At 46.0% G+C, this 65,248-nt stretch overlaps 2 protein-coding genes and 4 long non-coding RNA genes across 7 annotated transcripts; 3 read left to right on the forward strand and 3 right to left on the reverse strand.

Annotated features, from left to right (window-relative positions):
• Positions 1–18,158: 18,158 nt before the first annotated feature.
• LOC136362145 (uncharacterized) lies at positions 18,159–21,010 on the reverse strand. The gene is made up of 2 exons (XR_010743739.1): positions 20,653–21,010; positions 18,159–20,080 (listed from the first exon to the last, which is right to left on the reverse strand). It is a non-coding gene; the product is annotated as an uncharacterized lncRNA (long non-coding RNA).
• A 112-nt stretch (positions 21,011–21,122) lies between these two features.
• On the forward strand, positions 21,123–28,205 carry LMO2 (LIM domain only 2). The gene is made up of 4 exons (XM_066320438.1): positions 21,123–21,283; positions 21,389–21,566; positions 24,267–24,482; positions 27,253–28,205. Exons 1-4 carry the CDS (start codon positions 21,277–21,279, stop codon positions 27,470–27,472), a joined length of 621 nt encoding a protein of 206 aa, XP_066176535.1. The 5' UTR covers positions 21,123–21,276; the 3' UTR covers positions 27,473–28,205.
• Positions 21,990–24,973, reverse strand: LOC136362146 (uncharacterized). Its single transcript, XR_010743740.1, has 2 exons — positions 24,826–24,973; positions 21,990–22,314 (listed from the first exon to the last, which is right to left on the reverse strand). It is a non-coding gene; the product is annotated as an uncharacterized lncRNA (long non-coding RNA).
• A 1,761-nt stretch (positions 28,206–29,966) lies between the features above and the next one.
• On the forward strand, positions 29,967–34,159 carry LOC136362144 (uncharacterized). Its single transcript, XR_010743738.1, has 3 exons — positions 29,967–30,038; positions 30,531–31,183; positions 32,823–34,159. It is a non-coding gene; the product is annotated as an uncharacterized lncRNA (long non-coding RNA).
• On the reverse strand, positions 30,157–32,829 carry LOC136362147 (uncharacterized). Its single transcript, XR_010743741.1, has 2 exons — positions 31,504–32,829; positions 30,157–30,600 (listed from the first exon to the last, which is right to left on the reverse strand). It is a non-coding gene; the product is annotated as an uncharacterized lncRNA (long non-coding RNA).
• Positions 34,160–38,124: 3,965 nt separating the features above from the next.
• On the forward strand, positions 38,125–56,414 carry FBXO3 (F-box protein 3). 2 transcript variants are annotated; one of them, XM_066320440.1, is made up of 11 exons: positions 38,125–38,294; positions 40,177–40,266; positions 40,714–40,877; positions 42,416–42,530; positions 44,115–44,319; positions 45,080–45,125; positions 46,223–46,307; positions 46,962–47,084; positions 47,479–47,594; positions 47,937–48,127; positions 56,342–56,414. In XM_066320440.1, exons 1-10 carry the CDS (start codon positions 38,185–38,187, stop codon positions 48,122–48,124), a joined length of 1,242 nt encoding a protein of 413 aa, XP_066176537.1. In that variant the 5' UTR covers positions 38,125–38,184; the 3' UTR covers positions 48,125–48,127; positions 56,342–56,414. The 2 variants fall into 2 exon arrangements, with proteins under 2 accessions (XP_066176537.1, XP_066176536.1); XM_066320439.1 differs by lacking the exon at positions 56,342–56,414 and adding an exon at positions 49,242–50,324.
• The last annotated feature ends 8,834 nt before the right edge of the window (positions 56,415–65,248 follow it).

Here is a 65,248-nt window from a genome sequence, read left to right on the forward strand (position 1 = left end):
TCAAGGAAAGTCTCCATGGACTTGGTCTAACAAAGGCATGATGGATCTGACCCTTTGTAATCTTTGCCAATAAAGCTGGAAAATGTTATTTTTTTTTTTTTTTTCCTCTGTTGCTATCCTGCCAAACATCATTTTGCTCCCAGGAAAGACTGGCTTTGTCTCATGCTCAGTGCAATACTTACCCACCTGGGCTTGTATCTTTTACACAAGCTCGCCAACTATTTTTTTTTCCCCCTTTGTATTGCCAAGGTTTTTCGGGTTTTTTTTTTGTTTTTTGATTTATTGTGCCTCGTCTCTTTCTGAGGTAATGTTGTAATCTTGAAAGGAGATTTTTCTGATCGGCTGCCATAATAAACAAAGCAAATCTGCCTTGGGTGATTGCAGACATTAAGCACACTTGGATCCCTGTGGCTCAGGATTTATTATGGACCCTAAGGTATCTATGGGATGCATGGATAGGAAATTCAGAGGGGGAAAAAGGGCTCCTATCCCAATTAGGCTGGTGAAACTAAGAAGAGGAGAACGGTGAGAGATGCGGAAATAAGGATGCTATTTCTGATACTCTAATGAAGAAGGAGAATCCTGTTCAAGCTGCTCTCCCAAAATTTCACTGTTCACTTCAAATGTGCTTGCTGCTTGTTAGGAACAGCCTCCCAGGCCTGCTGGCACTGCTGTTGTTAATTACTGACTCAGAAGCTGCGTGAAGGAGGTGGAGGATTTAGATGCTTTGGACAATATAGAAATTCTGCCTTGAAATGAGGGACGTGTTGCACAGGTTTATGGCTAACAGACTGCTTTGGGTTGGAAGGGACCTTAAAGCCTATCCAGTGTCATCCTCTGCCACGGGCAGGGACACCTTCCACTGTGCCAGGCTGCTCCAAACCCCATCCAACCTGGCCTGGGACACTTCCAGGGATGGGACAGCCACGGCTTCTCTGGGCACCCTGTGCCAGGGCATCACCACCTCACAGGCAACAACTCCTTCCTAACTTCTGACCAAAATCTCTCCTCTTTCGTTTCATTCGTCTCTTATTTTTTATCTCCAGCACAGCAAGTGAGCCCAAAATGACTCGAGGATTTAAAAGCAAGTCTTAGTGCCGTACAAAAAATTCTAATGTTTTTGTCTGGTTGAACTGGCTCGTTTTATAAATAATGTTTCCTAACTGATGTTCTTCCCACCGAATCGTTCATCCCAGTGTCCTTCTCTGTGACCCCACCTCAGCTGGGAGCAGAGTGTGATGGATGCTGTGCAAACACGGGTCTGGGATGGATCCTACACAAACACTTCCCAAGGACGAGGCAGGCAGGAGGTGCTGGGGAGGAAGCAGCATCATTTGACTGTGCAAGTGGAAAACTTCCAGAGGCACGCAAGGCAGTCTTCCCAAGAATACCCTGGGAACCTCTGGCACAGCCAAGAGCTGAATTAACATCTCCTGAGTCCTTCAAAGACAATCCTTTCTCCCCAAATCTGTTTTATTTTCTAACAGAAAGCCAATGGAAAGAACTCTTTGATTTCAGTGATTTAGGCAGAGTCCCAAATGCTCCCAAAAATCCATTGCTGCGTTCCCAAGCCACCTCATCCAACGCAGAGAAGAATTTTAACCTCTGCTTCTGTCAAGTTCTGACTCAAAGTCAGGTAAAGGGTGGTGGCTCAGCAGGAGCTCTGGCCCCTTGCTGGCAGTTCTATGAAAATGACTTATTTTTGTCACTTCTCGTGATTAGTCATGTGTCACATGGGGTATGTTGGTACCGTCTCTCTCTCTCTTTTTGCTCTGCAGTTTGAATTCGGACATGGAGCGGGGTATTTTATTGCTCAGCACACATCTTGTGTACAGAATACTTCGAGTAAAGTCTTTTTCTGACCAGTCCTTGCAATGAGAAGACCCAGTATTCAATCTTTATCATTCCCTATAACCAGAAACCAGTGGAGGCAGATGCTAAAAGTTTGCATTTCCAAGAAAAGCAAAGAGCCACATTCTCTTCCCCTGCTTCTGTCCTTCTTCTGATCCTTGTGCATTTGCAAAGGCTTTAAAGCAAAGCATGTGGAAATGCCCATGCAGAGTCTGTTTGGTTATCAGCTAATTCATTCTCAGGAGTAAAGCCCACACTGGTGAAGTCAGCCTGGGTAACTGGGCGTCCTGAATGATTCTTTTTTCGTCAAATCACTCGCTGAGTGATATATTAATTTTTTTTTTTTTTTTTTTTTTTTTTTTGCATTGTCAGAAAGAAACCAACTGGCAGCTTTCAAGTTTCCCTCAGTAGGTTTTTCACATGCCAGCCATGATTCCTTTACATATTCAAAAACTTGCACATCCAAATTAACTCATGCAAAGATGCTTTTCGTTCATGTTTTTCAGCGGGGGACTTGGTGCAAGGGTGTGGAGCGATGCAAGAAGGGAGAATGGTTTTAAAATGAGACAGGGCGAGTTTAAATTGGATATTGGGAAGAATCCTTCCCTGTCAGGGTGGGGGGGCCCTGGCACAGGGTGCCCAGAGGAGCTGATGCCTCATCCCTGGAAGTGTCCAAGGAAAGGTTGGATGGGGTTTGGAGCAACAAGTTGCCCTGGAAGTGGGTGATCTTTCAGGTCCCTTCTGGGATTGTTGCAGTTGCCCTCAAGGTGCTCAGGTGCCCAGGTGACCGGAGCTGGCGAGGACAGAGCAGGTCACCAGTGGCCTTTCCTTGTCACATCCAAGGAGAACAAAAGGGGCCGTTTGTCGCCGAGCTGCTGCCCAGCTGGGGCTGTGTCTAATCAGAGTTAATTACAGGAGCAGGGGCTCGGCAAGGCTCCCGGTCCCCGAGGAGCTCCCGAGGACCCACCGCTTCATCCCGGCGCCTCCGCTGCCGATTTTGGGAGCTGCCTATTATCAAGCACCAAAAGGTAGAGATTGCACAGGATCCCTGGCCAGCAGCACAAAGTATCCCAGCTTAATACTAAAGCAATGACTAATCAGGCCATCCCAGGAGGAAGCTTTGCAGTAGCTCTTGCAAGGGTAATGAGGACGATTTCCATAGCTATGACACTTCCAGCCAAGCAAAATGCCACAAATCTTGTTTATTCTTATTTATTCTCTCCTGGAGCGGCAGGTAACACGGAGCCAAAAGAAAAGGACTTTTCCTGGGGGAGGGATTGCACCAAATGTTTTGCAGGATGAACGGCCAGGGTTGTTGTTTTATCACGGCAGCCCTAATAGCTAAATTCTATTAATTGCTGAATGTTGTTTTGTTTGGCAAATACAGGAAGCAGTTTACATGGCTACGCCAGTGCTCTGGTTCCCAGTCCTTCTGAAATGGTATTATTGTAAGGGGATAATTCTGATTAAGGACAGTTCCCTGAGGAAGGAGGGCCTTTTGATGACTGAGTCATTTCCTCTCCCTGCTCGACTCCAGGGCGATAGCGCTGCTCTGCCACAGGCACACACCCTTTGTAGCCAGGGACTTCTCCACAGAGGAGGTCCAAAGCACAGCCTCAGCCTTGGGTGGAAATGCCTGAGGCCATGAGTCCTAACAAAAGCACTGGAGCACCAGAAATATGCCAGCAGTCCAAGGAGAAACTACTTTTCCCCAAAAAATATTTCACTTGCCAGTCCCTTGTCAAAACCACTGTCTTTGGCTACGCCACTCTGCTGGAATAACCTGTCAATGCCTTAAAACTTTGATTTTTGTTCCCGTAGAAATTTGGCAAATTCTTTTGCTCAAAAGCAATAGCACCTCTTCAAACCGTGGCCTTCTTCTGGATGTGGTCACCTGCCACCAGTGAGCACCAGGCCAAGGCCACCAGGGCAATTAACACAGGTCAGAAATCAGAAATGGCAAAACAGTTCACTCCTAAACTGCAGAAAATTCAGAGTCAGGGCCTAGAGGGAGAAGATTCAATGTCCTCTCACAGCTGATGGGCATCAACCACAAGCAAGCACAGGGGATGTGATCCTAGTGGAACCTGGTAGGCAAGAACAGCCCTCAGCCTCTCCTTTCTCTTTGATTTTTGTCCCATATTGCCATGGGAGATGCTCAGATGAGCTGGAGTCTAACCATGGCTTAGCAAGAAAATATTCCTGTTATCACTTGTGAGCTCAGCCCGGGCCCTCCTCAACGTTTTCCCTTTTGAGGTACAGTAATTGCTCTCCGATTAGGCAGGAAACTGTACCAGGGTTATTGCTCTAAAGGAGCCAGTGTTATCAAAAAACAACACATCAGGGCCTGTCCTCACAGGAAGGGAATCATAAGTAATCAGCAGGGCTATAACGCAATTGGCTGCTGCTCCCTTCGTGCTGAGCACAGAAAAAAAAAGCACTGTAGGACTTTTTTTTTTTTTTTTTTTTTTTTTTTTTTGGTAGCCAAAGTGTTTTAAAAGAGCCCTGGTTCCTCTTTGCCTCCCTGCTTGGCTTCTCCAAACATTGCTGTTTCCTCAATAAGACATAAAAAACCCTTTGGTGTGTGCAAGGACAGGGCAGGGCGGCCTTCCTCCCAGATTTTGCAGACTGGTGCCATCCCTTCCCTGGTTTGGGAGCAGTGTTAGCCAAGCCATAGTTTTCTACTCCAAGCCCTGGAGTAGAAAAACGATGAAGATCCTTCAGTGACGCCCTTCCTGCTCTTTATTCCTGTTCAGGTTACCTCCCCTGGAAATTCTTTCTAAAAATAGGTATTTCCCAACACGTGTGAATAAATACACACAGGAGCAGTGGTGGGTGTGACATTGGTTCTCTTACACTGCTACTCGCCATTAGGGCCTTTTAACCCTGTCCAAAGTGGAAAGATGAATTAATTTCATCCATCAGGAGTTGCATCAATGTAATTTCATTGAGCAGGAACTCCATCCATCCATCCATCCCTCCATGAACACACCCACAGTGTGCACAGTACTTACATCTGCGTTAAAACAGAAATATTGAATTTGGTAATAATACAGAATCCAACTGGAAGAGATGGCAAGGTAGCAAAGGGAAGACAGGTCAGAACGGATTTCTCTTATTGCTGGACCACAGGTGAGCATTCCAGGGTCTCCCCCTGGTCAGGTGGTCAGGGGGCGTGAGGTGGTGGTGAAGGAGAAGCTGTGAAATCTCTGAGGACAAATTCCCCTGGGGGAGCATTTTAACAGCTCTTCCTGCTCAGCTGAGTCTGCCCTCAGCTTCTGACAATCCCCGATGGATGAGGAAAGGGGGGAATACAGCAGAAAACAAAAAAAATCTGTCAACAGACCGTTTTGGGATGTTTCAGTATTTTGCTGTTCGGTGAGTTTGACCGTGGGTAACAAAAAGGACAATACATGAACCTTGAGCTGTCAGAGAAGAGGCTGGAAAATCAGTTGGTATCAGCAAGAAAGGTCCCAACGTTTTATGCTTATCATGTGTCCCCAGAATATAGAAATATTTGTCCTTTGGTTGCTGCTTTTCCTGTCTGTTTTCCCCCCTCTATTAAACATGGAAGTCCTCACTGCTTAATTTCAGAGCCCCTGGATGAGCTGGAGTCTGGACACACAGGGATGTGATCACATCCCCCCCACAACTTCCCTGGCAGGAGCCTGGGCTGCTCAGAACTCACAGATGAAAGTCTGAAGAGCCCAAGCAGGAACATCTGCTTTGCCAGGAGTCACGATTTCCCCGTTTGGTCTGATCCAGGGGTCGTGGTCCTTCAGACCTCAGCAGAGAGTTTTTACCTCAAGGGGTACTTGGAGTGCTGAGCTGCTTTTACATCTCAGCTGCTCTCCCCGAAACGACTTTTGTCAGTTTGGTTGTTTGTTTTAGTGGTGATGTTTTTAAACTAAAGCCTGTGTGCCCAGGAGGCACATAAAATAAGAGGCTTTTAAAAGCCAGAGGATAAATAAAACACAACCTTGAATAAACAACAGGCTTTTGTCCTAATTTCCTCCCATTCCTTAATGGATGCTGATAAACTATCTGAATTTCTCAGTGTATTAATGCCACAATGACAGCAACACCAAACCCACAACTTCACAATAGCAATGATTTGACCAAACCATTGCCTTTGAGGCAAGCAATTGTTTGATTCCAAGTGGGTTGTAGGATATCATGGCCTCACCAGGCTGCTCCTTTCTCTACCCCATCATAAGATGGTTTCAGTGAGAGGCATTTGTCAAAGAAAACCCACTCAGGGCTAAAACATTCCATAGGAAAAAAAGACCTTGTTTGCTCACCTCAGACCATGCACATCATGTTTCGTTAGTGATTTTATGCTCAGCACTCTTACCAAGTGACACTGTTAAATTTCCCCCGTGCTGGTGTGCCTGCAGAAGTGCCAGGGTGACTCCAGTACTGCCTGGTGTGTCCTCCACTGTGGCTCTGGCCAGGAAGGCCTTGCCTTGGTTGTTTCACGTGGCTAATTCCTCCCCTCACCCAGGTTTGTGTATTTATGGACTTCTCCCCGTGAGGGTGGTGAGGCACGGGCACAGGTTGCCCAGGGAAGGGGTGGAAACACCCAAGGCAAGGTCGGATGGGATTCTGAACAGCCTGTTCTGGTTGAAGATGCCCCAGATCATTGCAGGGGGTTGGACAAGAGGAGCTTTAAGGCTCTTTCCAACCCAAACCATTGCAGGGTTACAGATCCACCATCTGTGTTTAAGCGCCAGAACTTCTGCACTGTAAATGACGAGGAGCCTTTCCATCCCTCGGGCCCAGTGGGGATCCTCAGCCCAGGATTTCTGCTCCCAGCAGCTCCCACCCACGAGTCCACTCACAAAGAGCCCTCGACTTTGCACCAAGGGCGAGCCAAAGCAGCCTGAACACCCAGCCAGATTGTTCCCAGGGCACAATCGCCCAATCCATTTTTCCTTCTGAAAGTCTCGGAACAAAGCGAGTGACATAAACACACACACACACACACACTGCAAGCACAGCCAGAAATAGGCAGCAAGCAAAAACAAAAGTTACAGGCAAAACAAATTTACAGAAAAACACAACTCCGGGCACGTCTAGACACAGCACTTAATTTGGTGAGTGTAGGCACTTTATCGCTTGGTGAGAGAAATTGTTCCTCCTCTGTATCAACCCTTTTGTTTTTTATCTCAGCACATGTATAATTTTTACTGAAAGGAGGGGGTGATAATTTTCACAATCAGATTTAATTTTGCTTCAGAAGCAAGCAAAACATTGAAACGGGCCAATTCGTAAAAACGCACTAAAAAATATTCCACGTAAAATGACCTCACACCTCCAGGAATGAAAGCTGAGAATTCACATGCAAAGCACAATGATTTGTTACAAGGAGAGCAGATGGGCATCATCCTAAAGAGCAGGAATATTTGTCCCTCCACTGTTTCTTTCCTAAAGGATTATTTTCTCATGTAACATGAAGAGAAGCCAGACCTTACATCATCAGAAACAATCTCTGGGCATCAACGTGAGAATCAAGCAGGGCACGGATTCAAGAATTAAAAAGAATAGTGGGGGGTTCTTCAACTCTGACTTTAGAGAGGAAAAAAAGGACTGAAAAAAAGAGATTTTTTTAATTTATAATTAATAGGCATTCCAATCTCCAAGGCAAATTAAAGTTCTCCTATGTGCAGGATTATCCCAAACCCAAAAGAAACGGAAGCTGAGCATTCCCCTTCCAGTCACAAGCCTTTTCTCTTTGATCCCTAAAAGCATCCTGGACATCACAGCGTGCCCTCAGTCCATCCTTGGGAGCTGACAGCCTGGCACAGGAGCAGGGCTGGGAGCACCAGGCCTGGCTGTGTTATGATGAATTCTCTGTTTTAATGATTTGGAGGAAAATATTGTTCGTGAGCTACATAAACAATTTTAATTGGCTTGGGCGCCCAAAATGTGCTTTTTTTGTTTGGCTGCCAAGGTTGCTTTCTCGCTTGCTAATTATGTTTCGCTTTAGCTTTCAGCAAAAACAGGAAATAAAGCATCCATTACTCGAATGACAACTTTTCAACAAGCCAAGATTTCAACATCCATTGTGTAATTTCCGACCCGGAGCCAGCTAGGAGCTAAGTGCCTTTTGAGCCATATATCCCCTCTCACAAGGGCCTTTTGGGCCCCTCGTGCTCCAAAATGATGTTTGTGTGTCTGAAACAGGCCAGACACATTTGCTGCTGCTACCCACTGCCCAAAGAATTCCCTTTCCTACCGCAAGATTTCAAGGATCCTGAAGAAGAGCGTCTTTTTTTTTTTTTTTTTTTTTTCCCCAAGGTCATGGAGCGATGGGAGAAGGGGGAATGGTTTTAGAATGAGACAGTGAGTTTAGATATGAGGAAGAAATCTTTCTCTGTGAGGGTGGGGAGGCCCTGGCACAGGGTACCCAGAGAAGCTGTGGTTTCCCCATCCTGGAAGGTGTCCAGGGCCAAGTTGCACAGGGCTTGGAGCAACCTGGGATAATGGAAGGCGTCCCACGGCAGGGAGGTTGGAATGAGATGGTTTTAAAGGTACCTTCAAGGCTAAACCATTCTGTTATTCTGTGATTCCAGGTGTCAGGCCAAAAGGCTGCCCACGTGCCTGGAAATCAAACTGCAGAGTTTTTAGGCAGAGATTAAATGATGGTTTCTCCTCCCGCAGGTGAAAACATGGTGGTCCCAAGCCCCAGCACCACAGAGGAGGGTTGGACTGATGAGTGTGTGTGTTTTCCTTTTCCATCTCTGTTTCTTTAGTGCTGATATTGATTCTAAGCTCTGATTTGTCAGGGTTTTTTAACAAGCCTTTCGAGTCAGGCTTTTTTTTTCCCCCCTCCTGAGATGCCCTGTCTTTTGTGGTTTCCAAACACACTTTCAAAAGCATCCAGAATGGACGCTCTGTGCCATTTCCCAGCTCAGCTGTGGAGGAGAAGCTCTTCCTCCTCGTGTTCAGCCAACTGAGCTGTTCTTGGCAAAGCAAGCAATAGGTACCTACCACATGGTGGGGGTGAGTGAGGATGCCCTTTAAATTACCTATAAAACCCTTTGATTCAAACTGCTGATGTTGCCATAGGCAATTTGCTAAGCTTATTGATCATCTTCTGTTTAAATTAAAGTTTGATGTCCTGGAACAGGCTATTCAGCACCGAGAGCTAATGGGATGGGATGAGATACAGGGAGCCAGAGAAACACACACATGGGGGAATGGATTATGGTCAAAAAAAAAAAAAAGGAAAAAAAAAAAGAGGGTTTTATGCTGAATAGATTCCATGGGTCAGTTAGCAATAAATACTGTGGTTGTAAAAGAGTCCAGTGTGGATGTTGGAGGTGGAGATTTGTCTGTGTAGTTAAAGGAAAACGGGCAGCCTGTTAGAAAACTAAAAATTTCAGGGAAAGGAAGTGAAAAAACGAGTGTTATGATTTATTATAAGTGTGTGCTTAGTGATATCTGCCGGAAATTCCAGCTGCCCCCAGTTTTTGCTAAGTTGGGCGAGATTTGAGCCAGTACAGGCAAGAGGTGATTAAGGTAAACATTGACCAAGGAAGTCAGGAGAGGTTGTCCCTGGTAGATGTGTGTCTGTCTCCATCTCTCAATCATACAATCATACATACTCACACAAAATAAAGCTTTGGAATGAAGAAAAATCAGGCTTCCATGAAGAATTAAAGATTCCTTGCTAGAGCCCTATCCAGCAAGACGGAGGCGCTTTTTTTTTCCCCCCATGAAAATCAAGGTTGATTTCCTGGTTTTAGATTAGTTTTCAAGCTTTTCAGTATTTTCATTGCATACCACCACGTCTGCCCTAAAGTTAATGGAACGTGCACTTGCTGAAGGAATATCAAGATAAATTCTATGGCTGTTACCAGAGGTACAACTGAGAGAACAATGCAACTTTTCCAGGCTAGGCACGGAATTTTGCCCACAGTGACCTAGGAAGTAATTTCATACCCCCTCCCAGACTTATTAAAGCTGCAATAATATTGGTAAATAGTGGTCCTGTCAGATGTTCACCAGCAACTGGAGCAGCCTGGGCTGTGGAAGGTGTCCATGCTTACAGCTTACAGGGATGAGATGGACTTGAAGGTCCTTTCCAACCCAAAGCATTCCAGGATTCTATGAACATCTCGACATGGGCTGACTGCTGCTGCTGATTTTGGCAGGAAACCTTCAAACGTTCTCCATCATCCCCAATATCTCTGTAAATCTGTAAGTCCATTAACCCTTTAAAAAGGAAAGCCTTGCAAGACTTATCATAAGCCATCAAAGCATCCAGAATTTTTTGTTTCTGAGCCCACCCACTTGGCACCCACAGCTTCCCTGGGCAACCTGTGCCAGGCCTTCAGGGAAGGATCAGGGCAGGATTTTTGCCCGATTCCCCACCTAACCCTGTCCTCTATCAATGGGAAGCCGTGTCCTGTCCCCCCAGGCCCTTATCCAAAGTCCAGCACTCTTGGAGCCCCTTTAGGCACTGGAAGGGGCTCCAAGGTCTCCTCAGAGCCTTCTCCTCTCCGGGCTGAGGCGCGAAGCCTCGGGAGCTGCCGTGGTGGCCTATCTCAGGAAGCCATCTGTGCACAGGCAGCTCTGCAGGAAACCCCGCCAGCACAGCACCCATCTTTCATTATTATTTCCCTCCCTGGCAGTTTTTCTCCTTGACACTTTCCCCAAACGACAGCGGGGAGGAAGTGAGCTGTCAATTGAGCACCATGGCTGGTTCCCGGCTGTGGAATGCAAAGTGCTTTAGTTAGGAGCCAGTGCCTATTTATTTGGCGCTCGTTTCCTGTAGGCACAGCCAACAGGAAATCTACTGGAAATAGAAATGGTTAGAAAACTACAGTAGGTGCTTTTAGGATCATAAAGATCACAGAATCAGCTAGGTTGGAAAAGACCTTTAGGATCCTAGAGTCCAACCACACAAGTTTTCCTGAGACAGGCGATTTTTGTCTGGCCAGAGATTCGTGCTCATTGTTTTAGTCAGTTCTCAAAAACACAGAAAGTTGTGAAACAGGGGAAAAAAAAAAACCAATTAGTGGACAAAACATGATAAAAACTTTCAACAGCTCAGAGAAAAGCAGTAGTGTAGAACGTACCTGTAGGATCTCAATGGACACTCCTCTCCAGAAGCAAAGCCAATCCCACCTTTTAAAATGAAGTTATATTTTTTCCACGGATACATAATGACTTAAATAGACATTAATTCCACAAGACTGGCCATTCATTGTGGAAGAGCCACAGGGTGGTGGGAAGAGAACACAGAAAATGCTGCTGAGATTGCAAACCATCCTATTGTTTGTATTGTCAGTGCAATATTAGGGCACTAATCCCACCTGGAAAATATTTTTCCTCTGCCCAGGCCACTGGTTATGCAATTATTAATTACATCTCAGATTACATAAAACAACAAAAATATCTCTAGAATATTCTCTGAACTATTGATAAAATCTTTTCAATTGAAACTGCTTATCTATAAAACAAATCTACAATCTAAAAAAGCCCCTAAGCAGGGTTTATCAATTCCGTGTAGATAATGTTATTCTAGGAGTCTGGTAATTCTACTTGTGCTATCTTTAAAAAGAAAAAGATGATAATTCAGCCCTTCCCCAAACATAAGCTTAGAGTAAGCCTAAAGCCTGTCATTTCTGCTGGACTCTGCTGTGTCTGGTGTGTTCCCACACCACTGGATTTTGTTTCACCCGAGGAAAACAGCAAGAAACTCCTCAAGAAGATGCTCCAGAACACACTGCCCAGGGCAGGGCTGGAGTTCCCATCCCTGGAGGGATTTAAAAGCTGTGTGGATGTGGCACTTGGGGGCACGGTTTAGTGGTGGCCTTGGCAGTGCTGGGGGGACAGTCTCAAAGAGTTTTTCCAGCCTAAATTATTCCAAGATATAAGCTGTGACTGCACATTCAGGATTTTGCTGGGGTGGTGCAACAGCACGGGCAAATACTCCCCTTTTAGGTCTATCCCAAGTTTCCTACTCAGCAGGTAGTAAAGGAAATCAGACCTCAGGAAGGCCGAGAAGACATCTCTGAGCCTGAAGGAGAAGTTCCCAAAGCAGAAATCCCTCCAGTCAACAGGGCTGTTGGGGACTGTCCTGCCCTGCAGCTGCAGCAGAACCCAGCTGCAGGGGCAGGAGGGGCAGGAATTGTGCAAGAAACTCAATCGGCGCTGAAATGAGGAAGGAAATAATGTGTTAAATGATTTAATTCTCTGAGCTCGCTTTGTTCCTTACAGATAGACCCAGAATTGGGGCTGATTACAGTGCCCTGTTTTGATTAACGGAGGGAGATCTGAGACGGAGACATTTCTATCGGTTTCAAAGAGTTCCCACATCTTGTATTTCATTTTCACAGCGGGGTCAGGAATTCAAAGAGCATTTATCTTTCATTCTTTATAGCTAAAAAATTATTTTCAACGATGCCAGTTTAATGCTAGTCAACTCCAACTGACCTCATTATACTTCAGTGGAATTACTCCAGATTTACACCGGTGGAACTAGGTGGACTTTATCTGGTGCTAAATGAATTTATAGGCTGTGAGTACTCTGTATGTGCTGGTTCCACTTCTTGGGGAGTTTGCTGGGATTTAAGGGTGATCGATTATTTTAGTTGTGTTTCAGCTCTACATATTCCATCAGTCAGGTAATGCAGCCAGAATTTGGAAGTTAATGGGCCAAGTGCAGCCTCAGATGCAGCCTGGGATGCTGTTGAGGCCAGGTTCCCCACCAAACCATCACTCCTGCTGCCAGCACCTGACAAATCCGAGCTCCTCTGTGCTGCTGCAGGAGATTAAAGCAACATTTCTTTTGTACTACCCAGTAATCTTTATGTTGGGTGGTAAAGTTAATGTACGGGATTGTCACTCAACCCATTTCACACCAAGGAGCCCAGAGCAGCTCTGAGCCAGCAGTCTGGAGGTGAGAGCATCACCCACCCATTCCTCAGCCTCAGAGGATGTGTGGAGCCGCTAAATGAATCATTAAAAGCAATTGAGAATTCCCGAGCTGTTCTAACTACTGAAAACACCTCCCACCCCCACGAGTCTCCAGCTCTCAGGAATGCCAAGTCCCTCTCTGCTCGGTGGGAGAAATGGGTTTTAAACAGCCCAGTTCTTTACTGCGTGTGTTCCTGCTCACAGGGAAGGGAGACAGGCTTGCAGAGCCCATTAGCTGTTCCACATGCACATCCATCGGCAAGGGGAATTAGTTTCTGGCCGGCACACAGCCGCTGGGGAACACAAAGGACAGGCTCCTTTAATCTTCGGCAGCAGCATAGCGGTGTCCAGGCTTGTCAGAAGCTGCAGGAGGAGTGATGGCCGTGCTGCTGACAGCCTTCTAATTGGGTAGTAGAAAGCAGCTCTAAAGGATGTGTTTGTGCCAACAAGTGTGGCTTGACATCAAGAGGGATGCGCCGAGGAGGCGAGGGGGGAGCGCTGGATGCGCTCCGAGCCCGGCGGGGCTGGGGTCTGTCTGAGCTTGGCTGGAAAGCTCCAGCAGGGAACAAACACACCGCTCCAGCGCAATCAGGAGTGCTCGGCCTGGCTGCTCTGCCAAAACTGTCCTTGAGCTCCGGAGAACCATGGAATGCTTTGGGTTGGGAGGGACGCTAAAGACCATCCCGTTCCACCCCTTGACGCACCACAGAAGATGGGAGGGGTGAGAGCCACAGGCACGGGAAATCATCTCCCCACTGCTCCTGATTCACCCCACAGCCACCAGAGCTCCCCGTGCTGCGCTGCTGGCATCCAGCAGCCGGGATCCCTGCTCCTCCAAACCCTCTGCGAGGCAGCGCCACAGCTGACAGAAAGTTCACGCTGAAAAACACGGGCGGCTGTGAGACAGGGCCTTCACTTCAATATTAATAGGGGATGCTGGATAATTCCAGCTTCAGACGTCGCTGGAAGGCTGCCTGATAGGGAGTGTGTGATAGGAGCTGCTGCACCTACCTGTCACTGTGCTTAGGGGACTCCACCAGCTCAGCCAAAGGGGAATTGAACCGCAAATTAATCCGAGAGCGCTCAGCCCCTGTGGTTTTGGAATTAAATGCCTGCTCTAAATCTAAATAAAGGCTGATGGACTTGCTGCCTAAAATATCTGGGAGAGAGCTATAGCACAGGCCGGGTGAGAGGCACCTGGCTGCAGGTGCAGCCTCTGGCTGGGCCAGAAGATGCAGGGAAGCATGTCCAGGCTTCCCAAGGCTTTGTTTTTGTTCCTGATGACCAGGAAGAGAAGCTGAAACTTCTGAGTGGTGACATCAGCGAAAAGGTCCCCAAAGGTGCTTAGAAACCAGAAAGGAGAGCTCCGGGGAAGGGTGCACTCCAAAGTGGTTCTTTTTCTTCCTCCTCTTCTTCTTCTGGGCTTATTTCCACCTGCGAGCGGCCCAGTAGCACCTGGTCCACGCGTGAGAGAAGAAAACTTGGCAGTGAGCGGATGGTGGGACCAGATGGGGCAGGACAGGACAGGCTGCTCTGCCAGCAGACCGCTCAGCATGCCAGCTCTCCTGCTTTGGCACACACCTGCCCTCCCCACGGCCTGCCAGAGCGGGGACACGGCACTGCTGCCAGCTGTGGAGGTGCTCCAGAGGTGTGCCAGGGGCTCCAGAGGTGCCTGGTGCAGAGAGAAGAGGCAGGGGGATTGTAGCGAGAGGACTTCACAGAGACTGGCTGTTTTAAAAATGTGTCAGGACTGATGAATACCCCAGCAAACATGATTTCGATGGGGTCACCGTGAAGGGATGCAGGAACAGCGTGGAGAGACCCCAGTTGTGCTGGAACCAATGCTCCTTTCTCCCTGAAATGACACTTCTCCACAGACTTGCGTGTGTGAGGAGCCAGACAACTCATACCCGTGGCATCCAGAGGCAGCTAATAATTCCCTCAGTGGTGGAGTGCAGCATGTTCCACTAACATCTGCAGTAACTGGAAATTTACCCATCCAATTTTCTCCTCTCCCCCGGCCACAAAGGGAGACCACTCCAATTATTTTTCAGACAGAATTAAGGCTGATGTTTACCATTATCTCCCTGGTAACCCTCTCCTCATGACTACATTATGCAACATAATTGTAAAGCTGCCTCAGCTCACTTGGGTTGTTATTAAATGCACTCAGCTGCTTGTTTTTTTTTTCCCCCCAAGGTCAAGGTTAGTAATTAGGTGGCTGGTATGCTTGGGACAGAGCCTTGTTAGGTAGGAAAAAAATTAGAAGGAATTTAAAGGATGCATCAGGCATTCCCAAGTGATGAAATTTCATCAGCAGAGGGTAGGCCAGTGAAGGAAGGAGAATTAGGGGACGTGAAGTGGTCCAGCACACAGGTCTGCAGATGAAACTTGGGCAGGCTCAGGGCGTGAAACGCGACGGATGAATTTCCACGGGGAATGTGGGAAAGCAAGTGCTGATATTGCCAGCAGAGGTGAGCGTGGCTCCTCTGTGCTGCAGCTTTAATTGGAGCTGGTGGAACAATAGTGAATCGAGCTGTTTGTTTTCCTTCTGGCTGGTTTGTCTCCAAAGGTCCATGCTGCTTGCACATGAAGTGTCAGCACCTTATTGTGCACGGCAGGGGGGTTGGAACGAGATGGTCCTGCAAGGTCCCTTCCAAGCCGAGCCACTCCACGATTCTTTGATTACACAGTCCCCAGGCCATGTTTTCTTGGGGATTTGCCTGTGCAATGGGGTGGGGCAGCCACTCAGCAGGAGTTCTCAATGTTTCCCTGGTCCATGTGAACTAGGTGACATCAGACTTCCTCATTAAATCCACCTCCTAATACACTTAATTAGGGAATATTGCTTCATTGCACGTTGAACCCTAGAAGGAATTAAGAGCAGAAATAACAACGTTCCATGGGGGAATGAGACGACTGACCAACGCATCATGCCGTCATAATTCCATCTGGAATTATGTCAGATTTCCTGGTAATATTGCTGGTTAGTGCCAAGGTTATTGAATCTACCTGGTGGCTCTCCCAGGTGCTAACATGAAGGAGTGTGTTGACTAGAGCCTGTAATCTGGAAAAGCTGCTTTTGTTGGGAAGCAGCTTGGAAAGGAGCACAAGACGAAGACCTGCAAGTCTGCAAGTGTCTCTGTTTCCACAAATGCATAATTACATGCATACTACATAGAAATGCGGGGAAAAAAATCCAACAACATAAATATATTAATATATATACATATCTGTGTCTGTAGATATACACAGGAGAGCCTCAGCTACAGTCTCTGGCTGTCTATGACTCCCTCTGAAATTTTCCCTGAGGGAATTCCATTCCCAAGTCCCCATTTATTTTCTGGACTGGAAGTGTCTGTGGGTCCAGCTCAAAGTCTGTTTTGGTCAGATGTGTCTCCCCCTTGACATGAATATGTTGGGATCAGATGTTTAATGCCAAAGTCAAAACTCTCCCCAGTGCCCTACTGGGGTCATTCCCATGCATCAGCATAGGAGAGAGTATTTACCATGGAAAAAGAGGGAATTACTCGACAGGACTGTAGTGTAGAGCAGTAGCCTTATGAAAACCATGACAGAGTAATTGGATCTGGCTTGTGTGCAAGGCAGCAAGAGAAATCAATAAAAGAAGAGGGAAGAAATGGGGAGGGGGAACCTTTGACGTTTTTGCCGTGAAATATCCCTTCATCTGACTGCCTGTAACTAACTTTTCATCATCCCTGATGTGATCTGTAGTTGAAGATTTCTCTGGGCTATAACCACAGTTGCTGGTGCTGGGCTGGGTGGGGGGGTTTTTTCTTTTTTTTTTTTTTTTTTTTTTTTTCTCTTTGCTGCTTGTGAGGGAAAATAAGGCAAAACAAAACAAAACTTTGTAACTGCCCAGACCTCTTTAGGCACCAGGATCCTTATCTAACGTCTGGACCTCCCAGTCCCAGGGCAAACCTCACCCTGAGTGTGGTTTTTATTGTTTTGGTTTGTTTTCTTCCAGTTCAAAGGAAGGGTTAAGCCCCAAAAAGAGAAGTGTGTCCTTGGTCATAAGACTGTAAGTTCCCTGAGTCACACTTCGCCAAAAGCCTCCAAAGTGTGTTCAAGTCAGTGCATGTGGCCATCACTCAGTGACAACTCCTCATCCTCTCTATCCACCTCTGACCTCCAGGTTAGAAAATCTGCTAATTAGGAGAATGGTGAGGAGGGGTTTATATTAAATAAACCCCCCCAACCAAACAATAAAAAAAAACCTCCAACAAAATCAAAACAGCACTTGTGGAGAGCACACGGACCAGACCAGAACTTACTGGCTGAAACAAAATTTCCAGGTCCGTGAAAATGAAGTAACTTTTTTATTTTTGTATTTGAATTATGCGGTGCCCTTCATGCCATCAATATGACACTGTGCTGATATGAGTAACTATTGATACAGCGTTGGTTCTCCAGTGGCACAGTCCCATCTCCTTGGCAGCAGCTGGGTATCTAGAATCATGGAATCACAGAATGGTTTGGCTTGGAAGGGACCTTAGAGGTCTCCAAATTCCTCCTCAAATGTTCTGTGTTCTGGAAGAGAGACCAAGGCTCTTGTTCTGTGGTGTAAAATTTGGATTCAAAAAACCCGAACCGACCCAAAATTTCCATTACTTCAGAGCCTCACCCCAGGGGCTGGCAGGTCAAGGCTTCAGTCCAGCGTGTGGTGGGAAAGAGAAGGATCCTTGCAATTAGGTGGATTGGAGTGGAGTTGTGATTCCGTTACCAAAGGGTGGCTCAGCAGCAGAAGACAGCCCAAATGACAGAAATCCTGGCTCCGTTTTGCCACCTCTTGTGTTAAGTGTTCACCTTTAGTCACAGTCCTGACTTTTCTCTCCGACAGAAAGCATTAACAGAAAATCTAGGCCACCGTCACCGAGATTTAATTCTTCCATCTATGCAGAGACTTCAATCTTCATAAACTGCATTTTTAGGCAACCAGCATTACTGGCTATTGAGGGCAGCCAAGTTAATCTTACCGAACACAGACTTCTCTAAATGAGGGTGGCCTGAAATAGCTCAATAGTATCCATAAGCTATAGTGGGGATAAAGCTGGGATATACCAAGGGAATAAAGGTAGGAACAACCTGAGGCTGAGTGGTGATGATGATATTTTGGCCTTCCAAAAGCAAGCTGAAAATACTCCCTGAGTGCAAGAGAGGATGTTTCTTTGGAAACAGACACATTGAGCTATTTCTTTAGATTACACCACTCATAGAAATGATGCAGCTTTACATTAAATTCCTATTGAGAAACATCCAGAAAAGTCCAGCTGACTTATTCATGGCACATTATTCCAAGCCCCAAATGCTAAATGTGGTCTCTAACAGCAGATTTGACCTCGGCCGTGCTCCAATAATTAGTCTATAGCGTGATCTTTATTAATAAAAGTTAATTGAAACCAAAACTCATCCCTCAGGATTTTCAATCAATGAACACACACACGCACACACACACAAAAGAGCCACGCTAAAGAGCACTGGAAAATCCAGCTTTACAGAGAAAGAAACAATGGAAAGAAAAGCCCTCACTAAAAATAGTGCTGGGCAGGAAATGTCGGCACCACCAATTCCAGCGCTGAATAACGCTTTGTCTTTGGGAACGTTATGCAGCAGGAGGCAAAAGTAAATCAGCAGCCAATTCTGCTGAGGAAAGTAAACATTTGGAGATGGGAAAATTGAGGCAAAGAAGTATTGAGGGACTTGCTCAAGGTGAAGAAAAAAAAGAAGTCCTTCTTGATTAATTGGTCATCTGTTCTGGTGGGACAGCAAGTCCTCAGCTGTAAAGGCCTAATTTCACCGCCCAGAGCAAGAGTTTATTATAGGCAAACCAAATAAATGAAAATGGAATTGTTCCTCAGAGGTATTTGAAGACGCAGCTCTTGGTCAGCATTCTGAGGACCTTCTTGCTGAGCTTTTTGCTGTAAATCCAGCTTTTTATCCACTTTTCTTTGCTCATGACTTTGCCTGGAATCTCTCCTTCACAGGACTGAGAGAAAACAAGAAATAATCTCACAGTTTTAATTACAATTACTTTAGATGAGGAGACAGATGGTGCTTGCAGGCCCATGGAGTGATCCCAGCACTATCACGAGTTCTGTGCTTAAAGATCTGACAGGAAAGTTTCTTCTGGATCTGACTGAAAAAAAATGAAACACGTACAAATTGTCCTCTTCAGCTTCTACGTTGCACATTGCTCCGCTGACTTTATGCAGAGAAGCTTTCTGCAGGTGAAGGGATTGATCTGGCAATGCAGGGAATGCTCCTGGTCTGTCCATCAGTGCTCAACTATGAATATGAGAAATATCTCATTACCTGCCAGACCTGAGGTGGTCTGAGCAAAGCAAGGAACTGCAAAACCTTGCAAAAAAATTTTTTTTTTCCAATAATCATTGGCCGCTGTGTATTGTAAGTCTTCATTCTGATGGTGTTTTTCTAAGGAATTAAGTAATTCCTTATGTGCCAATCTTGATGCTTTTGTCTCGCACCAAAACTTTTGAACTCTTTTAGATACACAAAGGCACAGGGGTCTTAAATATAGTAATTTCCTGTGAATTTTGGGAAAATAAATAGAAGAGGGGCAGCAGGCCAGTGACTCTGCAGTGTGTGCACAACTTCTGAGACCAGAACATTTACTGGCATTATGGAGTTGCTCACATTATTCCATCAGGAGTTTATCCAAATGTGAGTACCCCAATCATCAGGGAAATTTTGCCTTTTATGTTTTAGGAGTTTATTTTTTATTAAACCTTGAGACACAGGAGAAACCAAGCTCATAGAAGTGTCTCGGGTTTTTTTTTTAACATATTCGATGTTCTTCTGCGTGTTTTTGTGAGCCACCTTTAGTTCAATTTTTGAATCTTTTTTTAACCAAGTGAAGTTCCTGGCAGATTTTTTTTTCTTTAGTCTTGCAGTAGTTTAGTTATTCAGTCTTCTGGCAAGATTTACATTTATTTTACTTTGCTGATCACAGGGTAAACAGGCCAGAAATTAAATAGTTATCATATAATTCAGTCCTGTCTGCGAAAACCTCACAGAAGAGCCTTTTCCTTCAACAGAAATGAGAGTGATTGTCCTCCTGTAATAGCTTAAAATACATTGGAGATAATGTGCTTAAAGAATAAGAAAGATGTGTTCTAATGACCAGTGATAGCTCTAAAGTATTTCAAGAGCTTGGTTCAAAGCCCCTTGAAAGGAATAACAGTCCTTCTGCTGACATTACTAATCTTGGGATCGGGCTCATTAACGTATTGCAGATATTATATCCCCAGCTGCCAAAAAGCTGAAAAAAACCAGGGGAGAATGTAGTCATAAAAATAGACATCAAATACATTTCTCTTCTGGGAATTAATATAGAAGCGAAATATCGCTGCTACTACTACTCTCTGGGGCTTTATTACAGATATTTCTTGACTGTTTTTAAAGGAATTAACAGGGCAAGCAGTTCGTCTCATCCAGAACTCTGCCTCCAGCAAGGGCCAGCGTCTAATGCCACCGAGCCTGGCAAAGGCTCGGGTGGCTGCAATAGTTTTCACCCCGGCGCTGCGAATCAGTCCTTTCCGGGCTGTGCTGTGCTGATGGAGAGGAGGAAGGGTGGGAGGGAAAACGGACATATTCGGGCAAGACTTTCCCCGTCTTTGGCCTCTCTCGGATTAATTACAGATCGATAGTCGGTACTCGCCGGCTTTTATAGCTCATTAGCAGCACACGGTGCCAGGGTGTAAATTTGTTACAGAGCTCGCCAAGAATCCGGGGGGTGTCTGGACTCCAATGTCCGCTCGGGGCTATAAATGAGACGCAACTGAGCTGACCAGTTTGGGCTCCGGGCGGACAAATAATGCTCGGGATCTTCACCTGTGGCTCCCCAAGCGCCGTGCAGACCCATGTGTGCGTGTGGGCATGTGCGTGTTCGTGTCAGAGAGCGAGAGGGCGAGCGGAGGGATGGTGAGTGCCGCTCCTCCGTGCAGCACAACCCGCAACCAGGCGCTTATTCCTTTCCAGCTCTCGGATCGTTCTCAGGTGGCCCACCTGCCCGCCCGCGGACACGGCGCTAGTAAGGGAATAATACCGTGCGAACGCCTCGGCAGCCCCCAGCCCCGGCTCTGGGGAGCCCCGCTCTGTCTCTTTAAGGAACCCGGCGAGTCGTGATGCTGCTGTTTGTATTGCCGAATCCCCAGGAGTGCAGTTAAGAAACGGGCAGCTGTCTCTTTAAGTGTGATTTCCTTCTATTGTATTTGAATCGTGATCAGGAAAAAGGAAATGAAACCAGAGAGCCGGGGCTGAGCCACGGAGTAATAACAATCGCGGGGATGCGGCCGCCGCCGCTCTCAGCGCTGCCGCCCGGGCGCGGAGCGTGTGCGGAGCTGGCCGAGCGGAGGCTCCGCTGAGCGCCGAGCCGCGGTGGCGGCCGCAGCCGCCGGTCCCCGCCCGCCGCGGGAGCGGCCCCGGCGGCCGGGGCGCGGGGGGAGCGCGGCGGGGATGGGAGGTCAGCGCCGGGGGGGCCGTGCGGGGCCGCGGGGGTGGGGGGAGCCGTGCGGGGCCGGAGCGCAGCCCCAGCCCCTGCGTGTGTCTGTGTGTCTCGGTGCCGCAGGAGGAAATCCTGTGAATGTCATCGCGGGCCGGCGGGGCAGCGCGGCTGGCGACAAGGCTCCGCGAGCAGACGGCCTCTGCGGGGGCGGCGGGGGCAGAGCCCACCAGCGGCACGCCACAAAGGAACCGGCCCTGCCAATGTCATCGGCCATCGAGAGGAAAAGCCTCGATCCTTCCGAGTAAGTGCGCGCTTTTCCTCGCCGGTCCCCCCCAGCTCGCCGCGGTCCCCGGGAGCCCGGCCGCGCCGCTCGCCCTCCCCGACGGAGCCGCCGCCGGCATTGTGTGCCCGGCAGCCCCGGAGGGTTCGGCCCCCGGCGCCCCCAGCCTCCTTCCCCCGCACCGGCACCGGGCTGGCCCGGCCCTGCGGGGCTGAGCTGTGGGGCGCTTGGGCACAGCCCCCCAAGTTGTGGGAAGGAGCAGCCGGGAGCGGGCAATTCCCCCCGGGCAGGGCATCCAGCGCTCGCTCATCCCACAGCGGGGTGGTGGGGATGCTCGGCCAGAGAGAGAGAGAGAGCACCCCGCTTCCCGAGCTTTCGGGTTTTCCGTCCCGAGGGACCCTCTCTGCCCCATCCCCGATCTGCCCAACTCGCTGCAGCCGAGCAGTGAAAGGTCAGGGCTTTAATCTGCGGGTGCCCAACTTCCACGTTTTCGTAACGCAACTTCCAAGAGCTCGTAGAAAGCTTTGGTGGGGGCTGGGTGTTCTGCTGAGAGCACGTAGACAGACTCGATGGACGGGATGTAGGCGATGAGAATTTCCCTCCCTGGATTCCCCACTCGGGAAAGGGACCGGCTGCCGTGGCCAGATCCAGGCGCTCTCCCGGGCTGTGCTCCCGCCGTCCCGCCCCGTTCCTGCGGCACACCTCGGCACGGGAACTCGGGCACAGACCCAGGGTCACTTGGGTGCTAATTAACTGCACTTCGGCTTGTCTGCGATGGCGATAAGAGAGATGAAAAAAAGAAATAATATTATAAAATCGCAGCTTCCAGATAATGCTTAAAACATCTCGCTCAGTAAATTGAGTCATTCGTGGTTTGTTTCCTGTGAGATACTAAAAATGCCATCGCTGGGAGCCTGGAGCGAGCACATGGGAACCGCCGCTTTTGGGGATTAAATCACTTCATTCCACGGTGTTGTACATGTTACGTTTTCTTTTAGGTTTGTTTTTTTTTTTTTTTTTTTTTTTTTTTTTTTTTTTTTTTTGGTTTTTTTTTTTTTGTTTTTTTGTGTTTTTTTTTGGTTTTTTTTTTTTAAGAAACTCTAATCCCAGCTCCTAATGATGTCCAGCTTTCAACTACAAAGTTTTTTTTTTTTAAAAAATCTTTGTTTATTTACCTGCCTTGTGTTCTGGCGGCTTAAGTGCTGGCTTAGAAATGCACGGACATCAAAAGCCTAATGTGTAAACCAGGACTGCTGTTCTGCATAAACATCCGTCGGGCTGTTCCGGAGCTTAGGGCTCTCACAGAAACCTGGCTGGGGATTCCCAGACGCCCCTCGGATGAAATATTTTGGGGTACACTCCAAAGTTTCAAATAACGGATAATAAAGGATAATGATGTGTGCTGCCTTCGACTGAAAAGCTCTCAAAAGTTGTCAGCACGGAGCCCGTGTGTTAGGAAAGGGAGCATGCAGCCCAAAAGGATACATTTGGGAGAAGTAGGGCCTAATCATGAATTCCCCGTGATTTTAATGAAAACTCACAGGATGGAGAGCTGGCAGGAGAGGGGTGTTACGACACAGACAGCAGTTTAAACTTAGAAGGGAGAAACCAGTGCAGAATAGAACCAGAGAATATCTCAGGGCTCAGCTTGCCTAAATAAAACCGGCAGGATCACTTTCTCAGCCCAGAAGTTCTTGACCAGAGGTCGTTCCTCCCTGCTGAAGAAAGTAATTTTTGCCCAGAAAACTGCTGATCCAGTAAATAAGCAGGAGTAATACAATTTTTTTCCTGTTGCCTGCTGGAAACTGGGAGCAGAGCTTCTTCATCAGTGTAGGTCTCCTCTGCCCCCACCAGCCCAGGGGAGGACAGACCAATGACAGAAGCAAATTGCTCGGGGACTCTGTGCTGGAGCACTAATCCAATAATATGAAAAAATTTTGGGGTCCACTCTACTAGCCACAGTCTTGAAATGAAGCAAGTGCTTAAGGGATGGTTCCAGCAGATTTTTTGATTGACTTCTCTGGCATTTGGATGAAGCCCAAAACTACAAAACTGAGTTCAGGCACCGTTCTTTTAATTTTTTTGCTCTTCTTTTTTTTTTTTTTTTTTTTTTTTTTTAATAAAGTTGTGAAATTACCCCAAGAGACCCAGAAATCCTTAAGAAAGAGGCTTTGAAGAAAAAAATCTTGCTTCTTTTACCAGAACTATCCTAGATCTCCAAGCTTTTTAGAAAAAGGAACAAAATCAGGTGCATAAAGAATCAGGGCTAATATCACAATAAAGACTTGTTCCTCCTTTTACTCACGGATGTGTAAATCCCAGATAATTGAGGTGTGTTGGCACAGACCCATCCCAGGGGATTCATGTCCTTGGCTAAGGGAAAAAAGAAGTCCTGCAGCAACATGAGGCAGAATGCTGGCTTTATTAAAACCAGCAGCGAGACTTAAACCAGTTGGGCAACAGAATCGGCTGTTGCGTTCATTCATTTCGTGCTGTTCTGAGGAATGACACCTTCAAGCTTAGTCTCCAAATTTCCATTTCCCAACAGGAAGTGTCAAATCCCTTGGGTGCCTTTCTTAGTCCTGGTGAAAACGAGCAAAACCAAGGACACCATCCCTGCCCTAACCTGTCCGAGCTTGTGATTCATTTTGCTTTTCCTTCTCGTGGCGCGGCCGCTCTCGGGGCGGGTTTCCCTCGCCCAGCGACTGTCTCATTCCTCAGGGAGCCGGTGGATGAGGTGCTGCAGATCCCCCCGTCGCTGCTGACATGCGGGGGGTGCCAGCAGAACATCGGGGACCGCTATTTCCTGAAGGCCATCGACCAGTACTGGCACGAGGACTGCCTCAGCTGCGACCTGTGCGGCTGCCGCCTCGGCGAGGTGGGCAGGCGCCTCTACTACAAACTGGGCAGGAAGCTCTGCAGGAGGGACTATCTCAGGTAAGCTCCTCACAGCCTTCCTCCCTCGTTTGCTGAGTACAGCTGGGAAGAAGGAATTCCTTTGAAATGGCTCTCAACGCCTGGCAATGGGTGTGACAGCGTCTGCAAGCTCAGGTTGGCAGTATGGGCTCCTGCCGTGGGATCCCTGAATTGTTTGGGTTGGAAAGGGACCTTACAGCTCCTCTTGTGTCAGCCCCTCTGCCGCTTTCCACTAGGACAGGTTGCTCCAATGCCCCTCCAACCTGGCCTTCCAGGGATGGGGCATCCACAGCTTCTCTGGGCAACCTGGGCCAGAGCCTCACCTCAGGGAAGAATTCCTTCCCAATATCCCAACTAAACACACCCTCTGTCACTTTAAAGCCATTCTCCCTTGTCCCTTGTCCAAAGTCCATCTCCAACTCTCCTGGAACCCCTTTAGGCACTGGAAGGGGCTCTAAGATCTCCCCACAGCCTTCTCCAGAGTGCACAGCCCCAACTCCCTCAGCTTGTCCTCATAGTTTTGGGATCCATATGCGTATTTTAGTATTGCTGGGATTCTTCAGTAAGTTCTAGATAAAACTAGAGATTATCTGTGTTGGTTAGATAAACAACTTGGAGTTTTTTACAGTTAAATCTTTAAAAGTTTTTTTGGGGAAAAAAAAAAGCATTTTTAATGAAAATTAAAGCAATGCTACACACTGTGGACAAACCAGAATTATTTGATAATGTGAAGAATACAGGAAGAGATCATAGGACTCAGAGTTGTTTGCATCTGTCATTCTGCACAGACCTAACCCCATAGCTCCAGGTGAAGGGTCACTGTGGCATTCTGGCAATAAGAAAATGGGAAAAGGGGCTGAATTCCAGCAATCTGCCACTGAGCTGGCAATAAACTGATTCCCCTGAATGGTTTTAAAGAGTTTTCTGCTTCTCCCAGTATTGCCTTGGAGCTTAAAGGTGTTTAAACCCAGGTGAGAGGTGAAAGATCATTTGGGGTTTTGGCATTCTTAAGTCTGGTGCTGAATAAGCAAGAATTTGCACATTTTGCAATTTGTAGAATCAGATCCTACAAATGCACTTGTTATGGGTGTTTTCATCAATAACTCTCTGCCTGTCTGTTTTGCTGAAATTTGTAAGTAAATGATTAATTTGAGACAAAGATATTTCACAAAAAATGATAACAAAGGATCTTTACATTCTTGATTAAAAGGGATTGGTCTTTGTGCTGGTTGGGTTCCATTTCTTCTAATGGATCCCTAAAGTGTCAGGAGGTTTGTGGAACAGAATAATGATATTTGGTATTCTTCCAGCTTTTTTTCTGAAGGCTAATTTACCTGCCAATAAAAACTAAACCAAAATCTCAGTGGACTTCCTAATTTTGCAGTTCCTGGGCTTTGCTGATGGGAATTTTGCTGAGCAAAAGTTTAAGAACTGAGTTCTACTAATGGGACCATTTGTAAATCCAGCAGTGATCCAGTGTTAATTACACTTCCCAGATATTCATTTCATCTTGAAATGGAAGCAAGAGGAAGTATGGCAATACAATTAATGCATTTTCTTGCAGTGAAATGCAACGTTTTTATTTTTTTAATAATGCAACAGATAATATCTTCCCTCATTAATGAAAAAATTGGCAACCTTTGTGTAACCCTAGTGTTACTTTCCCTGGGCAGAAGTAAACACTGACATCTCCTGGTAGACAAAAGGAATTATGTTCTTTCTCCTTAAAGGTCCCTTAATTTACCAGACATCCTTTTTCCAGTTCAGAAGATGATTTATATCAGGCAAAGTAAATGCTGGAGATCTGTAAGAGGTGGAAAAACTCTTTCCAGAATTAGTATGGAAGTTTAGAAGTCAAACTCAATGAACACATCGCCTGTAGCATTCGTCCCTTTTAAGAATAAAATGTAAATATATTCATGCTTCTTTATTCCTGATTTGACTTGATAAACTGCAGGGCATTCCTCAGAGGCTCCTTTTCATAGGCAATGCCATGAGGACCTCAGCAGGGTTTCTCCATGTGGATTAAAGAGCAGTCCGCAGCATAAATCTGTTTCATAGGTATTTAGGAGGTCTTAGAATGTGTCCTTCTAAGGAAGGAGAAAACCCATCAGGAGTGTCTTCATGGATATAGAAATGTTTGAAAGCATTTCCAGTGTGGAGGCACAGACAAAAGGCAGGAGAGCCTTAGACCATGGCTTATCCCAACTTCTTTCTGTAAATTACAGAGCAACAGCTTAAGAAATGAAAAAAAATATTAACAAAAGGTAATTTCGGTCAATCACAGACGTGGAAGTGTTAATATGGCACAACTTTATTCAGTGCTCTGGGCAACCTTTGCTCCTCCAATTCAGGACAAGGTCATTCCTCAGAGAAGCCAATTATATCGATAGATTTGAGAATATTTAGATTGGATATTAAGGAATATATTCTTCCCTGTGAGGGTGGGGAGGCCCTGGCACAGGTTGCCCAAAGAAGCTGTGGCTGCCCCATCCCTGGAAATGTCCAAGGCCAGGTTGGAAGAGGCTGGGATAGTGGAAGGTGTCTTTTCCCATGGCAAGGGTGGCACAGGATGGACTTTACATTTCGTTCCGACCCAACCCATTCTGTGATTTCATCCCAGGTGAGCACCTTGGATTTTCTGTTTCAAGTTTTGGCGTTGCAAAGTTTCCGGTTCTGCTGGGTAGCTTTCCACGTGACCTCTCTCTACCTCTGCACCGGTCCTGATGGATCAAGGGTGTTGTGCCCTGGTTGTGACCGGGTTTTCCCCGGCTGTGCTGTGTCCTTGCAGGCTCTTCGGCCAGGACGGGCTGTGCGCCTCCTGCGAGAAGCGGATCCGTGCCTACGAGATGACCATGCGGGTGAAGGACAAGGTCTATCACCTTGAGTGCTTCAAGTGTGCTGCCTGCCAGAAGCACTTCTGCGTGGGGGACAGGTACCTCCTCATCAACTCGGACATCGTGTGCGAGCAGGACATCTACGAGTGGACTAAGATCAACGGCATGATCTAGCACGGACGTGCCTGGCGCTCTGTGACAGACGCCTCCCGGGCCCAGCTGCACCCAGGAGATCGTCCCTTGGGCTCTGGGCTTTGAAACGGGGGGGAACGGCACGCAGTGGGCCCCTGGCAGGCAGTGCTACGTAGAATGTAAACTACACCCAGGTGAAGGAGGGAGAGCAAAGCAATAGTAGCTAGACTGACTTGTGTTCACAGTACGGACAGTAACTGACATCAGCCGGGGACGGACGCAGCACCATAACCCATCCTCCCAACTGGAACAGAGTAGGGCCTTCCCTACTCTGTAAAGAGATGTTATGACGTTGTCACCTGCAGACTAGGATTGTGCAATTCCGTTTTTCTTTTTGTCTTGTTTTCATCGCTGAGTTTAGATGACGAGCTCCCACAGTAGGCGTGACGAGGAATACTGGGAGGAAAGAGCCATCCCTCACATGGTCATTCCACATGGCCTTACACTTTGGGTGGGAGTTATCTTTGCATGGATTTTTTCTTTTTCCTTTGAGAATGAACAGTGCAGCCTCTAGTCCCAAACTCTTCTTTAAAAAGCCCTGCTGAATAGTTGTTTTTGGGCACTGCTGCCTCAAGACAAGATGTTCCCCAGATCATTTCTATACAAATATAAATCTAAAGAGTTGTTCAACTATTTTATTAACTTAGATTATATCAATAAAATATTTGTTGTGTGTAGTAAGACTCTGCAGCTTTAATAAAAATAAAGAAAGATTTGAGTGTTGTTTTCTTTTTTTCTTTTTTTTTTAGTTGTGCTGGCTTTTTTTGTTTGTATTATTAATTTTATTTTTTTGTAGCAAGATTTCTACTCTTTGTCTACAGCTGGATCCACTTCAGCTTGCGTTTCAAAGCACAAATGTGAGAACTCAGGGGGCTGAGTGAGGGCTCAGTAAATCTTGTGCTCTTCAGGCTAAGAAATTAGCTTGTGCTGTAGGAAAAATTAGTGTTGTGTGACACCAAGGCTCTTTGGTGTTTATGAGGAGGTTTTGAGGCTGGTTCTGGGTGTTTTGCAATGGACTGAGTCTATCTGATCTTGGAGATTGCGTAAGATTTGGGTCTTTTAGAAAGGTAGCTCATCCTGATTTTGCTCTGGATTATGGAATCCAGGATAATATCGCAAAAGCCAATAAATGTATTTAGAAAGAATTAATTTCAGTCATCTTTAAGGTCCCTTCCACCCCAAACCATTCCATGATTCTGTGATACCATTTTCTCTCCAACCTCTTTTTCCTGAGGTGAATAGTCTAAGTTTCTTCTTGCCTGAAAGCTGTTTCATGCCTCTGATAAACTCTTATTTCTCATCTCTGATTCTACATTATTCTTTCTGAGAGCGGGACTACAGCTGCAAGTTGTTGAAAGGCACTAAAAATTAACGCTTTTCCCACAACTGAGCAAGTCTGGCACCCACCCAGAAGGTGCTTGGCAGGTCCATTCACTCCATCACCACTGACACATCAGCAATAGCACCTAAACCTGTGGATATCTACTTGACTATTCTCAATAAACTTGTCACCCAGGGCGTGTCCCGGCCACTGATCAGTGACAACGTTCTGCCTTTTACAACGGATATTCTGAGAGCTCTTTTCTTGCTTTTGCTGTCACAAGTAGAGCTGGGGACAAACACTTCAAATTTTGTTATCAGTGAAACTGGAGCTACACCCGCCCAATGAGAACAACTTGGAAAGTATAGTTGGAGGGCGCTGATATTTAGCTGTTTTCCAGTGATAGGCTGACCTCTGGAGGCCACAGGCAGCTGGTTATAATTATAATTATTATCCAGAATTCCTGCCAGCAGAGGCAAGGGAAGGCAAGGAAAATACAGCTCTCAGCCTCTTCATTCACAGTGGCTCCTTGCAAATATTCTGTCCAGCTAGAAACAAAGCCTAAAGTCATTCATGAGTTAATTTTCAAAGCTTGGTGGGTGTAGCCAGGATGCTGAGGTAAGTGGAGGTGCACAGTGGTTCTCCAGGTCGTGTCACATGTACAACAGAGTGCGAGCTGTAATAGGGCTGATTTTCATGATTTCACCTGACAGAAAACTTTGACTGAAAATTTAGGGCAAGGGGCTTCATTTACATCTGGGCTGAGATGAGGGAAGAGTGTTAATAGCTCAGGGAGATCTTGTAGGTTTGCACTAAGTAGACCAAGACCTGTTTTGTTTTCACCTCAGAAAGTGACTTTTGGCAAGGTAGTTCAATATTTTGCTTCTCATTTACCCACTCATAGAATGGAGATGTTCTTACTCATTCCATGGAAGTTCCTAATGGCAAAAGCACTCATTATTTTGTGTAAAGCCTAGTTTACACAGGGAAATAGTTTTTGAGACCTAAATGTATGTATTTGTAAAGGAAGGGTCCACGGCAGGTATTATTTTTTTATAAGACCACCTGCTTAATTTAGTCCACCTAACTTCAGAAAGAGCTTAAGCTGAACTGGGAAGTGCCAGAAGAACCATCAATCTGTTGCTGGACTTTTCCCTGACAGATTCCCAACACTTGCTCTCCAACTCCAGGAGGAGAGAGAGAGAGCAGATTTCTCTTGGAATTAGTGTAAGCAACACTTCACCTCATCTCGGTTATGTTCCTTACAGTAAGGACTCTCTCCCGCAAAAACAGAACATAAAATGTTCCAAAAACAACAGCAAAAAAAAAAAAAAAAAAAAAAAAAAAGGGAAAGCAAAGCTGATTTAAAGTCCTAAGCAAAAAGCACAAAAATCTGAATACGACTTCATCGCCGATACTCAAATGCGTCGTCCTTTCCGTGTTTTTGCTATCAGCAGTATTTTAAAAGGCGTATCATCCGTCAAGATTCCCCTTCTTTGTCCCCATTATTCAGAGTCATGGCAGGAAGATGAGAGCATTACCATCCATATCACTTCTTTAATTCCCTGCCCTTGAATAAGGGCAATAAGAGCCCTGCATAATAGAGTTTTCAGCGGAGAGAGTAAATGGGAATCGGTTGTTAATTCAATACAGGATCCAGAAGCCGTCTCTGCCTTCTCTTTTCTCAAGGTAATACTCTGCCTCCAATTGTCATTATAGCCGAGAATGAAATTATTTGAATTCTGGACACATCAGCACAAAACCCAAGACTCCCTGCCAATTTCGTTGCCTGCTTGGAAGAGAACATCAGAGAGCATCACTCATTTATACGACTGCCAGCCTGAGACTGTAAATTCAGAAAACAAGGAGGCCTCAGGTGCTGCACTTTAACAGGTCTTTCCGCTCCTGAATCTGCCCCCCTCGCACACAAGGTAACATTTTATCTCTGAAAGGCAAAGCTTTCAAGCATCTGCCAGAGCACACGCTCTGTATGGCCTGAATGTGAATTGAAAATGAGACTATTAAGTTTATTAATTGGTATCAGTGACTTAAGGCTTTGAAGGAGATTCATGGCACTCGGGAAAATAATCTATAAAGATTTCTGTTGCTCTAAAAAGACAGTGCAGCATCAGCTTATTTCACTTGCAGCAGGTTCATCTCTTTTATGGAGCACATACTGCACTGCAGGAAAAGCGAATTTTAATGGACACTGGAAAAAATTATCTATTCCTCTGTCCCACAACAACTTAAAAAAAACCAACATAAAAAGGCACAGAACAGAGAGATTGAGATACACTATCACAAAACATTTAAGGCACCATAATTAAATTAAGATTCAGAAGTCTGTCAGAGAGATGAAGATTAAACTGGCGGTAAGTTGAACCGTGTTTGAAGCAACTTGTTCCCTCCTGCTGAGGGTTGCTTTGTACCAGGCTAATGAGAAGGCACATCTCAGGAAGGCTCCTAACAAACCAGCAGATCGCTGATGGTAATTAACCAACGTGGTTTGCAGGAGCATACACCATGTGCCATTTTCAAGTGCCTCGCAAGCATTAATTAATGTGTTATTGTATTTCTTGCTCCAATTTTAGGTCACAAGCCCTGCCCCATAGCAGGCTGTGCATGACAAATTTTGATTTTTAAAAGATTTTCAGGGAAGAGATTTTTTTTTTAAGTGAAAAATTGAGTGGACCTTTTGCTAAGTGCTCTGTGATCGGCTCTGCTCTGTATCTGGCAGATTCTGGTTACATTTACAGCTTGGCACAAGGCAGCCAAAAGGGAATGGACTGCAAGAAGGTTGATTCCTGTGGAGGTGCTGGAACTGGAGGAGAGGCAACAAGGAATGTTGTAACAGGAAGCGACTAGGATGATGGAAAGCTGCTGCTTTGCAGTGTTGAGAGAGAAATAACTTTTGAAAGCCGTGACCCAAGACAAATAATTCCTTCTGTAGTCCAGTAGCTCTGCACCAACTACATTTCATGTGATTCCTGAGATGTTTCCTCTTCGGGGCTGTAACTTCCTGGCTTGGTTGGTAAAACATTCATAGGGTTTTGGTTTTCTCTTCTCCTCAGATGTGTCTTGCATCTTGTCTCAGACAACTTCACCAATGTGTTTCATAACAGCTGTGAGGTGGTTCTGAGATACAGAAATGCTTTACTTACTTACTTCTATTTTAAATAAACACAGTAAAAGTGAAATTCTCCTTCAATGAGGCGCATAGTCTTCAGTCTGGAATTGTGACAGCTGCCCAAACCAGCGCTTATCATGTTGCTATCTCATAAAAAAGGTCCAACACCTGCAATTATCAACTTAAAGATGCCCTGCAACATGGGGAAACTCCTGGTGGGCTCTAAGATAAGGCTCCATCACAAGGTGGCTGTGATTTTTTGCTGTTGGTGTCTGTGAGCGAGCACCTAACGAACCGTGATGCAGCCGCCCTGGAATTCCTGGAGCTGGCCCAGCAGCGAGTGTGACCCACCATGCAGCAGAAGCGTGCTGTCCAGCTGATAAGGAAACGTGCATCAGCAAACACGGCTTATTTATCCCGTAAAAACCGCTTTGGAGGAGTGCAAGCAGAAAGAGCCCGGGTCTGCACTCCACAGATAAGAGCTCTGACCAAAAGGACGACCAAAGGTCGCACCAGGCCTCCTGGAAACTCCCAAAGAGAAGCTTTCAGTGGGAATGGATGACTAAGGGAATTGCAAAGGGCTTCTGGAGGCTTTTATCTGTGTGCTACCTCTCCAAATGCAGCTCAGCACTTCAGTCATTTGTTGTTGCATGCTCTGATGAATGTGCTCTGGCTCGAGGAGCTGGTAGCCAAAAATCCCCACCACTGCAGTCGTGACCGACTGCCCGCCTCGTTAACAATCTCAGCTAATGACCTAAGGACAGTGTGTGCAGCTGAAAAGCGAGCTGCTATCTGGGTCATACACATGTGGGGTTTTTTCAGGCCAGGAAAGACTCACTAGCAGTTTTCTCCATGGATGCCTCATTATTCTCTATGTTCCTCAGGTAAAGGAAGATCTCCTGAGCCCCCACACAAAGCAAGCAGGCATCTTGGCACTTTCCACAGGATTGTGAAATATTCCTGCAGCCCCTTTCAGCATGGTCTCTCACACATCCCTTAGGCCATGAGCCACATCATGGCACTGGGAATCACACACAGTGAAACTGCTGGAATTGTGTGAAATTAGAAATACTGCGGAGGCAAGAATCATGCCTTTCTATGCCATCCATGCTCTCTAAAGTAAATAAACTTTGGTTTTTTATACTTTCCCAGGTAACGTTTCCATTTGTAGTAGTATCTTGTATTTGATTTATGCGAGAGGATGATATGAATTGAAAAACCAACTCGGAGCTCAGCCAGGCTGTGAAAGAATAAAACTTGGCTACGCTGCTTTGTGCCAACAGGGAATCTTTGATCTGAGGAAAAAAGCGCGGTCTATCAACATTGCTCTCCAAGTGGGATTCCAAGCTCTCCAAACATACATAAATATTTCAGGCCCGTTTTGGAGCTAAGAATCTGAGACAAAAAGATTTGCTAATAACCAAAGACAAGCCTGAAGCCACCTTGATGCAGAGCAGGGAGGAATGGACATGGATTTTTGATAACCTCAGGCAACTGATGCAGGCAAAAGTATCCACCTGGGAGATGGTCCAGAAGGATGAAAGCTGGGAGCAGACTCCAGTTGCTTTGTAAGCACCAGATGAAGTCCACTGGTTGATTCTTGGAGATTCCCTGGACTTCCTTTGACTGTGGAGCTGCCAAGGCTAATTTACCACCGTGTGAGATTTGGGAGGGGTTTTGTTGGTTTATGGTGGGTTTGCGTGGCTGTGACAAGGCAGGCATTTTTTTCAGCTGTTGTTTCATTGTGTCAGGAGGCAGCTGGAAGCTGTGCTCTGTCAGAAATCCCATTTGTTACTAAAATGTCTAACAAGCTCCCGTGCAATACTTATGTAGGCATTTCCCTGAAGTTCTGGCTCTGCTCCCTCCCTGTCATCTCTCACATCTCATCTGAGATTCACTCTTGTGAAGCCTGAAGATGCGATTTGTTATCAGTTCATATGTAAATCCCCCACTGTTCAAAGGATTGCTGAACTGTCTTTATGTTTGTGTGATTCACAGGAGTCACCGCAGGATCTTACAGCTTACAGCTCATTTTGAATTTTCCTACCCTGCTCCTTCCGTGCTCTTTATTACGGTCACTCCTTGTGTTCTGGTTAATTTTACATGATCAGATTTCCAAGCCAAGGTTGCTGCCTGGTTATTCCTGTGAAGCCCTGACCTTATGGCATCTTTGCTACAGCAAAGAACAAACCCAATAAGAACAGTATCATAATAACAGAAATTTTCTGGACCTCAGCTTCTTTCTTGCTACCAATTCCCCAAGGTGCCTCCTCCCCTCAAAGTCTCAATTTTCCCCACGTAGTATGGTCCATTTAGAGCACTAAAAAGCTGATCTTTTGAAGAGCAGACCATTCCCCAAAACCTTAGCACATTAGCTAAATTTCCAGAGACACTCAGCACCCGGTGGGTAAGATCCCCAGTGTGTCATTTCATTAGATTTTCAAGAAGTAAAAATAAATGAAGGATGCTAAAAGCCTCATCATCTCTCACAGATTAAACACGGGAAGCACGGAGCAATCTGAGCAGTTTTCAGCCCGATGAGTACCTCTGATCTATTTGGCCATTTGTGCTCCATGGCCAGTGATAATGGAAGAAAAATTAGGCTCCATTATTAAAGTGGTAAAAAACCTTTATGTCTAGGCTGAGCTAGGAAAATTCCACGATAACTTACTGGTGTCACAGTTTCTGCAGCTGTCAGTGATTTGATGGAGGATGCAAAGGCTGCTGTGGGTAAAACACTGAAATACTACAATTTTAAATGGCTTTGTGTTTGCTTTTGGGTTCTGTGGGTTTTGTTTGGTTGAGGCTGAAGGTTTTTTTCCTTCAGTCTCAGCAACAGATTTTTCTGTCTTCCTATGTTTTGTTTGTTTTTTTTTTTTTTTTTAAATAATTTTTAGGACATTCGTTAGGAAAGTAAGATGCCAGCCATTTCTGCACTTGAGGAGCCTCTAGCCTGACCAGGGCTGATAATCAATTTTTATAACTAACTCTTATACCTCCTCCACCTTCATCTTCGCCACTGCCTTGGGTAACAGCTTGAATCTATGCAAGTGCTAGAAGCAAAAGTATCCAGGCTTTTGGCAAAACCTGAAAGACATAAAGAATTATAGACCTTCTCTGGGCTCTGCGTTATTAGATTTTCATGGGCCACAAACCCAAGGACAAACACAAGTAATATCATTTTATTAGCGTTTTAAATATACTTTTGGTTTCTTCTTGGAGTTTTCTTCTCTGCTGGGAACTTACAATTATAGAAATTATACAGGACAAAAACCTCCCCAGCAGCTAACAATAGCGCAGTCATAAAACCACCCCCTTGTTCCTTTCCAGTCCTTATTTGAGTAGTGTTGCCAGGACAATGAATTGTTTCATTAAAATCCTACTGATACCCCAAAAAGAAGAGAGAAAAGAATTTCTAGTGTAATATCATGCAGAAGAAATAATCCCTTCCTTCATATATGAACATTTAACTCACTAAAGGTGAGGGCCATAAAAAGAAGAGCATCTATTTTTTGCGCAGCTGTCGCGCATTGAGCGTTTTTTTTCTCTAAAATGTGATCCTGAGACGCAACACAATTTTTTTGTTTCGTTTTGATTATATTCAATTCAGTAAATTTAATTTCCCAGTCTCAGTTTTGCCCACTTTATTACCGTCCATTCAGATCACTAAGAAGCCGATCTTGTGAAAAGCACACCATGCCCTGAGCAAAACCCCTCGGCACGTAAATTGAATTTCAGGAGACCGCGGCTTCTGAGTTCTGAGGGCCGAATTCTGAGGGCTGAGCTCTCAATTCTGAGGGCTGAGCTCTCAATTCTGAGTTCTGAGGGATGAATTCTGAGGGCTGAGCTCTCAATTCTGAGGGCTGAGCTCTCAATTCTGAGTTCTGAGGAATGAATTCTGAGGGCTGAGCTCTCAATTCTGAGGGCTGAGGGATGAATTCTGAGGGCTGAGTTCTGAATTCTGAGGGCTGAGCTCTCAATTCTGAGTTCTGAGGGATGAATTCTGAGGGCTGAGTTCTCAATTCTGAGGGCTGAGCTCTCGATTCTGAGGGCTGAGCTCCCAATTCTGAGGGCTGAGCTCTCGATTCTGAGGGCTGAGCTCCCAATTCTGAGTTCTGAGGGATGAATTCTGAGGGCTGAGCTCTCAATTCTGAGTTCTGAGGGCCGAATTCTGAGGGCTGAGCTCTCAATTCTGAGGGCTGAGCTCTCAATTCTGAGTTCTGAGGGATGAATTCTGAGGGCTGAGTTCTGAATTCTGAGGGCTGAGCTCTCAATTCTGAGGGCTGAGCTCTCAATTCTGAGTTCTGAGGGCCGAATTCTGAGGGCTGAGCTCTCAATTCTGAGTTCTGAGGGATGAATTCTGAGGGCTGAGTTCTGAATTCTGAGGGCTGAGCTCTCAATTCTGAGGGCTGAGGGATGAATTCTGAGTTCTGAGGGATGAATTCTGAGGGCTGAGCTCTCAATTCTGAGTTCTGAGGGATGAATTCTGAGGGCTGAGTTCTGAATTCTGAGGGCTGAGCTCTCAATTCTGAGGGCTGAGGGATGAATTCTGAGTTCTGAGGGATGAATTCTGAGGGCTGAGCTCTCAATTCTGAGTTCTGAGGGCCGAATTCTGAGGGCTGAGCTCTCAATTCTGAGGGCTGAGCTCTCAATTCTGAGTTATGAGGGATGAGTTCTGAGGGCTGAGTTCTCGATTCTGAGGGCTGAGCTCTCAGAGTGGAGTTTGGAGTTCTGAGGGTTTCACTCCTGGGTCGGAGTTCTGAGGGCTGATTTGGGAACCCCGAGGGCCGAATTCTGAGGGCTGATTTGGCAGTTCTCAGGGCAAATTTGGGAGTTCTAAGGGCAGATTTGGGAGCTCTGAGGACAGATCTGGCAGATCCAAGGCCTGGTTTGGGAGTTCCGAGGGCAGATCTGCGAGTTCCAAGGGCTGATTTTGGAGCTCTGAGGCCAGATCCGGCAGCTCCGAGGGCAGATTTGGGAGCTCCGAGGGCAGATACAGCAGCTCTGAAGGCAGATATAGCAGCTCTGAGGGCAATTCCTGGAGCACCGAGGGCAGCTCCCGGAGCTCTCAGGGCAGATACAGCAGCTCCGAGGGCAGCTCCCGGAGCCCCGAGGGCAGATTTGGGAGCTCCTAGGGCAGAAGGGGCAGCTCCGAGGGCAGATACAGCAGCTCCGAGGGCAGCTCCTGGAGCCCCGAGGGCAGACATAGCAGCTCCCAGGGCAGATTTGGGAGCTCTGAGAGCAGATATAGGAGCTCCGAGGGCAGATTCGGGAGCTCCGAGGGCAGAAAGGGCAGCTCCCAGGGCAGATTTGGGAGCTCCGAGGGCAGATCTGGCAGCTCTAAGTCAGATTTGGGAGCTCTGAGAGCAGATAGAGCAGCTCCCAGGGCAGTTCCCGGGGCCCCGAGGGCAGACATAGCAGCTCCGAGGGCAGATATAGCAGCTCCCAGGGCAGATACAGCAGCTCCGAGAGCAGATTTGGGAGCTCCGGGGGCAGATCTGGCAGCTCTAAGTCACATTTGGGAGCTCTGAGAGCAGATAGAGCAGCTCCCAGGGCAGATTTGGAGCTCTGAGGGCAGATTTGGGAGCTCTGAGGGCAGATTTGGGAGCTCTGAGGGCAGATATATCAGCTCCGAGGGCAGATACAGCAGCTCCCACAGGGCAGATATAGCAGCTCCCAGGGCAGATACAGCAGCTCCCTGAGCAGATTTGGGAGCTCTGAGGGCAGATACAGCAGCTCCAAGGGCAGTTCCCGGAGCCCCGAGAGCAGTTCCCGGAGCCCCGAGGGCAGATATAGCAGCTCCCAGGGCAGACACAGCAGCTCTGAGGGCAGATACAGCAGCTCCCTGAGCAGATTTGGGAGCTCTGAGGGCAGATACAGCAGCTCCAAGGGCAGTTCCCGGAGCCCCGAGAGCAGTTCCCGGAGCCCCGAGGGCAGATATAGCAGCTCCCAGGGCAGACACAGCAGCTCTGAGGGCAGATACAGCAGCTCCCAGGGCAGCCACAGCAGCTCCCAGGGCAGTTCCCGGAGGCCCGAGAGCAGTTCCCGCAGCCCCGAGAGCAGTTCCCGGAGCCCCGAGGGCAGATACAGCAGCTCCCAGGACAGCTCCCGCAGCCCCAAGAGCAGTTCCCGGACCCCGAGCGCACCCGGCGCCCCGCGGCCGGCCCGCACCCCGCCCCGGGCCGCGGCGCTGCGGAGCGCGGAGGGCGGTGCGCTGGGCGGCGCGTCCCGGGGACGTCTCGCAAGATGGCGGCGCCCCCGGACATGGAGCTTCCCGCAGCCCTGAGCCTGGAGCTGCTGCCCACCGACCCGCTGCTGCTCATCCTCAGCTTCCTCGACTACCGGGATCTGGTGAGGTACGGCCGGCCCGGGGCACGGCGCGGCCGCGGCGGGCCCAGTGCTCCCCGGGCTGTGCGGGGAAAGGGTTTGCCTGCCGCCGGAGGAGGCGCTGAGGGAGGACACGGCCTGAGCACCCTTCCTTTCCAGCAGCGGCCAGCTTTCCCTGTACATTTCCTTATATTTTTCCTTTCCCCCCGTCCTTATACCTTCATATTTCTAACAGAATGAAACGTTCTCTTTTACTGAGAAGGCGGTGAGGCCCTGGCACAGGGTGCCCAGAGGAGCTGTGGCTGCCCCATCCCTGGAAGTGTCCAAGGCCAGGCTGGATGGGGTTTGGAGAAACCTGGTCTAGTGGAAGGTCTCACTGCTCATGAGGTTTAGGTCCCTTCCAACCCAAACCATTCGATGAATCTGTTTTTCTCTCCCCCGTTCTCTGTTTGTACCTAGATGAAGCAGTAAGTTTGTGAATTCAGTATTTCCCCGAAGCTTGTGTTTCTGCGGGCGAACGAAGGGTGGTCTTGTTGCTAGTAAATGTATTCCGCTGTTTGAAGTAAACCAAACAAAACGAAACAGGGTGAATTTTCGAGGTATAAAGCTCGAATGGAAGTGGCAGGTGGCTGAAGGGTTTTGAGTCATACACTGAAGATGAGAGTGTGGTTTTGGGTAAAACCTCAGCAGTCAAGTGCAAGGTTTGGCAGTGATTGAGACCGCAGTGTTTAATCAAAGAGGGAGGAATAAGCGTAAGAAGGAGACAGAATATTACAAGAAATGTGGGGCGTTTTGGTTTTTTTATGACCCCTAATAAATATTAGTTAAGAATGGCAAGGATCTCAGGGAGGATTCTGTAGGGATATCAGCAAAAAAAGACATTAAGCATAAACAAAAAAACTAAACCAGCTGTTGTGGTGGCCCTTTGATACCAGATCATGTCCCAGTTTGTTCTCTATTGTTTGTGTAATTAGTGAGAATGGCTTTATTTGCACTTTTATCACGTTTGAAGCCACATGTTCCTGTGGTGACTTACTCCTTTCCGGAATTTACAGGCTTGATTGATAAACACCAACACAGTAGTTTTCTGCAAGGGCTTTTTGACTTTGGGATGTTTCAGTTCCCCACCTCCCCCCAAAAAATTACAAAAAATCCCCATGTCATGAAATTTTTGCTCAGCCCGATGTACAGGTGTGAAGTGAACGTGTTTGTGGAGATGTGGATGGAAAGGGTAACGTCAGGGAACAGAAGATAATCACTTTGTTGAGGTTGATCTTGAGATACTAATACAATTCTAGTTGAAACAGTTTATGAAACCCCAAAAAGCAGTCACTGGGACCTTGTTTGGTACCCTCATTTGGGGTATTTAGGTGTTAATCCCAGTGGCACTGTAGAACAAGCTACCAGAGGAAGTGATGTTACCACATCTACACTAATGGTGTCTTTTGGAGACTTTCTTCTAAGTTTGTTATTTAAATAATTTAGAGTGGAAAGTAAGTTTGTGATATTCTGTATGCTTTCTGTAGCTTGCTGTGGAAAAGATAAGGCAGAGCCTGAACATCCAGATAAAAAGGGATTTAAATCATTGCTAGCCTGTGCTACTGGAAGTGTCTTCCTCTGGTGGAGTAGAGTCATGCTGGAATCTTTCAGGCACTGTTTACTCTGGTGTAGGTCTGCAGGGTGACCTGCTTTACAAAAGTACTTAATTGCTGCCGGTTCCTTAAGTGTGTGGAAAAGTAGTTCATGAATTACACAACTGTGATGAAGAGCTTTAACCATTGTCAGCACAGCTCTAAAAGGACAGTTAAATAATTTTCAAACTCCGCATTCATCTCGTGAGAGTGTGATGCGTGATACAGCATTTCTCTGTTTGTTCTGCTGCAATCACATTTAATGATTTTGTATTTATAGCTGCTGCTATTTGAATCGGAGATTAAATCAGCTATCAAGCCATGACCCACTGTGGAAAAGACACTGCAAAAAATACTGGCTTATTTCAGAGTAAGTGGGATTTTTAAGTTTTTTTTTTCCTATGAAAATGACTTTCTAAGACATGCTGTTCAGCTGATTTTGAGTCCATCTTTCATCCAGCTCATACTCTCAGCTTCTCCGTAGCTGAGAAAAGCTGAGTACTGAAGGATGTGAATTAGCTTTTCACCAGCTCTGAGGTTCACTACCAGACAGAGCTCTGTTCAGAAGGCACTCTGTGTAAAGCAGTATTGTTTCTGAATTTTCCCCTAAGTACCCCAAATGTTTCCTAGTTCTGTTCCAACTTGCTGCTGAATAGATGCTGGAATTAATTGAGTTTGTGTAGCCTCACGTGGCACAGAGCGTTCCTGGGTTAATGTTATGCATCCCGTTGCTGCCAAAGAAACAAATCCCAAACTCCTGGGCTTCGGGAGGCTCTGGAAGCTGCCGTTTGAACGCGTTTTCTCCGTGTCCCCTCAGCGAGGAGAAGAGCCGGCGGAACCAGGGCTGGAGAGCCATGTTCATCAGCACCTACCGTGATCTAGGGAGATACATCCACTACTACGCCACTCTGAAGAAGGCCTGGGATGACCTGGAGCAGTACTTGGGGCAGTGGTGTCCGCGCATGATTGGCTCTCTGAAAGGTACCCCGGCACACCCAGCCCTGCCTGTCAGCAAGCCTCCTGCTGCCTTCCTGAGAGGCCTGTGCCTTCATTAGCAGGCTGTCAGGTAGAGGTGCTCTCCCTCCCTTGCAAACACAGTCCTTGCCCAGTTCCTGCTGATCCGCAGAGTCCCTGAAATCGAGGTGATTTTTTGTTTTTTTCGAGACCGCTTTTAGGTTGCTGTGACCTATTCTATATTTTTTGGTTTTTTTTTAGTGTAGTAACTCCATTGCTTCAAGGACCTGCTAGTGGGATTTTATTCGTGGAGTTTTCATAAGACCTCGTTAAAACGCTGTCACATGAAAGCAGAAGTTTTAATCTGAGGCCAAACAAAAAGGATCTTACTGGGTTCTGCTGTTTTTCTGTAGGTCTCACGGTGGTCTAGTGCTGGAACAATAGCTTTTCCTCTTTTTATCACTCCCCTCCAAGATTCTTTTTTTCAGTTTCAGTTTGTTTTTTAATACTTGAAGTACTTCCAGTGTTCTAGGTCATAAATCACAGCTACAGTGGGCTTTTCTGGTATAGGGGGCAAAAAAGCTTTTCCACTTTCAGCTGCATTTCAGTTTTCTGTATGAAGCTGACTTCTGGACCATGATGGCTGATTTAACCTGATCTGTGAAATCAGGAGACAAATGATCTCTTAGAGACAATATTAAGGGACAGATTACCTCTTTCCTGTTTAAATCTTGCACTTTCTTGGTTTGCTTGGATAGTGCTGGATTCTTACGTTTTGCTAAGTGTTTTTCAAGATAGAATGTGAAACTTTTATTTATGTACAGAAAGACAAAAATAAATTTCAAATTACCAATTCCCACTCTCACATAATGATGGCAGGTTTTAGATAAAATTTAGGCCTTTTTCATACCTCTTGTAAGGGATATTGTTTCAATGAATTGTTAAATTATGTCCTGTTAATCAAACAGATAATAAGTATGAAAAGGGTTTTTAAAAAATGGATTGGAACAGACCACAGAGGCCACCCAGTAGATTTTTTGCTGAAAATGAGAGTGTTGGAACCCCCCTGAAATGCATGTGGAAATGCAAGAATAGTTCTTCTCCACCCCTTTGTGTAGTTGATTTGAAAATCCCCCTTTCACAACCCATTTATTGCTTCAGATTCCAGGTGAATGGGAGCTGCAGCCAGCATTTCTTTGTCACTGATTGAACTGGAAACTGAAAGAAGCAACCCTTAGGGTGATGAAAGAGTAAAATCAATACTGCCCGAGAGCTGTAACTGGGACTCAGTTATTGGCAGTGTTGTGGGGAAAAGGTTCATTCCACTTTATAAACATTTGCTGCTTTCAAGCCTGTTGAGGTTGCACTGGCCTGAAATTGGTGCTGTGTTAAATGATCAATTACAGTCACCATTTTCCTTTCAAATTTGTGTGACGCTCGTTGTGTACCACCCAGCATACAGTAAAGCCACCAGATACTGGCCTGAGTCCACAGTGGTTGGCTGAGGGGGTTTCCAGATTCCATGGTTTGTGTTTGAAACACCTGAGCTATCCTTTCTTTTGCAGAGAGCGTGAGGGAGGAAGATCTGGATGCTGTGGAAGCACAAATCCACTGCAAACTCCCCGACGACTATCGGTGCTCATTCCGTATCCATAATGGGCAGAAGCTGGTTGTTCCAGGGTAAGGACTGAAAGCTGCCTACAAAGTGGTAATTCCTGCTGTATTTCTTGGACACTTCACTTACTCAAAGGTGAAATGTCCCCTGAACAGGATAAATGAAGCATTTAAATGTATTGTGACTGAGTCACTGCTTAAGTGACTCTTCCAGAATTGGCTGTCTTCTAATCTTGGAGGTAATTAGAAGCCCAGTGTGGTTTTCTAATTGCTCAAATTACTCTTACACTTCCCCTTTTCCTAGTGAGAACCCTTGTCCATTTTTTGCAACAACTCTAACCTTCCAGCTGTTACACTTTTAATCATAGCACTGCAAGTTGCTCCCCTGAAGTCTGGCTTTGTATTACAGAAGTAAATTAGCCCTCTGAACTCTTCAGGCTTCACTCTTTAATAATTCTTTTACTCTTTAAAATGGTTAGGGAATGACTTAAAACCAGTTAGTCATATGAAGGTAGAATCAAATTTTCAGTCCTTCAAATTAAGTTTTCTCAGTAGAAGATTTTGCTATTTTATGCAGTTTTTGCAGTGAAAAAATTCCCTTTTACATTGAGGTTAGAAGGCTGATGACCAAAGTTTCTGGTATTTCCGCTGTAGAAAAATAGGGTGTTTGAAGCACCTGATAAAGTGCTGCAAACATAAGCAAAAGATGGAAAACTGCAGCAAATCTTTGCAATGTCTGTAGGGAGGAATGCACTCATATTGCTTTGCCAAAGCCTTCACTCGTAAAGAAGGTGCAGCTTCCTCCAATTCAAGTGTTTTATGTGCAGAAAAGATACAGGAAACTGTTTTATGTAGCCATAAGGATGATTTCTAGTTCTGTTTTCCAGGAGAGACTTTAAAATGTTCTAGACAGGAGATAGGTGCCCTGTTTCTGTAGCTCTCCAATGGTGCTCTGCAGGTTGTGTGCTTCCTCTCTTGCCCCTGTTTCCCTCCCGTGAAGCCTCTGCTGCCATGATGTGGCTGTGGAGGCTCTGGGGAAGTCTCCCAGCCTGGAGAAAGGCTGCCAGGGGGAGGTGTGGTCCCACTGCTGGGGGATGAATACTGGGAAGATCAGGGGCAGGCAGTGGGAGTTTGTACAGCAGGTTGTTAGGTCAGAAACTGAAGCGATGCGGGACTTGTCCTCGTTAGATGCTTCAGGTTTCTGTGTTAGGGTGTTGGCACTGCTTCTGTAGAATGTCTGCCTAATTCCAGGCCAGGCTTCCTAAGGAGAAAGGGGAATGGAACCTGTTGCCCAGGATGGGATCAGCTCTTAGCATGCTGACATGTTGCAGCTTGCACCTGAGTCGCTGCTTTCATAACACCAGTGGAAGCTGAGCATCTGGCAGGAATTTACATCTCATTTGCCTTTGCCTGGTGTTCCCAGCTGGGAGCGTGGGTGTGGAGTGTACACTCAGGTTTGGGTGATGCTTACACAAAGCTTGGGTGATGTGAGCTAATGACCTAGCTCAGCATACGGATATTTGACTTGGATTTCACCTCAGCCTAATATGCACCTAGAGCATTGAAAGAAGCAGTTTACAGAGGTTTCCCAGCCAGCCTTGCCTTGTGAGTGACGTCAGCTGTTTGTGTCCCTGCTTTTGCTGTTCCCAGCCTGATGGGAAGCATGGCCCTGTCGAACCACTACCGCTCCGAGGACCTGCTGGACATCGACACGGCGGCCGGAGGCTTCCAGCAGAGGCTGGGGCTCAAGCAGTGCCTGCCCCTCACCTTCTGCATCCACACTGGCCTCAGTCAGTACATGGCCCTGGAGAGTGTGGAGGGACGGAATAAATACGAGATCTTCTATCAGTGTCCGGTAAGGAAGATGTGTTCGTGTTGCCCCGTGTACTTTTGTGCTCATGGGTAGTGCAGGAGCCTCAGGGGGAAGCTGGAGCTGTGAATTCAGTGGGCATGGGAGCACTCATGGGGACTGCTGTGGTTTTGAAAACAAACCAAGTGAGAGGCTCTAAGTCAGAAATAAAATTTAATGAGAAGAAAAGGAAAATAAAATAGAATAAAATAAAATAAATACAAAAAGAAAAACCAGTGACAGAGTCAGAATACAACCTGATCAGGGTGATGGAAACAGTCCAGACGAGGTGGTCTTCCTGAAACAGAAATCTTGTAGAAAGGTCTGGTAGCTCCGGTCCTCTGGGAATCCAGTGGGTGAGGGCTGCTTCTACTGTCCCAAATCCCAGCTTATATCCAGGTGAGAATGCTTGGCTCTTCCCCGTGGACGGAGCATCTCACAATGGGATGATGAGTCATACAGGAGGTTCTTGATGGCCCATTAAAGAGAGAGAACTCCCAGAGGGAGTTATCTGTGAGTCATGCACAAGGCATTGATGGGCCATTAACTGAAGATGGTGATAGAATACACCCTAAACTACAACCCAGGACAGGGACAGGCACCTGAGTGTGACATGTCTGAGGATCTGACTGCGACTACAGTGATGTGTCAAGCAGCCAGACTTCAGGTTTAGTGAATATAGGGAAAGTGTTCCCCGTGTTATTTAAATTTTAACCTTGAAAGTCCAGTGCTCTCTAATACATCCTTACACTTCTTTCCCTTGCAGGACCAAATGGCTCGCAATCCCTCTGCTATTGTTATGTTCATTACAGGTAACACTTTAGATTAAATATTCCAAATAAAATAGTGTGGAATCATATTTAGAAGTATTTAGAAGTATTCTACTTCTACAACATATTTAGAAGTATTCCACTTGGCTTAATCTTGACTTACCATGGGGTGGAGGGGAAGTTCCATACACAGCATTTCTCTTGGCGTTTTGAAGGTGGCAGGTAAATAGATCCACTTCCCCCATTTAGAGCTACTCTAAACAAGGTTTGCATTTTGTGGATTAGTGGTAGAAGGGAAGATAATAAACTTGGAGTCCCTTAGAATTCCAAAAGATCAAAGGACAGCGCACACAGCTCATGCTCCAAGGAATAAGTGGTAAGTACATTTAATCTAACAGGAGTGGGAGTACTTGATAACACATCAGAGAAGGCAAGGGTAATCATTTTTTGGTAGCTTAGCTTCAATCCAGTTTTGAATCACTAATATTGACAAACAGTTTAACTTTATACCTTTCTGTTGAACTCTAAATTGCAATGCTTGGAAGATTTATGGCTGAGAAATTCTTGTGCAGAGAGCTGGTATGTGAAACTCTCTTCTTTGAGAATTAAATGTGACAGCGTGAGTGTCTGCTAAGCAATCAAGCTGTTCCAAAATAATGGCTGTGGGTGTATGAAAAGCTGTTCTCAGACAATGGCTGCAAGTGTATAAAATCCCAGAATGACATACAGCCTTAGTCTTCTGAGGTTGTAGAGGAGTGCAGAGAGTGTCTCTATTATATCCTCCTTTTTAAAGGAGAGGAAATGCTGCAGTGTTTTTTAGAAGCTTTTAATATGGAATCCAAATGATGAGACCCCACTCAAGGCCCTGATTACAACGTTAAATACTTAGCTAAGAGATTCTTTGTTGGCTGTGTCATTTCTGGAGGATGCAGCCTGAACTCTTTAGTTCATAATTGGTTTCTCCAAATGATCCTTGTTGGTAGAATGATCTGGAATATTGACTGACTCATCTCAGTAAGCCTGAGAATTTTTTATAAAAATAATCAAAGCTTTAGACTTTTTCTTTGAAGTATTCACTGTAATGTGCTTAGTGGTAAACTTGCCCATCCTTAGCAATGCTTTTCTTCCTTGGCATCTAGGTACATCTTACTTGGAATGGTTTACATCCTATGTAAACAAAGTTGTCACTGGGGGTTATCCTATCATCAGAGACCAGATTTTCAGGTATTGTGACTGGGATTTGCAACCTCAGTGCCAGGTTCTGGTGCTGCTTCTACACATGCTCACCTCTCCCCAAGTAGTTTTGGGGGTCTGATACAAAAGCTGGGGAGAGAAGGAGGTCTGTGAAACTACTGGAAATAAACACATAAACCAGAGTGCTTAAAGTAACTTTATTTTTAAATCGGAATCTTCAGAGCTTGTAACTTTGCATTAATGGCACCAGAATTTTGCATTGTAAATAATCTGAAGTTTTAGCGAACAACATCATATCTGTTCTGTGTGCTATGAGTGTGTTTTTGGTGCAGGACTGTTCAGAGTTATTAAAAACCAAATGTTTCAGCTAATTGGTCTCTTTATTTAGTATGTAAATAAGCAGGACTTGTTCTGGTGTTTGGATCTTTATGCACTTGGGATTTCTTCTAAATACAATGAAGAGCCTTAATTCTGTCAAACCGGGATGCTGTGGAACCAAGTCGTTGGATCTGTAAATAAATTTGCTGCTGGAGTTTCTAGAGCTTTTTTAAAATGACACATTCCTATTTAAACAAATGTTTTTATTGATATTAATCATTAAGAATAGCTAACCCCTTTATGTGTTCAGTTTTCTGTATAGGATGTGCAGAGCTGTCTGTAGAGTTAATGCTCTCCTCTCTGTAGGTATGTGCACGATAAAGATTGTGTTGCTACCACAGAAGATATCACTGTGTCTGTGTCCACCTCTTTCCTACCAGAACTCAGTTCTGTACATCCACCACATTATTTCTTCACTTACAGAATCAGGTAAAAATAACTGAATTCATTCTTACAGTGCAGGATAGACCTGTGGAATGTTCAAAGCAAATTTATGCACAGCATTCAGAAATGTTGGGAAATGAACAGGAGGTGTACAACATGCTGTACTTTTTAATAAAATAATCCTAATCATTACTTGGTCAGGTTCACAAAGTATACAAATGGGTAATTGCTGAAATACACTGATGAGTGAGGGAAAGAAGTCACGAGCAGTTCTTGTGATTTAGAAAAGGGTAAAAGACAGTGAAGCAGGGAGATGGATGCTGCCAGCTGACTTGGGTTACCTTAGTGGGTGTTTTCTTTTCTCAGTCTGCTTGGTGATCCCAGGGGCACTGAGGCATTTCTTGAAAGGAATGTATTAAGTATGTTCTTTGGCTTCTAGAATTGAAATGTCCAAAGATGCCCTTCCTGAGAATGCCTGTCAGCTGGAGAGCCGATACTGGAGAATAACAAATGCCAAAGGTGATGTGGAAGAAGTCCAAGGTCCTGGAGTAGTTGGTAAGTGAAAAATTACTGGAGAGAGGATTTAATGTTCTTGTTATTAAAATTCTCTCACTGTCTGTTGGTCAGGTTGTGGGGTTCGTATCAAAATCACAGAAAATGAGATGTGTCCATCTGTTTTGGCTTTCGAGTTGTTTTGTGAGGGGTATCTGAACATCCTGCTGCTTAACCCCTCTCTGAGTTTTTATAATAACCATAATTGCTGAGCATCCATTTATGCATCCACTGGAGCACAAATTGATCTGCCTGAGTCTGTTGTGGACTGCAAGTCCTGTAGCAACTGCTACATGCTAGTTCTCCATCAGTTGTTACTATTGTGATGTAATATTTTCCCCACAGGAGAATTCCCAGTTATCAGCCCAGGGAAAGTGTACGAGTACACCAGCTGTACCACGTTTTCCACCACCTCTGGATACATGGAGGGCTACTACACCTTCCACTGCCTCTACAACAAGGACAGATTCTTTAATGTCACAATCCCAAGGTTTCATATGGTGTGTCCAACCTTCAAGGTGTCTACAGCATGAACGGTAAGCAGAGATCCAGCTGGATAAAACAAACCCCAACATTACAAAAACGACAAAAATTGTGGTGCTGAATAGTGTTCATATTGCTGATTCCATACAAAACGTGCCCCATGATTCAGAGCTCCTCACTGGTGCCTGCAGACCTGGCATTGCATGAGGTGCTTGGGTTTCAGAGCTCCCTCCTTGGTGGGAAGCACACTCATTAATTTTAGCCATAATAATCTATCTGCTCTATTCAGACATGCTCCAGTTAATGACAGTTTAAAAACTGTAGAGTGCATTAGTTGTGTGATTAGATGAAACATTGGAGTGCATCTGTGATGTGCATTAGTTCTTGCTGAAAGTGCATTTCATAAAGTCACTTAATGACTTTTCGAATCGCCAAGACACTTCACTTGCTGTTAATTACAACGTAGTTTTACTTTGGAGATTGTGGGTTAATTACATCCTTTCTCCCTTTTCTTTGACACATTTAGAGAAGAGCTCTTGATTTATTTTATCCTCAGTTTTTGAGCAAGCACTGAGGAGCTGTGAGCTTTCCTCAGGAGCAGGCAGCTGCTTGCACACCATGACAGGTTTATCCCAGGATTTGACTCATTCCCAATGGCTCTAACAGTAAATGCCCAGCAGATGTCGTGCTTCTTACCGAAAATGACATCTCTTAACTCTTGCTTACCTTTTTAGGAGTTGTAACTGTCTTCCTGTCTAACTTCCTTCCCTTCAGCTGACTGGAAAAAGTAATTTTCTCTGTTTTTCTCTGTTGCTCCACCCCTGTTTCAGAAGTAGTAATGACCGTTTTGTTTTCAAGTTACTTTAGTAAAAGACAACCTAAACCACCAAGAAAACGGGTACAGCTGAGCTACTGAACTGTGTGGCTTTACATAATTGTAGGTATGGAATATTGAAACCCAGTGGATCTTAGGGAGTGAAAGGTCAGGTGGTTCAGCAAAATTACCTCTGTTGCAAATTCGGCTTGATTTTAGGACACAGATCACAATGTCTGCTTCAGCTAATGAGCGTGATAACGCAGCCCAGATTCTTCTAGGCAATTGTTAGTGCTTTCTTACAATCACTGGAAGGGAAGATTTTATTTAAACCCGGGTGTGTTTTGGATTAGGCAACAAATCCTAATGAATCTGCAGTGGATGAAGACCAAGATTCCACAGGCACCGATGACTCCTGAGATCCATGGAGAGTGTTGGACATTCCTGCACCCTCTGGATGCTGCCCATGGGATTTTTTTCCCAAACAAACTGTTTGCATAAGGTGAACTCTTTGGGGCTAGTGCATAGGAATATTTCTGACTGTTGTAAATGAACTCTGTTGCACATCAGGGTAACTAGCATGAATGTTGGTGCCAGTTCTCATCTTCATTAGAGTATAACTTCTATTTCCCTGGTTTGGAAGTGGGCAAAGAGGGAGGAAAACAGGGGGAGGGAGAGGAAGGTGTTTGGGCTTTGTTCACTTTTTTCTGAAGTGTGAAACAGCTTGATAGTCCAAGGTACTCATATCTTACATTTTTAAAGTCTTGCCTATTTATTTATGATCATACTGCAGATATGGTGTGGGGCTTTGCTTTTACACAAAGCATTAAAAAGGGTGTATCCTGTTGTCCTTGAGTTGTCTGGTGAGTTTCTGCTCTGGATAACTGCTGCTAAGAATGAAACTTGCAGTTTGGTCTGAATATCCCATTTGGGTGAGATTAAGTGCTGTTATGCTATTTTTTTTTTTTAATTAACACATAGTAACAGCAAAAAAATTCTGGTCATCAAAATGTATGAATTAAGAGTGAAACTGGCCTTATTTTTAGACAATCTGTCTGTCAGCTGTATTTTATGCTAAGTGACTCTGACTGGAGAATGCCTCTGGGAATGTAGTGTCCATGCATAATCTGCCACTCATTAGCTAAGGAGTTTCTCAATGACTACAGAGTATGGATTTGTAAATATGTTTTGAGGGTTTTTTTTCCGTTACATGATGTTTGGTATTGTCATAGGTGACAGATTTATGTTATGTATCATGTTTTCCTGAGCCCTGGATGGATTTTTGTAACTGAATAAAAAATAAAAGGAAAAAAAAAAAAAAAAAAAGAGCTGGCAGAGCAGCAGATGATTAGAAAATTTATATTTAAAGAAGTATCTGTTTGCTTTATCATTTTAATTTTGTTTCTGTTGTCATTAATAAACAACTTTACTGCCTCTTTTGTTCTCAAGTGCTACATGGGACTGTTTTTGCCAAGACTTGAGCAGTAATTCTGTGACCAGCAGTGGTGTAGTCAGTTCTTTTGACAGCCAGAATTTGTTGATTTTAAGAGGTAGGCTGGTATATTGTGGTTACAGCTCAATTTTTCCATTATTGACTAATTTCCAGATTGCTCTTTTTTTTTGCAAGTCCAGGTATTGGATTCTTCACGTGCTCAGCTTTCGCTGGTGCATTTTCCACAGTGACACAAGGTAGAAAAATACAGAGTCTGATCCCTACAGCAGTTGTTAGGTGAAACATCTCCAGAAACAAAACCCTCACAGGAGTCACACCACCACTGAGTTGCTGGAGTGCTTCCAGAACACGAGGATTTTTGAGGATTACCACACCGTTGCCTGCAAGGGATAAGAAACTGCCACAAAAGTTTTGTCCAGGATCAGTAGGAGAAGGTTTTAGTGGAAGTAGAACTTGCTGCAGGGTTGTGTGTTTCTGAGGACAGAGAACCCTCATGGTGGGAGGCTGTTCTTGGGATGTTTCCTTCCAGGATCTCTATGTTCTGGTGCAGAGGAATCAGCTCAAGGGCATGGGACTCTACACAACAGACATTGGCAGTTTCACTCATTCTTGGGGGGTGGTTCTCCCTTGGATTGTTACAGATGAGCTGGGATTCTTGCTTGTGACTGAGTTCAACACTTGTGGCAGCTGTTAGGAGCACGAAAGGACAAGGCAGGCCAGCAGCAGGTCAAACAGGAAAGCTCTATTTTATTTTTCTGACTCCATACATATACAATTTTACAAACAAGCTAAGATTGGCTACACAGATAGCCACTTCTTCGACCTTGTTGGTGAACATCACCATCAATCAACTTTCTCCTCCCAGAGGAGAAGAATGCAAACAAAGATAATTTTTGTAAAAACATACATTGTTTACTTGAAGCTGCGTGAGAACAAGATGCAAACAGTGAAAAGCAGGCAAACTTGAGGAAACACTTGCTTTTTTTTGCAGCTGTTTTAGCACAGGGTGTGTTGCCTGGAGCTGCCAGCAGTGCTGCAGCTCCTCATGATGGGCATCTGAAGTGGGGCTGAAGCCAGTAGCTCTCCTCACCCCTCCCAAGAGGGGTGAATCACGGAATCATGGAGTCCATGTGAAAAATGAAGAGGTTGGTGATGTTTGGCAGCACTGCTGCACTGTGGGAGTATTCACTGAGCAGCAGGAGAGAACTGAATGGGGGTCTGTGAAAAACGAGATTCACTTTGTGAATTTTAAGAAATAGGTTTAATAAAAGATAAGACAATTAGGAGATTAAAAAAAAGCAAAGTATGGCTGGCTAGTGGGGTGACTTGGCATTCAGCCAAGTCCACACCCTGCTATTTCAGAGACTTTCTTTAAATACCCTTTCTATTGTATCAATCTGCTGACTATTTTTCCATAAACCAGTTTCCATATTCCAGGAACTGTTTTGCATGGCCCCTCCTTGGGTGTGCCTTTTTAATCTGCGTGTTTCTGGGCTGTGTCTTCATCATCACCTCCAGCTTGGGCCTTGGTCCGTGCTTTCTTCAGATGGGAGATGCTGATAGTTGGTGTATCAATAGCAGAGTCTTTTTACATGTTCACTGGGTGTTATCCCAGCCAAACAGACAGTTTTTAAACATACTATATCACTACTACCACTGTGCCTAATTTTCTTTACTAGCAGCAGAAATAAAAACTTACATCCTTACCACAGAGTTATTAATCATATAGCACACACCTTGGGGAAAAGCAAACTTTATAATAGTCATTTATAACAGGTCCCACACTGCTCTGGGTGAGCACAGGTGTGGGGCAGGTGCCACTGCAGTGCCTCTGGCTGCCCAACACTTCCTGTAGCCACTGGAATCATGGGAATGTCCTTGCTTTTGGGGCTGTCCTGCAGGCTCGGCCTGAAGCTCTGCCACCTTCTCCTGCTTGGGCTTAGGACTTCACCTGGCCAGGTAAAACCAGCCTCGCTGAACACCTGTAGACAGCTTGTGGTGAAACCCTGGCACATCCAACACTGACATGTTCCTTTTTCTGTTCCTATGCTCTCAGTCTTTATAATTGCTCTGTAGGATTCCTTCGTATTTGTGGGATTTTGCTGGCTGCATGGTTTCATGGGAGGGGACCTTTCGCCAAAATTTCTTTGCTGTGACTGCATCACAGAGAGAAAAACAAGTGGTGTACGAGCCAGTCAAATTTTAAAAGAGCCAGCTGAGAGCTTCTTTGCTAGTCATTCCAGTGTTCTGGTGCTGGTTGTATTTTTTTCCTCTAATTGTTTAACTTCTCAAAATGTATGCAAGGAATTTAAGATGAAAAATTCCATAAAATGGGAATAGCATTTATCTGTGATACACATAAATGTGTGCTCTGCTGGAGGGACTGTTGCCAGATTTTGAGAAAGAACAGGTAAATACTGACTGTGGCTGAAGTTCATGTTCCCAGTTCCTCATCTAAGTGCATTAATACGGGATTTTTTTTCTATCATATTAATTGAGAGGATTCTCATTTAATAAGCTGCATTCTGTAATCCACAAACTTCTTACTTTTACATCCCTTTGCTTTTATTTATGGCTTAAACGGAGGCAAAATCTTTTAGACAGAAGGTGATATGCTGAGCTGACTGGTAACCAACACACCAAGAGAATCTGATACAAGTTCTGAGTGATTTAGGTTTGCTTTAGGTTTAGTAAGTAAATTGGCCATTTAGATGGGGTGACAAAAGTAAATCTAAGAATCTTTTCAAAATATAACTGAGAGTTTAACAGGTTTTTTGTACTGTCCTCAAGACAGCATTGAACTTTTTTTCTAGATCGCCCTGCATCTAAGCATTAGTAAAATACTTTTGGGGTCCTCATTTCTATTGCTCTTCAATGTTTTCCTGGGTTGTGAATGTTTAAATCTATATTCAGGTACCTCTGGAGGAACGTGCCGTTTTCTACCCCTGGTTTTTCCTTTGTGTGCTCTAAAACTCTGCGATGTGTTCATTAATCTATTAACTCGTAGCATGAGCTAATCTGGGAAGACCTTGGAGCCCCTTCCTGTAACTAAAAGGTCACAAAGCTGGAGAGGGACCTTGGTTTAAGGGCCTGGAGTGGCAGGGCAAAGGGCAACGAGTTTTAAGCGACAGAGGGTATGTTTTAATGGGACACTGGGAAGAAATTACTCAATCGGAGCAGGGTGAGGCGTTGACGCAGGTTGCCCAGGGCAGCTCCGGCTGCCCATCCCTCCGGTGTTGAGGCAGGACCCGGCGCTGCAGCTGCCTTCCAGCCGCGGCCGTGCGGGGCTGTGACACGGCGGGGACGGCCCCGTGACACTGGGCGAGGCTGGCAGCCGCGCCGCCGGGCGTTTTCCCGGCTGCGGGCAGCGCGGCGGCAGCGTTCCGGCCCCGCCCCGGAGGCGGCACCGCCGGGACGGGAACCACCGCGGCGGCAGCGCCGCGTCCGGTGTCCGCTGCCCGCGCACGGCAGGCTCTGCCCGGGGAAGGTGAGCGGGACGCGCCGGGGGGAGGAGAGCGGGGAGAAGGGCGGCATTTCTCGGCGGCCGCCGGCGGCGGGGGACGGCGTTGGGGTGGCACCGTGCGCTCGGCCCGTGTGCCGCGGCCGTGCCCTGAGTCACGGCGGCCGTGCCCTGAGTCACGGCGGCCGCACCGCAGTGCGCTGAGCGGCCGGGCGCGGGGCCCGGGGACCGAGCGGGCGGGGGAACGCGGCACCGCGGCACCGGCACCACCGGGCCCACGGTACCGGCACCACCGGCCCCACGGTACCACGGCACCGGCACCACCTGCCCCACGGTACCGGCACCACCGGCCTCACGGCACCGGCCTCACCTGCCCCACGGTACCCGGCCCCACCTGCCCCACGGTACCCGGCACCACCTGCCCCACGGCACCACGGCACCGGCACCACCTGCCCCACGGTACCGGCACCACCGGCACCACGGTACCGGCCCCACCTGCCCCACGGCACCACCTGCCCCACGGCACCGGCCCCACCTGCCCCACGGTACCGGCACCACGGCACCACGGCACCGGCCCCACCTGCCCCACGGTACCGGCACCACCGGCCTCATGGCACCGGCCCCACCTGCCCCACGGTACCGGCACCACGGCACCGGCCCCACCTGCCCCACCGGCACAGGGCTCACGGCTCCCCGCAGGGATGCGGCTTGTGGTCCCCTTCCCTGTCCCCTCTCCGTGCTGTGATGTGCGCTGACAGCGGCAGCGGGTCTTGTCCCCCGCCCTCTCCCAGATGGGACTGCGGAGACGTTCTGTTTCACAGCCGGGCACCGAGCCTTCCGTGCCCTAGCAGTTGCTCTTTCTTGTCATTGAGACGGGTCGGAGGCTTGACTTAGGACTAATTTTGAAAATTCCGTTTAGGAGGTGTTTTCTCCTTTAATTTCTTGTAAGCCATCTTGTGAATCGGCGTTCGTATATACAGTAATTGTTTTCTAAAAGTCTGAATTTCCTGATGTCTTTCACAGTTACTCATTTCCCCAAAAACAGATGCATTGAATTACTGCTGTGTTGAATTACTGTTTTGCCGGCTCTGATGATTTTTATTCGTCTGCCTTACATTTATGCTGGTCGTGACTTGGTGTTGCTAAAAGGCAAGGCTGGTTTTGTCTGCTGACACATGGGCGACTGAGGACTGCTGGAAGATGGAGAGATTCCCAGGGTGGTTCTGTTTGCTATCCAGAAGGGCTCTTGCTGTACCCACCAGGCTGAACAGAGCTCCTGTAGATCCAGGTTACTGTGGGACGAGCTTCTGGCCTGGAAAGACTTCCTGCAAAGTTGTTTACACCAGGAAATAAGCTCATCTTCCACATTATGGTTTTGTTTTTTATAACTTCCCCTGTGCTCCACAGGGGAGCAGTAAATCATACAGAGAGGAGAAAAAAGACAGCGCGTTGTTTTTTTCAATCGTTGGATAGGGTTTGTTTGGGTTCTTTTGGATAGGTTTGGGGGTTTTGTTTGATGAGGTTTGGGGGTTTGTTATCAATATGAAAATTAATTAGGCTTAAGGCTGAGAAGCATTTAAATACTTTTTTGCAGTGAACCCATCTTTTCAAGTCCACAGTCACTGTCCTGGGAGGAAAAAGCTCCATGCTGACGTGGTTAAGGCCTGCCGTGCTAAAATCTTACAGCTGCAGGCAGAATTAAAGGCAGTGACTGTTTCACTGCGGTTTTATCGGCTGTAAAACTCGTTACCTGAATACCTTTAATATTTTGGAACCTTGAGTGCCACTTGGGCTTTGAAGACAAACATAATTCATGTCCCCATAGCACAGGTATGGTCCCTCTCTCCCTGCTGTGTCTGCTTGATGCCTCCTTGGAATATCCTACTCTGCAGCAGCAGAGGTTTTTTAGTGGGAGCTGTGATTGTAGCTGAGAGTCTGCGTGCAGAAACCTGTCTGAGAACTCCTGCTTTGGCACTGCCTTATGTTTAAAACATTCCTGACCCTCCCATCTCACTGCTGCCTGTGGATTGCAGCAGCCATGGAGACCTGAGCCACTGCTGCAGGCACTTGGTGAGTTATTGCCTGTGCCAGTCCCTCCGTGAGAGGGACAGATTTTGGGAGGGGAGAGGAGAGGCAAAAGCTCCTGTAGAGCAGCCAAACCTCTAGCAACCCCGTGAGAGAGGAGAAAGGAGAGCAGTCTGGCTCCAGGGTTACTGGGGAACTGCTGAAAGAGAGAAAGCATTTGAGACATTTCTTTTCGTTAGGTGCATTTGTAGCTGTGAGAAATTAGGAGGCCTGTTGAATGGTGTAATCAGAGAGGAGACCCGTGTGAGCCTGTCAGGGCTCAAATATCAGCTCTGAGAATAAAAATCTCAGAATAAAAATCCTCCCTTGGAAAGTGCAGTTATTCCTCTCTCGTGTGTTTCCCTGTTTTTCCTGGCCAGTGCTTTCAGTTTTATACTGTCTTGAAATCTCAGTTCATCACTGGGTACTTTTTAAATAGAATAAATTTGTAATACCTCTCTATGCTCTCAAATTAGGGAAGAAGCATGACCAAGATGAACTGCATCCTGCTGACCACCTGCATTGTTCTGATTGCTTTTTGTGGCTCTGGTGAGTAGAAGAGAGGGACTTTGTGGTTTTAGGTTATGACAGAGGCTGAGAAAATCATGGAAAAAAAAATACCAGAGGGAGGAAAAACAGTTAGAAAAGCCTGGATTATTTAATACCACCGTGGGGAATGTCACTAACCATCAAAGCAGGGTGCAGCTTCTGTTCTGATTGTCTCGGGTCAGGAGAGAGAATCGAGGGCAGGACGTGGTGAGGCTTAACACAACAGAAAACTGGTATTTTGCTGCTGGAAAATGGGATTCCTCTTGTGGGAACTGGAAACCAGCGTGTAGTATGAGAGGGGAAGGAGATGGAATTTAAAAAATGGATAGAATAAAACTCGGCTGCAATTATCTGTCATTGCCTGGGAAAGGCAGTCTTCAGGAGCAGATAAAAGGAGCAAACATTTAATACCTTGTTCTGCAGGCAGATAATGGTAAGTGTTTTAAAAAATGACATTAATACACACTTCAAGATGTGCCTACCAAAACTGCCAGCCTCAACTGGTGCACTGACACAAGCTTGTCAATTTTAACTGAAGTTTTGAGTTTAACAATTTTACCTGAAGTCTTGAGCTTAATAACCAGGCGTATGTTTCGTGACAGTCAGATGCAGATAAGTGATTATTTTTTTTCCCTTTTTAATGCTACTGCTACTGTCTCAGTAGTTTATTAGTCAGTGAAGATAAACCCTTGTTGTCTTAGGTTACACCTTAAGATGTTACCACTGTGACAACAGCCCTACCCTGTGCAAGACCAACAGCACCTGCTCACCGACTGAAGACACTTGCTTGCAGTTGAAATTTGGTATGTACAGCGTCCCACAGACCTAAAATAAACCCACTTGGATCAGCTTTCATTGCCTGCACACCTCTAATCTGCCCCTAGCATGCATTTCTCAGCCTCACTGGAAAGGAGCTTGCAAAATACTCTTGAAGGTCATGCTTATATCCAAGCAGTAATGTAATGATTTAGATAGGTGGGTTGTAGCTGTGCAGGCATGTACATAGATAGCTTTATATTCTTATTTAAAAAATAAGCAAACAAACAAACCAAAACCCACACGAGGGGTCTGGGAAAAAAAATAAAAGACAGCATTGAATTTAAAATACAATTTGTTACTCTTTGAAAACAGATAAAGCATGCGCAGCTCACAAAATAAAGCTGCGGATGAATGGCTCGGTCATTTAGGGATTGAAGCTGTTAAAATAAATTCTCTTTTCCTGAGAGTGAAGAGATTTTTGTCTTGGGAAGGACATCTTTAACTAGATCAGGTTGCTCAGAGTCTGGCCTTGAGTGTTTCCAGAGATGGGACATCCACCACCCTTGGACAATCTGTGCCAGTGTTTCACCACCCTTATCTACCCTTCTGGGTCTGTCTCCTGCACGTTCTCTGCTCAGAGCTTTGCCAAGTGCTGGCCCAGGCTGCTCAGGGCACTGCTGGAGCCCCCACCCCTGCAGGGATTTAAAGGCCTTGTGGATGTGGCACCTGGGGGTATGGGTTAGTGGATTGGCAGTGCTGGGTTAAAGATTGGACTGGATGATCTCAGAGTTCTTGCTCAGCCTGAGTGATTGTGTGAGTGCAGGCTGAGCTGGCTGGTGATGCCAGGTGTCACTCAAGCTCCACCCTGTATTTCCCAGTGGGTGAATCGGATACAGACTGCTAAATTCCTAGCGAAAGCCAATCGGGAAACTTCTAAACACCTGAACTTAAAAAAGCAAGGACATGGCTGGGGCAAAAAACAAAACTATAGGGCTGATGCTGGGGGCACAAATCCCCCCATGAACTACAGGACACAGGACTTTACAGAAAGTGTCCCTTCTTGGGAGGGTGAGAGGGCAAGCCCAGTGATCCCTCCCTGAAATTTCATGTCAAATCCTCATTCCTAGTTTGCTACAAAATGATGGGTACACTTTATACCTTACTAGCCACTGCCGTGCAGAGTGCTGTGGGTGTGACTGTGCTCAGACCTTCCACTCTGTACAGAATATTTCTTGGTAGGAGGTTTTGGCTGGGTTTGTGCAACATATTTCTGGGAGTGGGGTCGAAGAACCAGACCATGAAGCTTCTGCCTCCCTCCACTGGCCCTGATGCCTTGGCAGCACAGACCACAATTTCTCCACCCAATTTCTGTGTTTACACCATGGGCACTGTCACAGATTGAGCTTTGCCTTCTCCTCAGTGTTTTATTCTCTAACAGTGGCAGCCTAAGCGCTGCGTCTCTCTCCGTACCAAAAATGGTGTTGCTGTCAATACTCTCTTAATCTGTTTGAATTTTTTTGTTCAATAGGTAATTTGAGAACTTTCTCCTGCTGGAAGACATCCCAGTGCAGCGCCAGTCAAATTGCTGATTCCTTCCTGTTGGATAATTTTGAATACTTTTGTTGCCAATACGACCTGTGCAATGAGAGTGCAGTTACTGGGGTTAACAAAGCAGCCCTCAGTATTGCCTCTGTAATGGCCGTGTTATGGATGCTCCTGTAATAATCCTGATTTGTAAGCTGTCCTTTCAAGATGAAGTTACACAAAACCGTTAACTCTTTTCTATATTGCGTATTTTCAGCTCCTGTCCATAGGCAGAAACATTCCCTTGTAATTTTGTTTCTCGAGGTTCTGTCTGTTAAATCACTGTCTCCACTCGTGGGGAGGAGATGTGTGTTGTTACCAGTTATTGGGAGTTTTGATCTGTCCCCCTGTTAATGGGGAAGATCAGCTCTTGTGAAATTGTATTATCTTGTTTTTGGAGAACCTGGGCAAACTCCAGTGGCTGATGTGAAGGAGAAGGAACACCACAGCTTTTCTCCTGGAAACTGATTTTTTTTTTCCTGTCCCCTAAATTGTCATTATTTTTGCCTGGCATTTCTGTGGGTTTTGATTTGTTTTGCTTTGGATCCTCCTTGTCACAAACCAAGCAGTGGATTTGCCCTCAACACAAGAGGTGTTGGATCGTAAGTCTACCTTGCTGCAGTCTTTGTGATGAATATGGAAATAATCAGTTTCAAGTCATGTAAACACTTTGTTCCCAGCACTGTATCTTTTTCTTTCCTACAAGCCAATGATATAACCTTGTCAAGTGCTGTTATTTTGGGAGAGAGCATCTACGTTTCTTAAACCAAAACCAAAATACTGCTATAAGTGAGAAGCGCTTTTATTTTTAATATATATATTTCTGGGAGCATGTAGACAACATGTGACAGCTTCTTTTTTGATTTTCCTTATCAAAACAAGGAAATACTTTATGCTTAGGGTTTTAAGTGAGCATGTGCTTTGCACTGACTATTTACTGGTATACTGAAAATCAATTATAAAATGCTAAGGAGTTGAAATGGCACATGGAGGTTACGTGCCCACCTAGTTAGCTTTTGGGTTTGTTGAAAACTGACGTGTAAACTTAGCCCTTCAAGCTTGCACCTAAGAGTCTTGAAATCTTGCAGAACTTTCTTTCCTTAAATGCCAGTGCCCAGTCTAGGTGTGTATTTATACAGCATGAATAAAACTTGCTCCATCTGTAGGTGCGGGAGGTCAAACACTCAAATGCTTACATTGCTCTGCTCCGTGGTGGAGACAGACCTTGGAGCAGTCAGGTGGGATGCCAGATCCTCCTTTTTCTTCTTCTGGGGCTGCTGGCATATCCCTGCCAGAGTTGTGTCCATTGCCAATGGGATATCCTCTTCCTGAGGACCCTCGTTTGTGCTCTTGACACCAGTGACACCAGTGACACCAGTCACAACAAGGGTGTTGTTCCAAACCCCCGCTGTTGTCCACACTGTACCTTTTGGTTGAGCTTACTGTAGTCTATGAAAGTGTCCTGAGATCTCTCCCATCACTCGAAATATGGAAGTTGTCCTGTCTTTGATTAATAAAAATGTCAAAAAAAAAAAAGAAGAACTTGGAGCGTGTGGTGATTTATTGGTATTTACAGCTGGATGGAAGTCCAGTTGTTTCCATGGGAGATGCATCCATGCTTCCCATCAAGAGACTCAGCAAGTTCCAAGCAGACTTCTCTCTTTTCTTATTTTTATTTCCCACCTGATCAAAAACAGACGCTGGAAGGCAGCAATTTCTGCACAATGACTTTTTCCATTGCTGCAGCACCATTTGTCAAACTCGGGCTCATTTCATGTGGAAAAGTATTAAAGCCCTGGCTCAATATAAATTGGGGGAAGCTTTGTAGCAGAGAGGTGTCTTTTGTTGGACAAGGTGATAGATTCCTTGTGCTTAAATCATCCTGATGGCAGCATTTTTTCTCTATTATGTTGTCAATGTCTCTTTTTTGATAGGTTTTTTAGTACTTTTAAACTTATTTCTTTGCTGTATGGCCTGCATATATAAAATATTCTCCTTTTTTGAAAGTGCAAAAAGAAGCTCTGTGTTTTATGTGTCCAATCTTCAAGCAATCATTTTTTCCTATTTATTTTTCGGTAGCCTTGAATACTTTGTCTAAATTACCACACTTTTTTGTTTCTCTTCTAGAAGCAGCCTAATCAATGAGGCCTTGTGTTTTAAATGCGTTACATTCTTTCTGTAAAGATCAACCAAAACATGATTTAATTCCTGTAAGGCTTGCATTTTCTGAGTCTGGCTGTGCTGACGTGCTGAGTACTCCTGCAGTTCGTTGAACAATGACTGCTCCTTGAACTTTGGCATTTGTCCCTCTGCTGCTGCTGTGTTATGCCCAGATTGGCTAGCCAGTCCACAAAGAGGACCATTGAAACCAAGAGAGACGTTAAAACTCTAGTGCAAATATTAAAATTTGTTCAGCTCTGAGTCCAGCAGGACTCCCAAGTCCTCTGCACTGCTGTTTTCCCCCTGGTCAGCCCCCAGCCTGTGCTGGTGCCTGGGGTGACCCCCAGCCTTTGGGGTGGGTGTCACAAAGTTGTGCCCGAGACCCAGGCACTCCTAACTTTGGGCCCCCCTCAGTGGGAATATCGGCCAGATGTTTTGTGTGGTTCAGCTGTGTCCTCTAAGATCCAGGATAATGCAAGCTGAACTCAGGGTGAGTGGCTGTGGCCCTGTGCAGAGGTGTCTGCTGTCCCCTGCAGCAAGGGCTGAGTAACTTGTCCCTGTTGCTGGGGTTGCTTTGGGTTTATTTTGTAATTATCTTGAGTGGTTTGCTCTGGTCTGAATTAGTGGCATGACTAAAACCTCATCCTTTGAGTGCACTTTTTATGGCACTACACATCGTTTATGTACTAATGGTCATCTGATCATCCAAGAATATTCTTCCCTACATCTACTTTTCCATTGCTCTCATAACCAGCAGTCTCTTTTTTGGGGGACACACACAAGTTATACGGGAACAAGAAGGAAAAGGTAACAAATGGAAACTTCAGCAACGGCAGGAATTAATTCTTGTATTTTACCATGAATTCCTCCTCCAAGTCCTCGTGTTGGTGACCAGGTGTCCTTTAACTCGGGCACGGAGAGAGCTTGGAAGCCTCCTGGTACTGGTAGGAATGTGGGGCTGATACACCTGCTTGAGAAGAATTTGGCTTTATCCTGTTTGAAATCCTTCCCTAGTCTGGCCACCCCTCGTCAAAGATGAGGTGGGATGTCTCCGTGTTATTTCAGGAGGCAGGAAGTTGTGAAAAGAAGCAGGTGCACGGGGAGAAGCAGACAGGCAGAGCAAGCAATTTCCTCCCACTGCGTTTTGGGGTGAGAGGAAGGAGGAGGCTCCATTTTGGGGTGAGAGGAAGGAGGTGAGCAGCTCCATTTTGTCAGAAGGAGTTGCAAAGATACCAGAACTGTCCCGGCAGAGAGCTGCACATTAAGGAACTCGCTGTTGCATTAAGTGGGGCATCTGGATACCGCTATTATATAAATATTAAATGCCTTTAACAACAGCTGGAAGAGAGTTTAATGTGTCTGAATATCCCTGTGTCTCCAAAGGCTTGGATCTCACTGGTAAATACAGTCAGTCCTGAGCTGGCATCACAGCAGAGGGGTTTGGCTATGCCTGAACATCCAGCAAAGCGTTGTCTCTGAGATCCCCACGTTTATTGAGGCAGAAATAAACACACTGCACTTTCTGACTCCACACAAGGTGAAAACTGCACTAGCAGCACAGTGCCAACACCATTCTGCATTTTAGAGAGGAAGAAGGAAGGGATTGTGAGATCCCCAAAAGAAGTGTGTTGCCATCTCCACTCCTGCCTTTCCAAGAATAATTTATACATTGGGATAAAATGAAGACCTGCAGATGATATTATTTTTATGGGTATGACAACTTACAGCATAGGGAAAACTGTCCTGGAGACTAGGAAGGGGCAAATTAAAAATACTTTTGGTTTCTTCCTCCTAAGTGGAATGAATTTATAAAAAAAAGGGTTTAGAGCAAAGCTCAGCTCCCAGATAATGAAATCTCTGTATGTGATCCAGTGCTGGTTCTATTTAAGGAATAAACAGTCTTGAATCGATTGAGATGTTTCTGAAGCCACAGCCCAGCACCTTGTGAGGCCAGCTGAGTTACTCATGGCACACCAGCACTGCTCAGGAATGACACTTTCACTGTAGGAGAAGGGAACACAGGTGACCTCGCCCCTGATGAGGAACATCTGTGTTAATTAACCAATTCAGCCTCACCCCTGATTAGTAACAGCTACATCTAACAAGGAGGAGTGAGATAAATGAGGGGTTTGGCTGGAAAGGGGAGGATCATCATGGAGAAGGAGCCTTGAGGAGCATGAAGCAGGGACTCATGAAGCAGGGACTCATGAAGAGAGAGACTCATGAAGAGAGAGACTCAGTGCTGTGAGGTCAGTCTGGGGCTGTAGTTGGAGCCTGCAGTCACAGTCTAGCTGGGTGAAGCCTTGCATGCAGAATCTGCAAACTGATCCCTGCAGTCAGGGGCTGCAAGGGAAGCCTCCAGCAGGAGCTGGCTGCAGGCAGAGTCAGGGAATGGCTAGAGTTAAGATGACTAAACTGTGAAGAGGAATAAACCAGGACCCTTTTCATGCTGTGATAAACAAGAAGTCTGTCTCTTGACTCATTTTTGACCTCTAATAAGAGGGCTGCTGCAACACTTCCCCGTTCCTCAGTGCACAGGGTTGGTTTGATGCTCAATACAATTCAAACCAGCCCCTTATACCGTTTTAAGGTAGATAGGGATGAGAGTGGTGCCCTCTGCATTCCTGTTTTCTCCTCTCTCACAGGTGTTCAGAGATGCTGCTGCGGGGGCAGGAGTGGAGAAAAGCTACGGAGGCACTGCAGGATGAGGGTAAAATCACAAAGGTGATTTTTGTCATCACCTTTGATCACAAAATTGAGAGGATGGATGTTGTGGTCAGGTTCATTATGGAATTTTTTAAAGAGACTACTGTAAACCACAGAAACCTGATTGTTCAGAGCATTCTCCCGGGGGTGCTCTGCACCACATGCAAGTTCTGGAGTTCACTCCATGCTCAGACTCCTATTTCTACATGTGCTAAACCCTTCCAGGGAACTCCAGGCATCCATCATCATCAGCTGTCACGTTCCCAAGTGGTCAGGGCTTGGGAACATGCCCAGTGTCATCGTTTAGCTCACATCTGGAATGAAAGACAGTAGGAGTGTTGCACCAGGAAAAGATTAAAGTGATTAAAACGACACCCACCTCTTGAAATCGAATGACTTTTAAAGCCTGACGGGTTTCTTCTTTTCTGCTCCCAGTCGTGGTAATGCTGTAGGATCCTGTGAGTTGAGCTTTATTCTCTGTTCTGTGGGATGAAGTGATGCTTGTCTGGGGGGTCTGTAGCCCAGAACTCAGTGCCAGTCATATCCAGAAAGCTGCAGTATGCACACGGATATAAAAGCTGTCTAAAAGATTACAAAATGCAAAAAAAGGCACAGCTTCTTTTTGTACCTGCGTGTTTTACCCTATAGCAAGCTGGAGGTGGTTTTCTTTTCTGTTTAGAAAATGGATTTTCAGTCTATTCCTCTCCTCGAAAGTGAGGTCAATAGAACTATTGTTATGAAAATTCCCTTTCCTAACAATACAGCAGCCGGTTTTTCTACTATGAAAGCGTTTTAACTTTATTTATAAATATCAGTTGCATTGTACACTACAATGTACCGAGGTGGTGGGATTTCACCGGAGATTCTGGCATTGCTCAGGGTAAAACAAAGTAAAGGGCAGTCTAACCTGGAACGAAGGCCTTTGCCTCGGGGTAACACCTTTAAATTGAGGGAAGGTGGCTTTAGAGCAGCTGTCAGGAAGCAATTCTCTCCCGTGAGGGTGGTGAGCCATTAATAAACACAATGTAATTCACAGGGGGACGCGTGTCTGGCTTGTAGCTCCGTGCTTCCTCATGATTTATTAAAAAATATGGATTTTGGTCTAATACCGATATCCCACCATGACTGACAAAGGCTCTATAACAGTTTGAAGTTAGAAAGTGTGTGTTTATCACGACGCCGGGCAGCGTGCGGGATTGCTCCCAAATACACACCGCAATTTACAGATGGTCACAGGGGCTTTTTATGGACAGGAGTATTGAATACCCAAAACACAAATGCATATTCATGACTCTGGTCCGTCCCATTCCCCGCTTCGTATGGTGATTAGCCAAAAAGCAATTAAGCATGCGTAGTTTGTTCTTTGAAATGGGTCGGTGGTCCTTCTTATGGGGAAGGGTCTCAAAATGATGAAGTAAGATGGGTCTTCCTCGCTTTGACTTTTTAACCTTTTAGTGTTGGTGACACCGGGATCCTGTTTTCTCAAGACTATCTGATTTATGATCACATTGTGTCCTTGGAGTCTATGGATTAAGTTGACAGGCCTCCTGATTGATCAGTTCCTTAAATCCGGCTTATGTTAACAAAAAGGGAAGTTTTTACCTCAACCACATCCAGTTAGCAAA

Source organism: Sylvia atricapilla, chromosome 6 (genome assembly GCF_009819655.1).
Source record: "Sylvia atricapilla isolate bSylAtr1 chromosome 6, bSylAtr1.pri, whole genome shotgun sequence".
In the NCBI taxonomy this organism is placed as follows: Eukaryota; Metazoa; Chordata; class Aves; order Passeriformes; family Sylviidae; genus Sylvia; species Sylvia atricapilla.

Coding starts and splice junctions, on each gene's coding strand:
- FBXO3 (XM_066320440.1), top strand. CDS start 38,185: ATGGCGGCGCCCCCGGACATGGAGCTTCCCGCAGCCCTGAGCCTGGAG. Junction 40,267..40,713: donor AAATACTGGCTTATTTCAGA/GTAAGTGGGATT, acceptor GTGTCCCCTCAG/CGAGGAGAAGAGCCGGCGGA. Junction 40,878..42,415: donor CATGATTGGCTCTCTGAAAG/GTACCCCGGCAC, acceptor TTTCTTTTGCAG/AGAGCGTGAGGGAGGAAGAT.
- LMO2 (XM_066320438.1), top strand. Junction 21,567..24,266: donor AAAAGCCTCGATCCTTCCGA/GTAAGTGCGCGC, acceptor CTCATTCCTCAG/GGAGCCGGTGGATGAGGTGC. Junction 24,483..27,252: donor TGCAGGAGGGACTATCTCAG/GTAAGCTCCTCA, acceptor GTGTCCTTGCAG/GCTCTTCGGCCAGGACGGGC.